General features: G+C 35.1%; 3 protein-coding genes across 3 annotated transcripts; all 3 read right to left on the reverse strand.

Annotated features, from left to right (window-relative positions):
* Nucleotides 1–14,148: 14,148 nt before the first annotated feature.
* LOC150037740 (uncharacterized) lies at nucleotides 14,149–14,728 on the reverse strand. Its single transcript, XM_090311003.1, has 2 exons — nucleotides 14,548–14,728; nucleotides 14,149–14,366 (listed from the first exon to the last, which is right to left on the reverse strand). The coding sequence occupies exons 1-2, from the start codon at nucleotides 14,726–14,728 to the stop codon at nucleotides 14,149–14,151; spliced, it is 399 nt and encodes a 132-aa protein (XP_090167129.1).
* Nucleotides 14,729–36,615: 21,887 nt separating this feature from the next.
* LOC150037741 (ankyrin repeat-containing protein ITN1-like) lies at nucleotides 36,616–41,820 on the reverse strand. Its single transcript, XM_090310676.1, has 4 exons — nucleotides 41,583–41,820; nucleotides 40,593–41,120; nucleotides 39,581–39,990; nucleotides 36,616–37,964 (listed from the first exon to the last, which is right to left on the reverse strand). Exons 1-4 carry the CDS (start codon nucleotides 41,602–41,604, stop codon nucleotides 37,140–37,142), a joined length of 1,785 nt encoding a protein of 594 aa, XP_090166802.1. The 5' UTR covers nucleotides 41,605–41,820; the 3' UTR covers nucleotides 36,616–37,139.
* Nucleotides 41,821–51,800: 9,980 nt separating this feature from the next.
* On the reverse strand, nucleotides 51,801–53,240 carry LOC150037742 (putative eukaryotic translation initiation factor 5-2). Its single transcript, XM_090311326.1, has 3 exons — nucleotides 53,083–53,240; nucleotides 52,526–52,706; nucleotides 51,801–52,016 (listed from the first exon to the last, which is right to left on the reverse strand). Exons 1-3 carry the CDS (start codon nucleotides 53,132–53,134, stop codon nucleotides 52,007–52,009), a joined length of 243 nt encoding a protein of 80 aa, XP_090167452.1. The 5' UTR covers nucleotides 53,135–53,240; the 3' UTR covers nucleotides 51,801–52,006.
* Nucleotides 53,241–55,000: the final 1,760 nt, after the last annotated feature.

Consider the following 55,000-nt stretch of genomic DNA (forward strand, 5'->3'; position numbering starts at 1 on the left):
CCTTCAGTTTTGAGGTGAATATAGTGGAAGATTGTGTATATCACAAGTTGAGTGGGAGTAAATCTATCTTTTTGATGTTATATGTTGATGACATACTCATAGCAAGTAATGATGTAGGTTTACTACATGACACTAAGAGGTTTTCAAGAAAGAATTTTGAGATGAAAGATCTTGGTGATGCTTCCTTTGTATTAGGAATTGAAATACTGCAAGATCGTTCTCAAGGTATTTTGAGATTGTCACAAAAGAACTACATTGAAAATATTTTGAGATGATTTTGGCATGAAAGATTGTGCACCGTCGCTAAAGGTGATAAATTTCATTTAGGTCAATGCCCCAAGACTGTACTCGAGACTAGGAGATGCAAAAAGTTCCCTATGCATCGGTTGTTAGAAGCCTAATGTACGCTCAAGTATATATACGTTCAGATATTGTATTCATAGTTGGAGTGTTTGACAGATATATGGGCAACCTGAGGATGGATCATTGGAAAGAGCCAAACAGGTTATGAGGTATTTACAGAGAACAAAATATTATATGCTCAATTATTGGAGATCTGAAGTTTTGGAGATCATTGTGTATTCTGATTCTAATTATGTTGGATGCCAAGACATTTTGCAATCCACTTCAGGCTATATCTTCATATTGGCTATGATAGGATAAGATAACATGCAACAAAAGCAAACAGAATCAATAAATACTCTAATTACATTTAATTTGAGTTCTAAAAGCATGCTTAAACAGAAATTTAAGAAGATGGTTTCTCAACAACATACCTTTGATGACTTCTCCCATCCAAGCTGCTCTTCACGTGATTTCAGCTCCAATTCAACAGTGAACTACCAAGAGATCTTTTCTACTATTCTCAGCCTTGAATTTGAGTGGTGAAACTCCAAATTGGAGTGAATTTGTGAAGGGAAAAGTAGGTTTTTGTCAAGAAGAAGAACACTGCATTAAGAACTTTTCCAACTGCAAAAACTCTGATCACACCTTGAAATTTTAGAGGTTTTATATTTGATTCATATGCAAGCACTGAAGTTCAGCAATATTGACACTTCAATCACCTAAAATTCAGTGGACAAGGTGTGTAATTGGAGGTGATACACCTCCTACTCAAAGTTTTGTGGATTTTTCCACTAACTCCTCCAATTTTCAATTTTGTTATTTTAAATTCAAATTTTAGTTAATTCAAAAATTAACTAAAATTGAATTTAATTAATTCATAATTAATTAAATTCAAAGCATCAAAATTCAATTTCTCAAATTGAATTGAAAATGAAAATTAATTTTAATTTTAATTAATTAAACATGTTTAATTAATTAAATAACAATTTAATATCAAATATTAAATTAATCATACACCTAATTTTAAACATGAATCCTATTTATATAATTAATATTTAAATATTATACTCTCCAATTCCGTTTAATTTCAATAAATTAAACGTTAATTAATTATATCAAATATAATTTTACAAACCCAATTTGAATTTTGAACTATTCAAATTCAAACAATTTCAATTTGAACATTTTTAAACTGAAATTCAATTTAAACAATTCAAATTGATATCATTCCAAATTCACTCAATGTATTAATTCAAGGTGTTCATGTTTTACGAGCTAGTAGAAGAACCTTATGGACCTCCAGATCATGAACTCCAATGATTTAAGATTAATTGGCTAAAACTATTTATACCAAATGAATCAGTATCCATTGATTATCAAGTCACACCACTATAGCTCAATAGTTACACTCTCCTTACTGTAGATATATTTGTGTCCACTTGATTTAATCATAATCAGTAAGTCGACCCTTCACAGGTTTTTCGTAATACTGGTTGGGTCAATATACTGTTTTACCCCCGATATTACATCTTGCTCCTTAAGTTCTACTGATCCTTTAATGAACAATTGGTTTGTGATCCAATCACTAAACCAGATCCCTCTCGGGCCAACGAGAGAGTGGGGCCCCTTGTTTAAGACCTGGATTCAGTACTTAAGAGAACAACCTTTCTCTTATCCCTAAATCGGGTGGGCATGAATTCCTTCTTGCACCCTATGTCCCCAGCTATCTACCCGATCTTACTCCTGAAATGGAAGGCTTATTGGGCCGGCACTGTTAAGCCAACCCTCACCTATGTAAATCTAAGGATAATCCCGAATAAACAGGAGTTCATAATTAGCTCAGAATTAAGATCGAGTTACCTAGGTCATCTAAGCGAAATATTCAGTCTTTAAATAGTAAATAGCATTATAAAGTAAGATTGACTTATATCTTGGTTCGATCTTACACAAAATTATTGCATAGGATGCCCCCACTCCTCATGTCAATACATGAACAATTCTGGATCACTTCGTTTGTAGCACCTTACAACAAATTGTAACAACTACAGAGTGGGTCGCATCCGATAGTGTTACCAGAATAAGGCACCCAATCTTATTTGTATACTATAGATCATTTTGACTATTTACTCGTACCTGATCCACTATTATGTCTCCCTATAAAGTTCAAGTATTCATATAATAGTCATGGATCTTAGTTTATTGGATTTAGTCTTTACAATTGCAATTTACAAATTCACTAACAACTTTATTGATAATATAATATGTTTAACTTTACAAACTACGAGTTTTAGGACATATAACCTAATAGGCTGAAGGAGTTGTATCTTAGAAAAGTGTTAAACAAACACTTATGGCTTCTTCTACTATGGCTGCAGAGTTTATAGCATGTTATGAGACGTTCAATCATGGAACATGGTTGCAGAATTTTTTCATTGTGCTGCAGATAATGGTTGTCATAGAAAGACTGCTAAAATTATTTTATGACAATAAGTTGACGGTGATATATTCCAACAACAATAGAAGCAAGACAAAGTCAAAACATGTAGATGTGAAGTTTTTGGTTGTTAAAGAAAGAGTTTAAAATGGTCAAATTTTGATAGAACACATAAGAATAAACTCTATGATGGAAGATACATTGACTAAAGGTTTACCACCTAAAGTTTTTCATGAGCATGTTGCTTACATGGATGTTAGTCACTTTTCTGATTCCATGATTTAGTGGAAGTTTGTTATTGAGAATGTTCTTTGACCTTATTTTGCTTATTTTCTATATAGAATAAAGTTGATGATTTATGTCTTATTATCTGAACTTGTTTATCAAGCATGCGGTTTAGAAAATATGGTTTAGCATATATTTTTTAAGAATGATCTCACTAAGGAATTTGGACCAGTTAGAAACAGGCATGATCTAGATCACTTTGCATGTAGTTTCCATGCTATCCATACATACTTGATCTATGTCATTGAATGTATTGGAATTGGTGATTAAGGAAGGTTAGTAACAAAGGTAGTGACGAAAGCCGCCTTGATTTGTGCTAATACAGGAGATGGACCAGATTGAACTAAAGGGGAATTCTATTATTGAAATAGCCTATTTATGCGCACTTAAGGTTTATGTGATTTAATTACATTAGGGACACAGACAGCCCAAGTGGGAGATTGTTAGATGCATTTAAATAATAATACGTTTAATTAAAGTATGGGCTATTGGGGTTGATGCCTTAAATCTCGTAGGGTCTTCTAGTTTGTAAACACGTGTATGAACAAACAGATGTGATGTAATAATATGAGATATTTTCTTCACCATTGTCTATGAAATATGAGATATTTTAGTTGCACTAACCACAAACCAATAAACTAAGATCCCTGGTTATCGTTGTAACTTAAGCATGTATGTGGAGACATACAAGAGGATCATGCCTTAAGTGATAACCTAAATAGTCCATAATATATGGATAAAGGAGGGAAACCTTATCCTGGTGACACTACGGATACGACCTGCTTTGTAGATGTTACAAGTTTGTAAAGTGCTACAGATGGTATGATCCTGATCATTCATGTGGAGACATGCGGTGGGGGTATCCTATACAAAGGAGTTTGTATAAGACCAGACCACAAAATTTTCAGTCTCGTTATATAACATTATTCATGACAGAGACTTTCATTTCACTAGGATGACCATAGGTAACATGACTTTAATCCTGAGTGAGTTGGGAACTCCTGCCTATAAGAGCGGTCCTTTGATTTGCATGGGTGCGAGTAGCTAAATTGCCGACTCAAACCTACCACTTTAGGGATTCGTCTGATTGGGGAGTTGGTAACTCAGCTACACAAGATGGAATTCATTCCTTCCCCAAAGCAGGGGTAAGTAGATAGATTGCTCCCTTAAGGGCTAATTCTGGGGCTTGAATAATGTGGCGCCACATCTTCTTTGAAGGAACACTTATCAAAGAGTACCTTTGAGCGGAAGCAAGATCGTTCCAAACTCATTGTGACAGAATTACCGCATTCACAATCAAGCAGACTAGTTATGCATTAACAACAAATTATAGGCATGCTTTGAAACTTTAAACAACAAAGAGAGAAGATATATACTAGTTGAAACCTTTCTTCACCGAAATATCGCTCTCGTCAAATAGACTGCACCTCTTGCTCTCACTGAGATTGTCCAAGCAAGTCGTCCACCAAATCGCTATCGTCTACTCACGAACATACTCTTCACAAACAAGGCAACAGGGAAGACACCACCACTTGGAACCCTCGGTATTCTCGGAGTGAAAATCCAGGAGGTGCGGGCTCTGTTGGATTTGATAAATGGAAGGAGCAAGAGACGATCATTTACCACGACCAGATGCCCTAAACTCTCGTTGGGTCTTGTAGTTCATAAACACAGTTTTGAATAAATGCTTGTGATAGAACGATTTTTCTTCCGCTCAAAGGTACAAAAGAAATTTCTTGGTTTACATGATGTTTTTGTAGTTCCTGAGTTGAAAAGGAACTTAATTTCTGTAAAATGCTTGTTACAATATAAATATACTCTTGAATTTAACTTGAATAAAGTGTTTATTCATAAAGATGAAGTTGAAATCTGTATAGAAAATCTGGAATATAACTTGTATGTGGTAAGACCATTAGCAACGAGTTCCCTCCATAACATAAAGATGATTAAAACTTTCGTAACTCAAAATAAATGTCAACGTGTTTCTTCAAAAGAAAATGCCCAACTTTGGCACCTTCGATTAGGACAAATCAATCTCAATACGATTGAGAGGTTGGCGAAGAATGGCCTTCTAAGTGAGTTAGAAGAAAATTCTTTACTGGTGTGTGAATCTTGCCTTGAGGGTAAGAGTACTAAAAGACCTTTTATTGGAAAAGGTTATCGAGCCAAAGAGCCTCTAGAGTTAGTCCATTCTGACCTATGTGGTCTGATGAATGTGCGAGCCAGGGGAGGCTATGAGTATTTCATCACCTTTACTGATGATTACTCTAGGTATGAGTATGTTTATTTGATGCAACGAAAGTCTAAATCTTTTGAAAAGTTCAAAGAGTTCAAGGCTAAAGTTGAAAATGCATTGGATAGACAAAATTAAGAAAATTCGAGCGGATTGAGGTGGAGAGTTTTTGGATTCGGGATTCTAGGACTATTTGATAGAACATGGAATCGTTTCCCAACTCTCAACACTGGGTACAACTCAGCAGAATGGTGTAGCAAAGAGTAGAAAAAGAACCTTGTTGGACATGGTTCGGTTGATGATGAGTTTGTTAGAGTAAGAAAACATGCAGTGGAAGTATCAAGGATCCACAAGCATTCAAATTCAGTAATTTTGGCAAAGATTATAGCATGCTTATCTAAATAAGAGGGTTTTAAATTATACCTTTGTAGAACTCTTCAAGAACTTGATCAACAGCAGCAGTCTTCACCAAAGATCACCGTGAACCACCTCAAGATCTTCCCACAATCCTCTCGGAGCTTTAGACCGAGTTATGGGACTCAAGAATAGCTTGAAGCAATGTGGAACAGAGAAAAGCTCATAGCAGCACACTTTTGAAGAACCCTTCTTCCATCTGAAATTTTCTCTCAAAATTTCTGTGTAATGCATGCCTTCAATACACTTGAATCTTCTTTAGTTATTGCATATGAACATGCAAAGAAGAAATGTGCATGGCTTACAGCTCATGCTTGGAGTTTTAATGAAGAAGAGGATTGGGCTTTGTGTGAGCATGAAGAAGATGATATTGGAAAATCACGTTTTTCCATTTTGTGCATGCAAAGTAATTTTCCAATTTTTCTTTAAAACCAAAATTTGATTTCAAAAACCATTTTGATTTTTAAAACTGAAAATAATTTTCTAAAATTAATTTCATAAATTAATTTAAAATATTAATTAATTTAATAACAAATATTAAATTATTTTTGCACAATAATCATCTTCATATATTTAAATCATATTTAAATATATATTATCCTAATCCATTTAATTTTAATTTGAACGTTTCAAATTAATTTCTCAAGTACTCTAAAGCTTAACCATTTACGAGCTAGTAGGGGGACCTCGCGGATTTACTGATCATAGGCTCCAACGATTCGAGATTACGGCTAAACTCATTAGTTCGATCTAACCCCCATTCGGTATCCTTGGTTATTTGATAAATGAAATAGTCAGTTTTAACAGTAAATGGTCGTTATAAAGAAAAATTACTATTTTCGTGGTCCAGTCTATATGCAAACTCATTGCATAGGATGCCCCCACTCAAATGTCTCAACATGAACAATTTGTTGATCACAACGTTTGTAGCACTTTACAACTTCTTGTAACAACTACAGAGTAGGTCGCATCCAATAGTGTTACCAGGATGAGATACCCAATTTCATCCATATACTTATTAGACCATTTAGGTTATATACTGTCAACTTGATCTTGTTTATGTCACTACATAAAGTTACAGGATTCAGACTATAGCCATGGATATGTTTATTAGATTTTCATAATATGATGCAAAATCAACAAGTCATTATTATTGATAAATAGAATGTTTAACACGAACTGTGATTCTAGGACATTCCCAACAGAGTTACGCTTCCTTACCAGACTCGTTTTGGAGTTTTGCAGTAGGAACTGCAGTGTATATACTCAACTGTGGTTCTTTCAAGAGTGTTGTGAGAACACCTGTGGAGTTGTGGAACAAGCATAAAGCTAGTTTATGTCACTTTCGCATATGAGATTGCCCATCACATGTGCTTGAGGCTAATCCAAAGAAATTGGAATCACGGTCGAGGTTATGCCTTGTTATATACTACCCTAAAGGTATACGAGAGGGTTACTTTGATGATTTGACGGAAAACAGATTGTTTGTGTCTACGAACGTTACCTTCCTGGAGGAGGATCATATTAGAGAGCAGGTCCACGTAGTAAGATCGTGTTACGTGAGCTTTCCAACGAACCTACTGAAACTTCAACAAGAGTTATTGAAAGGTCTACTTCATCAACAAGAGTTGTTGATGATAGTTCGTCTGATAGGTCGATTCCACCTCAAGAGTTGAGGGAATATCGACGCAGTGGGAGGATTACGAACCCACCTGTTCACTATATAGGTTTCACGGAAATCCTGGCTATGGTAGTTGATGACGATGTTGAGGATCCGTTGTCTTATCAGAAGGCAATGGAGGATGTTGACCAAGATGAATAGGTCAAAGCCATGGATCTCAAGATAGAGTCGATGTACTTCAACTTAGTGTGGGATCTTGTAGATCACCTTGATGGGGTAAGACCTATAGGTTGTAAATGGATCTATAAGAGGAAACGGGGTGCCGATGGGAAGGTGCAAACCTTCAAGGCTCGACTTGTGGCAAAGGGTTATACCCAGGTGGAGAGAGTTTACTATGAGGAGTCTTTCTCACCTGTTGCCATGTTGAAGTCGATCTGCATCCTTCTGTCCATTTTCGCTTATTATGACTATGAAATTTGGCAAATGGATGTCAAGACTACCTCTCTAAATGACAATCTTGAGAAGACCATTTATATGGTGCAGCCCGAGGGATTCATTGCCTAAGGTCAAGAGCAAAAAGTTTGCAAACTGAATCGGTCTATTTATGGCTGAAACAAGCGTCTCGATCTTAGAATATTCAGTTTGATACTGCGATCAAATCATACGACTTTGACAAAACGTTGATGAGCCTTGTGTCTACAAGAAAATCATCAACAGTTTAGTAGTTTTCCTAATTTTATATGTAGACGATATCTTACTCATTGGGAATGATGTAGGACTACTGACTGCAGTTAAGAACTGGCTCCGACCCAATTCCAAATGAAAGATTTAGGAGAGGCTCAGTTTGTTCTTGGTATACAGATCTTTCGGGATCGGGAGAACAAAGTGCTAGCACTGTCTCAGGCATCGTACGTTGACAAGATGTTGCTCAAGTACTTGATGCAGAACTCCAAAAGGGGCCTACTGCTGTTCAGGCATGGAGTTACTTTGTCTAAGGAAATATGTCCTAAGACGCCTCGAGAGGTTGAAGAGATGAGATGGGTCTCATATGCATCTGTCGTTGGCAGTTTGATGTATGTGATACTCTATAATAGACTAGACATATGCTATGTTGTGGGAATAGTTAGTATGTATCAGTCAAACCTAGGTCACTGAACCGTAGTCAAGAACATTCTCAAGTATCTTCGGAGAACGAGGGACTACATGCTCATGTATAGAACTAGGGATTTGATCCTTACTGGATACATGGATTCTGACTTTCAGACTGATAAGAATTCTTGGAAGTCTACTTAAGGGTCAGTTTTTACTCTTAACGGAGGAGCAATAGTGTGACGAAGCACTAAGTAGGGGTGCATCACCGACTACACGATGGAGGCCGAGTACGTAGTGATTTGTGAAGCTGCTAAGGAGGCCATTTGGCTTAGGAAGTTTCTGACTGATTTGGAAGTTGTTTCAGATATGTCTAGAGCCCAAGAGTCACAAGCGCGACAAACATATAGAGCGGAAGTATCATCTCATCCGCGAGATAGTGCATTGAGGGGATGTGATAGTCACGAAGATCGCTTCGGAGCACAACGTTGCTGACCTGTTTACCAAGGCTCTCACGACTACAGTTGAGCATGGGTCTACGGGACCGCCCGTGGCTGGTCTAGGGCAAGTGGGAGATATTTTTGTACTGGGCCTTAATGCCCTAGTTTATTGTTTTAGACTAGTCATTTGTACACCCGCTTTAGGACAAGTGGGAGATTGTTGGGTGTCTATCGTATAGACGATGCTTGATCGTTTAGGTGAGGTACACAATCGTGTAGTAAAAGGGGCGAGATCATATAGATGATCGTTTAGTAAACGCTCAGACACGTGATCGCGTAGGAAAAAGCTAGACGATCGTTTAATAAAACCTATACGATCATTTAGAAAAAGGTGTGTGTGTATACGATCGTTTAGAAACTTTGAGCTGTCATGTATGCTCTTGGTTTGCTATGCGATAGGAAGTATAGATAATCCGATGAGCGAATTTTTTATTCTCTGCAAAATGAAAATAATTTTCATTTTATCCTTCAGTTACGAAAACCGAATGCAACCTCCCACTAATCATTCGGTTATGGAGAAAAAGTTAGGCAACAATTATCCCATAATCGTTTAAATTAAATAATAAATATAATCATATTATATTTACAATCTATGGTTTAATATCACATTAAATGTAACAAATGAACCTTAGTTTTTTTTCTCTTCCACTAGATATAAATCATATTTATATCATTTTCCTCCAATTAATATATCTCATACATAATGTCAATCATATCATATATAATTTACCAGTTTAATGATATCATATATAATTGAACTCCCTCTTGTCAATTTGAACACTTCAAACTGAACCAAAAACTGATTCTTAACTTGAATCCATTGAGCTACTAAGGGGACCTTATGTACCTATGGCTCGAAGCGCCAATGGTACGTGAATAGTTGACTAAACTCTTTAGCCACGAGATCCACCATCCGTTAACTGCCAGGCGTTCCACTAAAGACCGACAGCTGCACTCTTCTCACAACAGATATATTTTTGTGTCCTTCGGATATAACCAATCAATAGTACGGAAACCCTGAAGGAAATCAAACACGAGAATTTCCATGAGCAATGAAAAGATCATTCTAAATTATAATCATATATGAACTTTACAATTATAGTCATAAAAGAAACATACGATTATGCATTAATTACAGAAATTACAGTATGATAATACAAAAGATCAAGGACAAAAGCTACACACTTTTGTAGACTCATTGCCAAGCTCCTTGATCATGAACACTCGAACAACACGACCGCTACACTACATGAACACCACGCACTTGAACTCAGCGATCACCTCGATCACGAACACCCCAATCAACACGAACAGCCTCCACAGGACCTCGTGAGTGTCGAGTTGAGTATGACACCACCAAGAAGTCTACCTTGGTATTCTCGATGTGAGAATCCAGAGGGTGGGCTCTATGTGGACTTGGTTTGAGGCAGAAAACGGAGGAAACAACAATCATGTAAACGATTGAGCAAGTGGGAGAAGGCAGAACCTATCGTATAGCTCGATGCCCAATCGTTTAGCAAAAGCCAAGTGATCGTGTAGCAAAAGCTATGCGATCGTTTAGCTCATCGCTTAGCTGAGTATCAGTCGCCTACTAACACTTCACAATCGTTTACCTTATCCAAGTTGTCGCTTAGTAAATCCTATTTACTTGACAACTTCCGTGAGAATATTTTTGAGAAAGGAAATCTCAAATTCACAAAATTCAACCTTACGAAAGCTTACTAAAATTAGGAAAACATTTTTCCTTTTATCTTACAGTTACCATGAAACCACCAATAACCTCCCACTCAATTGGTTATTAGAGAAAAAATAGTTAATTATCCAATGATTAATATTATTATAAATATAAATGATAACCAACTTATCATACTATATTTATAACCTATAGTTTTAATATTTTATCTCATGAAACATATAAACCATAGCTCTTTTTCTATTCCATGGCACTTAATGTAAATCTCATTTACATTAATCCTCCACTAGATGTATCTCATACATCATACCGATCATATCATATATAATCAAATTACCTCTTGTCAATTTGAATATTTCAAATCAAAACCAAGAACTGATCCTCAACTGAATCCATTGAGCTACCAAGGGGACCTTATGGACTTGTAGCTCGAAGCTCCAACGGTACGTGAATAACTGACTAAACTCTTTAGTCATAGGATCCACCATCCTTTAAATACCAGGCACTCCACTAAAGACCGATAGTTGAACTCTCCTTACCACAGATATATTATATGTCCATCTTAACTAATCAACAGTGTGACAACCCTTCACAAATCACTCGTAAATACAGCTCATCCAATAATCGTTATGCCCCTGTAGTTACATCTAACTCCTTAAGTACCACTGATCCCTTTAATGAATATAAGTCATAGTTCTACTATGACTAAGTCCTCTCTCTACCAAACACGTCTCCAAGACCAATAAATCAGATTTACTGTCTTGCCTCTTTTGGAGAGTAGTGGGATCAGTGTCAGAACAACTGATACTACTGATTTTGTCATCCATCCCTTTATGCTCGAAAAGTAAGAACTGACGTTCAAACATATCTTGCAATGAGTCCATGATCTCGCGTGCAATGACCGTGTTCTCAACCCTTTTGGCCAAAACATTAGGTATGTTAGCCAAAATGTGAAGTCAGGCCAATGAATTAGCCTTCATTCACACCTCATATGCAATGCGAACACTTCGCGGTGCATCAACGGTCGGGACTTGAGGACAATCCTCAACCATGAAAAATACGAGGTCGTTTGCCACGAAATATGTTTCACACGATTCTTTCCACTGTATGTATTCGGTCATATTAAAAACACTAAACGAAAATACTAATGAGTTGCTGAAAAGAAAAACACATTGACCTACGTTAGGTTTTAAGCAAATACCCGTTGTAAAACAAAAGAACATCCAATAAGGTTTTAGCAAAACTAATATGAACCTCGTGTGACATCTACTTTTACAATGACGCTTCAAAGGTTTAGGACAAAAGTCGCCGAAGGGAGGTCAATTATCCCTTCTCTGAATTGAGAAGTTCTCAACCAGTCATTAATACCAAAACAACTCTTGATTCTATAAAGACTAGCCATCATTGTTTTGGCCAAGAGATTATTAACTTACTTAACAATCTCCCGTAAGTGTGGCCAGCGATTTTAGGCCCTAGAGATCCACCCCAAACAGCCAATCCAAAGGGAAAAATCTGATTGGGGCAAACCCTAACGCAACCCTATCCATTTCTGGAGTTCACCTTGATCTTGACCAACTACACAAAACCCATCCGAAGGGGGACGCTTCCAAGGCATGCAAAACCACAATGCTAAGCTAACACATGCAAGGCATTCATAACGATTATAAACAACCTAAGTGTCATACTGTAACGATCCGACCTCCTAGGACTTAAGTTAAGCCGTTACTAAATACATGCATGCATGGAACTTAAAACGACATCATTTTATGGTGAAATAAATGCTAAATAAATAAGGTAAGTTCAAAAGTCCTTCATTAAATTCAAATATTAAAAATAAATAATGGGGTACCCATAAGTCATAAATGGAAATAAATAAGTCTGAAAATAAATCTCAAACGATCAGTTCCAAAAGTCAAGATCGAAAGTTAAAAACATAAAATAACTCTTAAAACATGAGCGGAAGAATTAAAAATGGTCCCCGGTGGCTCGTTCATGGATTCCTCTTGTCATTCACCAGTGCATCTCTACCCTTACCTGAAACATAAACATGAGAAAGGGTGAGTATAAAATACTCAGTAAGTAACCCCACTACTGGGGGCGGGCTAGGCATCTATGTCCTCTAGATGCCTACCTCTGGAGGAACATAAAAACTTCCCTAGTCCTCATGGGACACATACATACATGAAAACCTGGTTTCTACCCTACTATAGTTAAGTATGCCCCGAAGGAAACACAACCCCTGGTGAATCCCGAAGGAAACATAACCCCTGGTGAATCTCGAAGGAAACACAACCCCCTGGTGAATCCTGAAGGAAACACAACCCCTGGGAATCCCGAAGGAAACACAACCCCTAGTGAATCTCGAAGGAAACACAATCTGGTGAATCCCAAAGGGAACACAATATCTGGTGAGTATCTAACTAATCAGTGAGGACACTATCACAATCTCAACATCACAAGTATCACAACATGGTTCTATAACATACATATAGATCTCATCATCATGATTCTACAACGTATATATACCTCTTGTCATCCTAGTCTCATAACATACATATACATCTCATCATCATGGTTTTATAACATACATATAAATTTCTTCATCATATCTTTATAACATACGTATGCATCTCATCATCATGGTTCTATAACACACATATGAATTTCTTCATCGTAGCTCTATAACATACGTATGCATCTCATCATCCTCAGATTCAGTAGGATCTCCAATAAAAATAATATACTCAAATCATACTAGTATTCAAACATCTCTATGTGCAACTAGTCTTTTAAACCCTCATGTCAGCAAGGCATACATAAACATCAAACTATCAATATATCCTCAATAAATCATAATTATCATTGCCTGGCACTAGGGCAGTTCCAGTAGTAAGATTACTTACCTCGATACTAGATTCAGATATCGATCCACGTGGCAGTATTCGATAATCAATCTTTGAATTTAATTCCCCAATGAAGCCTGAGCAACAACCACCCTCAATATTCCAATCTCCAAATTCTACCTTCAATCAGACCGTGCTTCCAACTTTTAATCCTTTTTTCTCCCATAAACTTTTCAATTCACAAAGAATTTAACTCACCCCCTTCCAAAATGAAATTAATTCTTGACATTAATTTCAAATTAAATTTGTGTGACATTAAAAGTCCAATTTTCATAACTTTCCTCCGATTAAACCATTAAAATGAAACACTCATTCCTTCCAAAATGAAATTAATTCCTACCATTAATTTTCAAATTGAATAATTTCAACGTCAATCCATTAATTTTCAAATTGAATAATTTCAACATCAAACCAGAATTTCCAAATTGAATAATTTCAATGTCAATAATTAAATTCCCGCAATTACACTTAAGTCCAAAAATTCCAAAAATGCACTCAATTAATAAAAATCACTGAAACTACATAAATAATAAAAATTCGGGGTGTGACATTCTTCCCTCCTTAAAGAACTTTCGTCCTCGAAAGTTCATTCCTGAAAAAGCTCTGGGTACTGGGTTCTCATCTCATCCTCTCATTCCCAAGTGGCCTCTTCGAACTGGTGATTCTGCCACGAAATCTTTACAACTGCTATTTTCTTATTGCGTAACATCTTCACCTCTCTGGTGAGAATCTGCACAGGCCTCTCTTCATAACTCAAGTTGCCATTCAACCACAATGGTTCAAAGTCAACTACATGGGACGGATCTGTTACATACTTTCTCAGCATCGTAACATGGAAGACATTATGAACTGAAGAAAGTGATAGAGGCAATGCCAATCGATAAGCTATGAGACTAATTCGCTCAACGACCTCGAAAGGTCCAATGAACCTCGGGCTCAGCTTCCCTTTCCTTCCAAACCTCAAAACACCCTTTTTAGGTATCACTTTTAAGAACACTTTATCACCTAGTCTGAAATTTTAGGTCCTTACGTCTCACATCGACGTAGCTTTTCTTTCTGCTCTGAGATGTTTGCATACAAGCCTTTATCTTCTGTATTGCCCCATTCATGGTTTGCACTAGCTCAAGCCCTAGCAATTTCCTCTCTTCTACCTCATCCCAACACCCAGAAGACCTGCAGCTCTTCCCATAGAGGGCTTCAAACGGCAACATGCCAATGGTAACCGGATAACTGTTATTATGCTAATTCCATCAAATGCAAGTGAGAGACTCAACTCCCTAAAAACTCTTAACGCACAAGTGCACAACATATTCTCCAATGTCTGGTTCAAACATTCTTTCTGACCATCAATCTGTGGGTGAAAAGTTGTATTAAAATCTAATCGAGTACCCAATGCTAACTTGAGACTCTTCCAAAATCTAGATGTAAAACGAGAGTCACTATTTGACATAGTTGAAACTAGTATCAAAAGAGGTGTGACAACCTCTTCCATATATAACTATGAAACTTAAGATGTTGAAAACCAACAATACTTTAATATGCTCAAGCTGAGAATTATCAAAATTGTTGTGAGCTTAAGAAAGTCTTATCTACTAAAAACATATATCTGAGCATACCATTCTGTCACAGGGAAAACTTCATATGTGTAGTGGAGAACTGGTCATGCTATATAATGCGTCATTTGAAGATACGTACCAAAAATAAATCACTGAAAGTTGCTTCTACTCTAGAAGCGCCGACTGTGATGTCTCTGTTGGGGTCTACATGTCTGAGAATAACTCTGTCTAATTAGGTCTCACATTCATGAGAAACTCATCATGAGGCTCTATACTGTCATGGGCTATAAAACATGCTTGAGCCAATCCTCATATTATCCTTTAGCCTTAATACAATCACATATCATTACTTAGACCCTGTTGCGGATGAGTCTAAAATTCCCTCTAAAAATGAGGTTTTGAAGTCCCTGGATGCTAAAGCATCAGTCAATTGATAACACATTTTCATAACCTCATAATAATTGTAATTGATCATTGAAGTTAGTTTTTACGATAAAATCTTCTTGATTCACAAGTCATAACTTGAATTACTCGTACTCCCCAGAGCTAGTTAACTCATTGCCCATGCAAGGGAAAACATACTATACTGTATTGCTCCAAACCCACCTATAGCAACTTCTTGTTATCAACTCAACTTTATTACCAATCTATCCCTTATGCTAATGGTGATATTAGAAGATCCAACTTACTTTTGTACATATACCACTTTTGTCTACCTCAAGTTGGATTAATTTCCTTTTTCAATCAAATTGATGGTCTTGCTAGTTCATGTTTCGAACTTGCACACTATGTCAAAATCCCTTAAATCTTACTAATGCTCTCAATAGTTTACTTTTTAACTAATGAAGCCTCAACATACCATGTCAATAGTTCTTGAACATCTACTGTTACTAGTAACTGCATTTTAGCTTATCCCTTCTCAACCTTTTATTTCGGTAATAGATTCTTGTGCTAAAATAGAGTTCCACCTATGTAAGCTATCTTTCCATCCAACTCACATTCTTCTAAAGTTCCACATGATAATGAGATATTTTTCTTTTACACCAAAACAAATTCCTTGTAGCCCCTCATATCATGCCTCCAAACCATACTTAACTAGGAGTTTTGAATAAATCAAATTCCTCTATTTCCAAAAGAGTAAACTTTTTTGGATACTTTTTTTTTTCACTTTCCAAGTGGAACATAATCTCTTTACTAAAGTATATTTTACTTAACTCCTCCATAACTCTTATATCTTTCACTAAGAATTTTCATCTTGTAGAATTCTCCTTTGCCAATTTTCATGCTTTTAAACTCCAAAAGACTTCCGTTTGTTCAAATTTGTCCAATTTTGATCTCCTCATCACAATAAGGCTATGGATTTAATTAATCTAGGTGCTCTAAAATAATCCTTCTACCCAAACAAATAACACTTTGCTTTATCCCCTTTAAGTCTAAACTCATGTCCAACTATTTTGGCTTCCTTTAATGGCATCAACTTAGCTAGATATTCCAAAAGAATCCTTCATATCACTACACATAATTTACCTAGTCCATCAAGTCATAGTATTACCAAAGTGATTATGACTTATTAATACTTTCCAAAATTCCTCTCAAAATGTTTGGTTTTAATATCTCAGAACCTTTACTAAATCCATAGTCTCTTCTTTTTCTCCTTCTTATCCATAAAACAACTCTTAACTTTATACTTGAGTATGTGGTCTGTAAAGAAATTTATTTGTACTAACACCAATTCCACTACTCAACAAAAAAAAACATAACACTAATCTTTAATGTATTCTTATCTAGACAATTTTAATCCTTGGCTTGAACATTTAAATACCTTTATTCCTGAATTGTCATAACTCTACATAGTTGCATCAACCTTTAAGATCTCTAAACTGAGGTATATATATTTGTTCGTTTCTAACATAATTTCCATGAGATAAACTAGTGCCAAGTGACCTTTTAATTTACTCTATTTTATTTTTCTCCTTTTGTGGTGTCGTACCTGATAATCCTTTTATAATAATTTCCAACGAGTCATTGAACTAGCATTAAAACATAACTAGTGCATTTAAGCTAAATAAATATTTTAATGCACAACTATCATAGAACTTGTAATTGATAAGATATACTTGGCGATGACGAGGAATCCATTCATGGGCCACAGGGACTATCTAGACTTACGTAGTAAGTCAGTTTTCAGAACCTAAAACTTGGCTCTGGTACCAACTGTAACGACCCGACCCCCTAGGACTTAAGTTAGGCCGTTACTAAATACATGCATGCATGGATCTTAAAACGACACCCTTTTATGATGAAATAAATGCTAAATAAATCAGGTAAGTCTAAAAGTCCTTCATTAAATTCAAATATTAAAAACAAATAATGGGTACCCATAAGTCATAAATGGAAATAAATAAGTCTTAATACAAATCTCAAACGATAAGTTCCAAATGTCAAGATCAAAAGTTAAAAACATAAAATAACTCTTAAAACATGAGTGGAAGCATTAAAAATGGTCCCTAGTGGCTCGTTCATGGATTCCTCTTGTCATTCACCAGCACGTCTCTACCCTTACCTGAAACATAAACATGAGAAATGGTGAGTATAAAATACTTAGTAAGTAACCCCACTACTAAGGTCGGGCTAGGCATCTATGTCCTCTAGATGCCTACCTCTGGTGGAACATAAAAACTTCCTTAGTTCTCATGGGACACATACATACATGAAAAACGGGTTTCTACCCTACTGTAGTTAAGTATGCCCACTATCTCTGGTGAATCCCGAAGAAGACACAACCCCTGGTGAATCCCGAAGGAGACACAACCCCTGGTGAATCCCGAAGAAGACACAACCCCTGGTGAATCCTTAAGGAAACACGACCACTTACTAAAGGAATCTTTAGCTTATGTTTGAGGACAAACATTGTTTAAATTTGGGGATGTGATAATGGGCAGAAATGCATGTTATCATAGTGCTAAGTTCTTAAACAAAGTTAGCTTACGTTGATAAAATATGTTAAATTACGTCCATTAAGCATCAATTTCATAATATTGCGGTCGTATATGTTCATCACATTAGAACATTTAATTTTTGTTGACGCAAGGCAAGAATTGCGATCATAGGAAATCACTAGTCGAGCGCAACTTCACCGCAAGGCTTTGCGATGATCGTGTTCGCAAACATTCGCCCGAGAAGGATTGCCGCAACTTGGTTAGAGCAATATGGTGAGCGCATCCAGGTGAAAGGCTAATTAATCACGATGGGACAGAAAGCTGATGACAGTCGAATCCGAATTAAGTTGACAGCCGCTAACGATAACTAGTACATTCAGCTTTTTGGTGACAAATATTCGGCGCATCAGTCAGGGGAATTAAAGCCATCACATATGTGCAATCATGAGAGAGAATCCGTCATTCACCTTGGATGTTCTATAAATACCAGAGGCATCCTTCAGAAAAGGGGTTCACCATTCATTAGTTCAGAAGTTTGTTCATAGTTTAGCCTTGTTCTTAGCTTTTCTTTTATTTTAAGGCGGACGCAAGAGAGGAGGTTGTGCTGACAGATCGTTCTGGTAAGCTTGGGAGAGCGTCAGAAGCTTCAAGGATAGAGAGAGGGCCGACGCCTGCGGAAGCAGGAACATCTTTGGAACCGAATAGAGATTTATAGTGTAAAAGCCTCAGTCAGCAAGGAATTGCTACCAGGCTCTCTACCTTTAACTTTCATCGTATTTTTGTACTTCACTCATTTATTGAAATGGAACCCACTTCTCTATATCTGTTCACTCTTTGTTATTTACGCATGAGTAGCTAAATCAATTGAATGGGTTGAGAAGCATTTAGCTAGCACAACTAGAGAATCTTCATTCCATGCGATTATCTTGTATTATGTATGCTTCATTCATCCATTAGAGATACTCGGGAGGGTAGTCTAAGGATAGGATCTAGGCTTGGGAAGGTCAGGTTAGAATCTAGGCTCGGGAGAGTCAAATTAGAATGCATAATCAAGAGATAGGAACTTAGGAATAAGCATTATTTGTTATCAACGTATTGTATGCATCCTAGAGATAGGATATGATTGTATGCGGTCACCTTGCTTTTATGTATTTTGCATCATCCCATAGGATAAGAGTAGAGACTTAGGGATAAGTTCTATGGACACTTTTGCATTCAACACATGCGTCCTAGACTTAGGAGCATCGCATTTGCATTGGAAAATGACTTGTTGTGCATGGTTGTAGCATGATCGCATAGTCTGACGCATTCTCAATTAACGCTAGCTAAAGATCTTCTCAACCCATTCATCGCATACTCAGTGAATCTATCACACAACTGACTTTTCTCAAATCTTCCGCATTTGTTATTTTTCATTAACGCAATCAACAACAAACCAACAATTAATTGAGTTACCGGTTACCGCAAAATTTTCATAAAAATTACCTACGCAACCTGTTTTCACAAGACCCTGAGTTCGACCCTGGACTTACCAGAAAACTTAGTGGAGTTTACACTTGGATTCCGCTGAGGAAACTTGAGTGTTCAATGCAATTTCATCAACATTTCCACTTCATAAAAATAAGCATCATTGGGTACGGGCAAATGAAAAGGATTAAGCGTATATCTTGGCAAGCCTCTCTAAAGTCTTGGCCAAGAAGCATGAGCCCATGATCACTGCCCATAAGATCATGGATTTCCTGCGAGGAATGTTCGGACAACCGTCTGCTCAACTCAGATATGACGCTCTAAAATATGCCTGTGTGCAAGAATAGGTATCTGTTCGAGAACATGTTCTCAACATGATGGTCCACTTTAACGTGGCATTGTCATCGATGAGGCCAGTCAGGTTAGCTTCATCTTGGAAACTTTGCCTGAAAGTTTCCTGCAGTTTCGTAGCAATGCTGTTATGAACAGGATTGACTACAACCTAACCACCTTGCTCAACGAGCTACAAACTTTCCAATCCTTGATGAAATCCAAGGAATAGAAGGGTTAGACAAATGTTGCCTCGTCCTCTAAGAAATTCTGTAGAAGATCGTCTTCTGAAACTAAGTCTGTGTCTTCTTCTTCCGACACCAAAAAGTGGAAGAAGAAGAAAGGTGGAAAGGGAAAGCTAACCCACCAGCTGTTGTCCAGAAGGGCAAGGAGGCCAAGGCTGCAAAGGGAATATGTCTCCATTGCAACCAAAAAGGACAGTGAAAGAAGAACTATCCCAAATACTTGGCAGAAAAGAAGAAAACCAAGCAAGGAAAATGTGATTTACTTGTTTTGGAGAGTTATTTAGTGAAGAATGATGATTCAACCTGGATAATAGATTCAGGTGCCACTAATCATGTTTGTTCTTTATTTCAGGGAATTAATTCATGGTGGAAATTGGTAGCTGGGGAGATGACCATGCATGTCTGTATAGGGAATTAATTCACGTTGTCTCAGCTTCAGCAGTGGGAGGACTCCGGCTTACTTTAAGAATAGTTATGTTTTATTGGAAAATATATATAATATTGTTCCTGAATTAAAGATGAACTTAATTTCTGTATAGTGTTTACTTGAACAAAATTATACTTTATCATTTAATGTAAGTAAAGTGTTTACTTACAGAAATGATATCAATATTTGTTCTGCTGAGCTGTAAGATAATTTATATGTGCTAAGATAGTTAGCAATTAAAGCTCTTCTGAATACCTAATTGTTTAAAACTACGATAACTCGGAATAAAAAACTTAAAATTTTTCCTAAAGAAAACGCTCATCTCTGACGCCTAAAATTATGACACATAAATCTCAATAGGATTGAGAGACTGGTCAAGAATGGAATTCTAAACGAGTTAGAAGAAAATTCTTTACCTGTATGTGAGTCATGCCTTGAAGGAAAAATGACTAAAAGATCTTTTACTGGAAAAGGTCATAAGACCAAAGAACCCTTAGAACTTATATATTCAGACCTCTGTAGTCTGATGAATGTTAAGGTAAGAGGAGGATTTGAATATTTCATCACTTTTGTTGATGATTATTCTAAAGGGTATGTTTATTTAATACAACATAAGTTTGAAGCCCTTGAAAAGTTTAAGGAGTACAATGCTGAAGTTGAAAATGCATTAAATAAAACGATTAAAACATTTCGATCTGATCGAGGTGGATAGTATTTGGATCTAAAATTCCAAGACTATTTGATAGAACATGCAATTGTATCCCAACTTTTAGCACCTGGTACATCTCAGCAGAATGATATATCAAAAAGGAGAAATCAAACCCTGTTGGACATGGTTCGGCCTATGATGAGTTATGCTTCCTTACCTAACTCGTTATTGGGTTATGCAGTACAGACTGTAGCTTACATTTTGAATTGTGCTCCATCCAAGAATGTTACTAAAACACCTTTGGAATTATGGAATGGTCGTAAAGGTAGTTACGTCATTTCAATTTTTGGGGTTGTCCAAAACATGTGCTTAAGGCAAATCCTAAGAAATTGGAATCTCGTTCAAAATTGTGCCTATTTGTAGGTTACCCTAAAGAAACGAGATGTGGTTACTTCTATGATCCTAAGGATAATAAAGTGTTTGTATCAACAAATGCTACCTTTTTAGAAGATGACCATACAAGGAAGCATAAGCCCTACAATAAAATTGTGTTGAATGAGTTTTCCAGTGAATCTAGTGAACCTTCAACAAGAGTTGTTGAAAAGCCCAACACTTCAACAAGAGTTGTTGAAGCTGGTTCATCTAGTAGGTCACATCCACCTTAAGCGTTGAGGGCGCCTCGATGTAGTGGGAGGGTTGCAAACTCGCCTGTTTGTTATATGGGTTTAATAAAAACTCTAGCTATTATAGCTGACGGAGATGTTGATGATCTATTGTCTTACAAGAAGGTAAAAGAGGATATTGACAAAGATGAATGGATCAAAGCTATGGATCTCGAAATGGAATCTATGTGCTTCAATTCAATTTGGGATCTTGCAGATCAACCTAACAGGGTAAAACCTATCGGTTGCAAGTGGATCTACAAAAGACAACGGGGTGCTGACGGGAAGGTGCAAACCTTCAAGACTAGACTTGTGGTAAAGGGTTATACTTAAGTTGAGAGAGTTGACTATGAGGAGACTTTATCACCTATTGTCATGTTGAAGTCTTTTCGAATACTCTTGTCCATTGCTTCATATTATGACTATGAGATTTGGCAAATGGACGTTAAGACTGCCTTTTTGAATTAAAATCTTGAGGAGACCATTCATATCGAGCAGCATGAGGGATTCATAACCTGAATTCAAGAGCAAAAGGTTTGCAAGTTTAATCGGTCCATTTATATATTGAAGCAAACTTCTCTATCTTGGAATATAAGATTTGATACTGTGATCAAATCTTATGGCTTTGATCAGAATGTTGATGAGTCTTGTGTTTACAAGAAAATCATCAACAGTTCAGTAGCTTTTCTTGTGTTGTATGTAGATGATATCCTACTCATTGTGAATGATGTAGGTATGCTGACCGAAATTAAGAGTTGTTGAAAGATAATAATTACTACCTGTTTTAAGATAATTTTGAACAACTTTTTAAATTTTAACCTCAAATGTCATAAACCATTATTATACCATTAAGTTCGATTGGTAAAGGTGGATGTATAAATGTCATTTTAACGTTTGGCTATTTTATACTTTTACCGATCAACTGTTGTATGTCATCTATAACCATAACAATTAAAGAAAATTCCTCATTTTCTATCTTTTAGTTGCCTTTTTTTTGTTGTTGCATGTATTTGTTCAATACATGTAGTTTTAGTTTGTTAATATATAATGCCTATAGAATTTTCAAAGATCATATACAAACAAAAAAAAAATAAAAATAAAAAGTTTCCATTTCATAGAAAAAAATTACACCTTACAAAGGGTCGACATAACACAAACAAAAAAACTTGTAGGTCATTCGACTGCATGTTAGGATACTGATTCTTGAAAGACTTTATTAACATAACGAGTTGGTATAATCTCCCGAAATAGCAACTAAACGATGAACGAATTCTTTATTAAACGATGTGAGTCAAACAGAGACTAGACGATCACTTATCAAACTCCAAACGATCGTTTAAAAAACTCTTTACAATCGCTTACAATCTCTATACGATTGCTGAGTAATACTTAGACGATCGTTTACAACACACCCCGCGATCGCTTACAAGATACTACACGATCGCTTACAAAATATTACATGATCACTTACCAAATTCTATACGATCGCCTACCAAATGCTACACATCGTTGGGCTCTGCTACACGATCGCTTAGTAGAAGAGGTAGACGATGAGCGACACACTACGACGAATTCTACACGATAGAGACTTCCAAACTCCCACTCTCAAGAGCTCTCCTTCCTCACTCCAAATATTCAGACTTCATTGCCCTCTTTTTCGATTTCTTTCCTCTTTTTAAACCTCAACTTCTCCTAACATAATTGAAAGTAATCCTTAATTGATTCAACCGCCGACTTCCCCTTATCTCCTTTATTCTTTCTTTTTTTGATATTGCAACATAATTGGAGGCCTATCACTGCAATTGTAGCTAAAGAGTTCTCGTCTTTTGTAGAGGACTCAGGTGTTGTTGTAGGGGTTTCTGGGTTGGAGGGGTCTGAACTCGACGTCTACAGCTAGGTCGAAACTGGCGTCAGACCACAATATTATTATTATTATTATTATTATTATTATTATTATTTGACAATTAGATTATAAGACAATATATGCAACGATTATGAAACATGGTGGTTCTATATATAGAGGTTAATTGCATGGTTTGAGGGAGATGTGTAACATCCCGAGGTTTGGATAAATTGGGTATGTTAAAAATTAGCACGATGGTTGTACTTCCTCATGCGCATGCAACCATTTATCAAATATCAAATTAGCACATGGTGTAATCCTTCTCGCTTGACCTCTAGTTATGTTTACGATTACGTTCCCCCACACCACTAGCAATAAATTAGTGACTTATCTGATGCTTAAGTTTATCGATGCACAATAAACGATGTGAAATGATTACCATTGCTCCATCAATGTCATATAGGGTTTAAATGCACAATAACCCCAACAATAAAGGTAGGTAAATGGAGTGGTAAGTCCATGAACATCTAATGTATGGCCAGTTTGGGTAGTGGTAGAGGTAAGTCAGTAATGATTCCATCACGTCGTTTGTGGTTTTAAATGTGTGCAGTAACCCTGACAGTAAAGATAGAGGAAAGTGGAGCACTACGCCCATGAACATCTAATTGGTTTTTAAATGGGCAATTTTGGTAACGATAGAGGTAAATCGAGCAGTCATTCCATCATGTCATCTGGGGTTTTAAATGTGTGGTAACCTTAATGGTCAAGGTAGAGGCAAGCGGAGCGATAAGTCCATATGAACATCTAATGGGTTCTTAAATGGGCAGATTTTGCAAGGATAAAAGTAAGTCCAATGATCATTCCATCGTTGTCTGGGGTTTTAAAATAGTGTGTTACTTGCCTTATCATTTCATCACTGTTTAATGAGCTATTAAATGAGCAATGAATAACGATAACCATAACAGTAATGGGAGCGGTAACAGTAATGATCTAAAAGTGTCACAATGTACATTCTAAATAAGTCAATTTTGGCCTTGTCACTTCTAGAAGAAAATGTTGGATAAAGAAGATGGTGTGTTCAATAGATGGAGAGGAAGAAGTCAAAGATAAGCAAACACAAAGCATTCGTCCCCCCCCCCAAAAAAAAAAACTTTGTAATTTATTAGTTGATTAATTTAATTATGAATTATGCATTATTAAATTCCATTAACCAAAAAAGCCAAGATTATTGCATGAAGTCTTGAACGTGTATGTAGTTGACATACAGATGGATCATGTTCAAGAAATAACCTAAAAAATCTATAGTATATGGATAAGGTTGGGTGTCTTATTCTGGTGACACTATGGATATGATCCACTTTGTAATAGTTACAAATGGTTTGATCTAGACCATTCATGTGGAGACATGTGAGTGGAGGTATCCTATCCAAAGAGTTTGTATAAGACCAGATCACAAAATATTTTATCTCTTTGTAAATCCATTAATTGATGAGATTAATATTTCATAGAATGATCATGTGTGACTCGATCTTAATCCTGAGTGATTTATGAACTATTGTCTATAAGGTCAATCCTTTGGTTTTCATGGGTGGGAGTGGCCCAAGTTGCCAACTTAATAAGCCTACCATTTTAAAGACTTGACTAAATGGGAAACTAAGAACATAACTTCACAAGATGGAATTCACTCATTTCCGCATAAGATAAGTAGATAAGTAGTCCCTGATTTCAAGTCTTGAACAAGGGGTCTCACCCTCTCACTAGCTCGAAAAGGACTTAGTTTACGGTTGGATCATAAATAAATTATTCATTAGAGAAATCAGTAGTACTTGAGGAAAAAAATATAAGTACAGGGGTAAAACATATATTTAGCTCAACTGTAATTATGAACAACTTGTGAATGATCGACTTGCTTATATTGATTATATCCATGGAAACAACTTGTCCTGCAAGCATAGGAGTTCAACTATGAGTCTGTAGTGGTTTGCCCTATGGTTAATGAGTGAAGGTTAATTTGATTAAAGAGTTTAATTAATCAATTTTGGATCATTGGAGCTTATAATCTATAGGTCCATAAAATCCTTTTGTTATCTCACTACGAACCAACAAGGATCAACTATGTTGAAAGAGAAATTTGAAATACTTAAATTTATGAGAAAAAAATATTAATTGTATTAGATACAATTAATTACATGATTTATTATATACTTTGTTTGAATGAGATTCAAATTATAACTTTATAATATGGAGAATTAATTTATTTGAATATGATTCAAATTATTAATTATTTATTTGGATGAGATCCATATAAATTAATTAATTAATTAATTTGAATAAGAATCAAATTAAATAGATAATGAGAGAATTAATTTATTTTAATATGATTCAAATAATTAATTATTTAAATGAGATCCATGTGAATAAGTTATTTAATTTAAATAAGATTTGAATTAAATAATTGAAGAATTAATTAATTTGAATCGGATTCAAAATAATTAATTATTTAATTTGAATGAAATATTTAAATATAATTTAAATATTTTAAACCATCTAAGATGAAATATTATTTGGGTAGATATTATTAAATGTTTAATTTGGAAAACTCTCCAAAGGGTTATCTCAATAAGATTAAGAATAACCTATAGAGTTCTATAAATAGGGTCATTGGTAGCCTTCATAAAACTCACACTTTGCAAGAATAATCTCTACGATTACCTAAAACTCTCCCTCTAATATTTCTCTTGATTTTCTTAGAAAAGTTCTAAGAAAATTCTTCTTTTCATTCTATCTATTCTTTCAAGAAGCGGTTTCCACAAATCAGATCCTTGCCAAAGTCATAGCAAGGAAGACCTGATTCGAAAATAAGATTTTGTTGCATTTATGGATCGATAAACGTATGGGGCTTAACCTTCTTCTAATTTTTGTATTTTTAATTCGTTCAAGAAATCAAAGAACGCAATCACACGCTTCTATTGGGATTCGATCCCCTCCATTTTTTCCCCTCAAATAAAAGGAGAAAAGAAAAATAACATGAGAGAAAATGGACTAGGGAGAGAGTATGAGAGAGAAAAGTTTTTTTATTTTTATTTTTACCCACTTATCTTAAAATTAATAAAATATGGCACACGTCATTTAAAAATTGAGATCTCAATAATGACATGTCATTTTTTAGTCAACGAACAATCAAGTTCACTTTTTGATCATCTAAAAAAACTCATTTAACCTAAAATTAATAAAATAAATTATAAGTGTTGCATTTAGCCTATTGACTTATATGCTTCATAAGTCGGTATTAAATAACTTAATTCAATAATGTTCATATTGAAGTTTCCAAATTTAACAAATAACTCCATCTTTTCCTCTTTCACTCTTTTGCACATTTATCGAAAAATTTCATTTTACAATTCTAGATAATTACCCCTCAAAATCACATTTCGTAACTCCAATGTATTTTTATAATACTTAACCCAACTCAATGTTCCAACCACAAGATTAAATAGAAATTTTTTCCAAACTCATGACAATAAATTACATTTTACCTAAGAACATATAGATATTATTAAATTTCGATAAATAACATTATTTCTAATTATTTGAGCTATATAATAAATGCTGCATGTCAAAAAAAAATAGTATATAATAGAATAGAAGATTAGAACCTGATCATTAATACACGCATGTTAATTCAGAACCAAACTCATTTTGGCGCTATGTGTGAAAATTAATTACCAAAACATTGCATCGCATTGACCATTGAGGGAATGCCTTATCTATAAAATATTTAATTGTCTAGAATTTTCTCTATTTGATTAATCAAAGATAATATCTTAGTGTTATTGTTGTAATTCACATCCATTAAAGTATATTCAATTATCGTTACATCATTTTGAAACATAATCATGAATCATCGTCACAATATTATTTAAATGTTAAAGTTATACCATTAAATTTTATTATATCAATTAAACTTTTAAATTAATAAATTTTTCAATTTAAATCTTGAACTATTGCAGATGTATCAATTTATATACTCCACTATTTGGTTTGATAAATATCATATGAGACTTAATATTTTATCAATTAAATTCCGATACTTTCAAAAGTTGATTGATTTAGACTATCAGTTAAGATTATTTTAAAAATCATTCATACATCAATTTTAAATGTATCTTAATAAGTGGGGTCAAAGATTAATTTCTTTTAGGATAATTTAGGACTTTAATAGATATAGCTATCACATGATTTTTAGAAAAATTCCTAATCTGAGAAAAAAAATCACGAATCAGAAATATTCTATTATGTGAAAAATTATTATAATCACACAAAATAATTCTGTCTCAAGGTACCTAAGCTTAAAGTGTGTCTAACTTGAACGATTTGAAACCAAAGGTCTAGAGTACTCCTTTTATAGTGTTTGAAGTCATCATTTTGTTGAATTTTTTCGATATAAGACAACTGCACTCCTAATATTTTATCAAAAACTCAAAATTATACAATAGAACTTTAGAATTTAAATTATTATACAATTATTAGTTTAGAATTTTAATTGATACAACAAAATATATATATATAGAGAGAGAGAGAGGGTACATTGATTTTCTTTTCTGTTATATAGTTCTTATTGGATAAAGCTACATAATCATTTTTTAAAAAAGTAAGGCTACTATATATCACAAATATTTAATAACCTTACGTAGTATATTAAACTGTACTTGTCCTAGTCTAGATAGAATTGGTCAATGAATTAATTGAAGTTTCATTTCAACTAACAAATTCCAAAAAGTTACGTAATTATTCTCCTTGCATTTAAAGTTAGGGCATAGTTTATTTAATATTTAATTTTTCTTATGCATTTGTTGACGGTACGGGTACTTATAACTATGTATTTGTCACGTATTATAATACAACCAGTTGATGGAGTGAATTTTCTTTATTAAAAGAATTATTGAATTGCCCTTAAGCTTTGATATTTATGTTTATTTGATCCGTAATTATGTAAAGTGTATTTAAGATCTTTGAACTTTTAACTTTGTGTCTAATATGTTCGTAGATTTTCTTTTAAAAAAATGTCTCATATTGGTTGCTTGTTAGATCTTGTGTCTATTTAGTTCATGATGTATTCAAAATATTTTAAAGTTGATTGATCTATTTAAATGTCTTTAAACCCTGAATTTTGTGATTAGGTTCATGGATTTTTAAAAATTATCGAATCGGACAGGGATTTATTGAACACAAAATTGAAATTTTAGGCGTGATTTGGTTACCGGCCAATTGATTTTCAATTTTTTTTATTTATAAAAATTAAGTTTATAAAGGCCACTTTCATCACTAGGCTTCCATGTTTTGTTGTCTATATTTGGAAGTGTTTTCAAAATCTAAACCAAAATATTTTGTTAAAAAATTTACTCATTTTCTTTAGAAGCTTGAATTCCTATCCCACACGCTCCAATTCTTAAATCACTGATTAGTAGGTATTCTTGAGTCAAGCTTAATATTTTCACGTACATGTGTACGAGCTAAGTCTCACCATTGATAGAGAGTTGGAATCGACCACCAAATTCTCTAGTTTCATGATATCCAATGGCCTTACCTATGGTGTTGTACATGCATGACCCCAAGGTCAAAACTCAGATCGGGTATGCCATGTGTCGTGTGGCAAATCTCACCCTTAACATTCATGTAAATTAATTGTATGCAAACATAACCCTCATGTAAACATGGAAAGAAATCATAGTGTTCGTTTTTTTGCATGTATATAAATATAGAAGGCATATGATGTATTGTATATATTGAAAAAGAAAGGAAAGAAACGACGCAAGGTTTATGTGGAAAACCCTAATTCAGGGAAGAAAAACCACAATAGAAAAGGTTTTATTATTTTAATGTCATGCTTACAAGAGACCCCAACCTCATATATAAATAGGATGAGGGGAAACCCTAATTTAGTAAATATAGAGTGAACTACAAAAACGCCCTTAGAGCTAATTCAACATATTTCAACACTCCCCCTCAAGTTGGGGCGTAGATATCAGCAAGACCCAACTTGCTAACACAAGCTTCAAACGTTTGTCTCGATAACCCTTTCATAAGAACATCTGCAACCTGTTAGACTGAAGGTACATAGGGAATACAGATAACCCCGTGGTCTAACTTCTCTTTAATAAAGTGCCAGTCAATTTCCACGTGTTTGGTTCTATCATGTTGTACTGGATTATTAACAATACTGATGACAGCCTTATTATCACAATATAGCTTTATGGGACCCGAACTATTCTGGTGAAGATCAGACAAAACTTTTTGCAACCAGATTTCTTCACATACTCCCAGACTCATAGCTCTATACTCTGCCTCAGCACTACTTCTGGCCACTACACCCTGTTTCTTACTCCGCCAAGTCACCAAATTTCCCCACACAAAGATAAAGTATCCTGAGGTTGACTTTCTATCAGTCATAGATCCGGCCCAATTTGAGTCAACGCCTTGATGCTCTGTGTGTCATATTTTATGAACACTAAGCCCTTCCCAGGGGTGGACTTCAGGTATCTCAAAATTCGAGTCACTACTTCCATGTGCTTCTCATATGGATTCTGCATGAACTGACTTACCACACTCACAGCATAGAAGATGTCGGGTCTAGTATGAGATAAGTAAATCAGTTTTCCTACCAAGCGTTGATACCTCTCCTTATTCACAGAAACTCCTTCCGAAATGCTTTTCAGTTTGCCATTGACCTCAATATGAGTGTCAATGGGTTTGCATCCAGTCATTCCTGTTTCTTCAACAAATCCAGAGTGTATTTCCGTTGAGATACAGATATTCCTGTTTTTTATCTCGCCACTTCCATCCCGAGAAAATACCTCAGACTACCAAGATCCTTGATTTCAAATTCGCCTATCATCCTTTGTTTCAGCTTAACAATTTCTATCGTGTCATCTCTTGATAAAATGATGTCATCAACATACACCACCAACACAGCAATCTTCCCTAAAGGTGATTTTTTGGTAAACAAAATATGATCATAATGCCCCTAAACAAACCCTTGGGACTTAACAAATGCGGTGAACCTGTCAAACCATGCCCTAGGGGACTGCTTCAACCCATATAAGGACTTCCTGAGTTTGCAAACATGATTCCCAAACTTAGCTTCGAAACATGGAGGTGGACTCATGTAAACCTCCTCTTCTAACTCACCATTCAAGAAGGAATTTTTTACATCCAGTTGATGTGTAGGGACTAATCTTCATTTACGGCGAACGACAGAAGAACACGGATCGTGTTTAACTTATCCGGGAAAATGTTTCTGAATAATCAATCTCATACGTCTGAGTGAACCTTTTAGCAACTAACCTGGCCTTATATCTCTCGAGCATTCCGTCAGACTTATACTTCACTATGAATACCCATTTGCAACCAACTATTTTGTGACCTCTAGGGAGAGCTACTAACTCCTAAGTCTTATTTGTCTCGAGAGCTCTCATTTCTTCCATTACTGCCGCTTTCCACTCGGGAACTTCCATGGCTGCATGTACTCTAGTAGGTATGTCTAGAGCATCCAATTGGGTAGTGAAAGCCTTAAAACCAGGAGATAAGTTACTATAGGTCAGAAAACTATGCAAAGGGTACTTTGTACATGACTTGGTTCCCTTCCTCAGAGCAATTGGCATATCCAGAATGGTATCATAATTGCCAGTTTTTGTCGGTCTCTCTCCAGTATCAAACTTTTGAGACAATTCTGCATCTTCTTGAGGATCTTCCAGCACCTCATTACCTCCTAAAATTTCAACCTTCTCTGAGCTCGTCTCATCATTTTCTATGTTCCCAGACTTCTCTTCAAGAATCTCCTCTGAAAAAACAAGATCTTGAACCTGAGCTGGTTCCAATGCTTGGACACTTTTCGATGGAACACCAGGGGTTTCCTGAATTTCCTTTTTGAGATTCTTCCTATAGTATGTTATCCAGGGCACTTGTCTAGTAGGAAGGACAGACACTAGAATAGCAGGAGCAGAATTAGGTTCGAGACTAGGTAGACTAGGTTCAGGAATATTAGGACTAGGCTCAAGATTAAAGCTAATAGATACGGAGTATGTGGAACTGTTAGTCTTTTCACTCGTGGTCTCCCCATGAAGATGACTAACGGGAAAAAATGGTTTATCTTCAAGGAATGTGACATCCATAGTGACAAAATATTTTCTGGAAGATGGGTGAAAGCATTTATAGCCTCGCTGATGAAAGGGATACCCGACAAACACACACTTTTGAGCTCGTGGGAAAACTTAGTCCGGTGTGGACCATGAGTATGAACAAAATCTATACACCCAAACACACGAAGAGAAACCTCAGGAATAAGACGGGTAGACTGGCAGGACTCTTTGAAGCACTCAGGGGGTGTTTGAAACTTTAGAACTCGTGAAGGCATCCTATTAATGAGATGGGTTGCGGTAAGGACCGCATCTCCCCACAGGTACGAAGGGAGAGACGTCGGAATTATCAAGGAGCGAGCAACTTCAATGAGATGGCGATTTTTCCGTTCAGCCACCCCGTTTTGTTGCGGAGTATATGCACATGAGTTTTGATGGATGATCCCTTTTGATGCTAGGAATTCCTAGAGGGTGTGATTGATAAACTCACGACCATTGTCACTCCGAAGAATGGCAATCTTTGTGTTGAACTGTGTTAATATAGTGGTATAGAATTGTTTGAAGGTAGGTAGAACCTCGGACTTATCAACAAGGAGATATACCCATGTAAGTTAGGTATGATCATCGATGAATGTTACAAACCACCGTTTACCAGACAGGGTAAAGATGTTTGAGGGATCCCAAACATCACTGTGGATCAAGTGGAAAGGCGGGTAGATTGATAGGTTGAGAAACAAAATATGTTAGCTTTAGAGCTTCAATCAAAAAAGTATTTTGATGATAACAAACTCAGATTTTTTGTACTAACATTTTCAGTGTTTCAGAGTCGCTGTCTTGTAGAGCTCGGAAAGGCGATTCTAACGCAATTTGAATCGCTCAAATTGGAGTTCAAACGAGAAAGTTATAAGCAAAAGAAGATTGGAGAGGAAATCTGACGTGGCAGTGAAACGTGGCACCTTGCTGATGTGGCACAAAAAGGTCAATATTGATGTCGTGGCAGATAACGTGGTGCTCCAACCGGTCACTTTTTGCTGACATGGTGATGTCGTAACACATGGTGTGGCAATGACATGGCGACCGTGGACGAATGAGATAATGACAAGTGGCGGTCACCCAGCTTCACGCACGGACGCCCGCGTGCGCCGCACGTGCCTGCGGTTTCTTCACAGAATGCGGCGCGTGATGCTCAATCTTCTCCCCTGTGCGCGTGGTGCCCATATCATCCGGCTATTTTTCTATTTTCATTTTTATTTTCTTATTTTTCTTTAATTTTCTGATCCAATTTTCTCCAAATTCTCACCGAATTTCAGCCTTTTCAAATCTGATTCCTTCCTAAATCTTCATCCTTCAAATCCTTTTTATTCTCCAAATCTCAATAATTCCAATCTTTCAAAATTCCTTTTTAAATCCTTTCCTTTTCTATTTTTATTCAATCTCCACCCTTCATTTGCAATCATATCCAATGGCCAAAATTTATCCCCCTCGCCTATAAATTCGTCTTGATTTTACTCTTCATACACACACCAAAAGCTATCAAGTCTTAAGCCCTCAATTCTCTCTACTCCCAAATTCTTGTTCTTCTTGCTCCTAAATTGGCCTAGAGTTATTTTTGTGAGTTTTTTTTAGTGCTCAACTTGTGTATTTAGCCTTCAAGAGGTAATATTGTGAGGTTTTCTTTTAATTTTTGGGAATTGTATTAAGGTGTGGGTACACCTTGGGTTGTGAGAAAAAGAAATTGGTTTGATCCTGAAATAGTAAAAAGGATCTTGGATTTCTCTTTAGCCTAAGAAAAAAAGGGTTGTGTGTCGATTTGGTCCTCACCTGCAAGAGGATCACTTAGTGAAATACCCAAGGAGTCTTGGAGAGTGGAGTAGGCAATTTATCGAACCACTATAATTCCCGGTGTTTTCTCTTCCTCTCTCTTTTATTTCTGGTTTTCAAATTTTTTGCTTCTTGTCTTAGTTATTTTTTAATCTTTCCTAATTGTATGATTTAATTTTTAGTGTGTTATTTAAATTTATCATTGATTAATTGTCTTTAAATTTGAAGTTATCATAGCTTGCATGATTTAAGTTTTATCTTGCATAAATTTTCTTTAATCAAATTAGTGGGTTAACTTTATTGAGCATTGTTTGAAGATAAAATTATTTTTTAAAAAATTGGTAGTCAACCCTATTCACCCCCCTCTAGTGTTGTCTTTAGATCCTACAAAAGACACACGAGGTTGTTTAGCATGTATACAGACATCACAAGATAACGAAGAAACATTCACATTATGGAATAAGTGAGGAAACAAATATCTCATATATTAAAAACTTGGACGTCCAAGACAAAAATGCCACAATAAATAATCTTTTTCAGACATAATAAATGAAGATAAAAGGCTAGTCCTAAACAAGTTCCTGGAGGAAGCATCTTCAAAAAGGAAATAGAGACCTCTGTCATATCGAGCAGTGTCAATCGTCTTCCCCGAGCTCAAGTCCTGAAACAAAGTAGCATCTGGTGAGAAGACAACTCTACAGTTCAAATCTTTTGTTATTTTACTTATCAATAACAAGTTGTAAGAAATTTTTGGCACATGTAGGACATTTTGTAGAATTAATCCCTGAAATGGTGACAGTCTGCCTTTTCCAGTAACAGGAGCGAAGGACCCATATGCAATTCGAATCTAGAATCCATAATTCATTCCCTTCAACAAGGAAACTAAAAGATTGAGGGTTACCTAATTGAGCAACTGTTCCAATCCCTATGATACCTGAATCACCTGGGTTGGTCACTAGAGGTTGTGTCTGAGGTTATGTGGCCCTCTCAACCGATTCACTCACTAGAGCACGACCAGATGTCGACTTGTCATTTGAAAGGCGACATTTACCATTTGGAGGTCGACCATGCAGTTTCCAGCACTGATCCTTCGTGTGTCACTGTTTTTTGCAATGCTTATATACTGAAAGTGTTTTACTATTCTACTTGTCACCATCAGATCCAGCGGATTTCACCCCAAAGGCAGCTGAACTACAATGGTAACACCGGGCCATTCATTGCACTTGATCTATCTTCTTCCAATCTAACCTCTGAACAGACCTCTATGAGAGACGGTATTGGTTTCTGCCCTAGTATTCGACTCCAAACTGTATCAAATTTGGGATGCAACTCGCAAGAAAATCATACACACGCTCAACCTCTTCTATCTTCGAGTATTGAATTTCATCTTGCGGGCAGTTCCAGATGATCTCCCGACATAGATCCATTTTTTGCCATAACAAAGACATCTTGTTGAAGTATGACGTTACATTCATGCTCCCTTGTTTGCATTATGAACCTGTTTACGTAGAATATACAAGCGGGATGCGTTCTGACGCCTCGAATATAACCGTCGGACTGCATCCCAAATATCTCAGGCAGTGGCTGAATAGAGTAAAAGTTTCCCAATTTGTGGTTTCATGCTACTGATTAACATCGAGTGGAGCAATGAATCCTCTGCCTTCCAGACACGCTCTTGCGGATCCCCAGGACTCAGTCGTGGTATTTCTTTAGTCAAGTACCCAAACTTATGGTGTCCCTCAAGAACCATTTTAATTGTTTGGGACCAAGAGAAGTAATTTTGTCCATTCAGAGAGTTTCCTATAGTCCCAGATAAAAGATTAGTAGTAGGAAGAGTAGGAAACATTGTTATCGGATTTTCTGAATAAATTGGGGAAGAATCATGGCCATTCAATATGGCTCCGAGAGTAGCCATCTGTTGTTAGAAACTGGCCAATTGTTGTTGGAGTTCCCCATGGGATTCGGATCTGGGTGTTTCTGTCCATAGGTCATGGAATTGTCTTCAACGGAATCGCCCATTCAAAACTGAGGTTGAACTGGGTACACATGAGGAAGAGGTTGTCTACCATGGTACTGTAAGGGGGCTACTGCCAGAATTCCACCGGCGGCAAAATACGGTGGCCCGTGATCGGCGTTGCTTCCAGACGGTTGCAACGATGGGTAACGGACAGAGGGCTCGGCAATCGGCTGCAAGGTTGAAGAAAATGCACTGATCTGACCCGACCCGGAAACTGAATCCACTGCCGTCTGGAGCGAACCCGATCGTGTGCAAAGTTAAAGGACCCCCATCGGTGATGTTCGGTTGGAACGAGCTGGTACGCTAGAGCTGGGAGATGTTCGGTGCGCCGGCTAGAGCGAATCCACCAAAGCCCTTTGTCGATCGCGATCCAAGTCGAGTTTGAGGTCCGAGATGTGCGCCGACTGGGTTGATGATGCTCGACGATTGAAGTTGTCCAAGGTGCGCACCAATTGGGTTGTTGAAGTCTGGTAGCTGGGTCCAGATGGTTCAGGTTGCGCTGGGTTTAAGATGGTTCGGAGATATCGATCAACGGCTATTTGTCACAGCCACATTAGTCGTGTCTGCTAGTGTACCTTCACCTATCAAGTTTGATGATTGAGTTTCTTCTATCGGGGTTAGGGTTTCATCACCTTACTCTGATACCATATTGAAATAGAAAGGAAAGAAACGACACAAGGTTTACGTGGAAAACCCTAATTCAGGGAAGAAAAACTACGATAGAAAAAGTGTTATTATTTTAATGTCATGCTTACAAGAGACCCCAATCTCATATATAAATAGGATGAGGGGAAACCCTAATTTAATAAATATAGAATAAACTACAACAACACCCTTGGGGTTAATTCAACATATTTCAACAGTATATCAAAACGAGCATAATTCAACTTGTGTTAACAATCATAAGGTTCAGAATGAATTTGCACCCAAAATTAAATGGGTAACATCTCATATTTAAAAATTATATAAAATGATATAACTGAGAAGGCATCGAAGACATTTCAACATATTTTAAATGAAGTTAATATTGTCAAAATTGAGTCCTCAGTCTTCACTGACAATGTGCTCCTTCATGAAAAGAAAGAACAAAACAGAGGTACTAAATTTCACTTTACAAGCAAGTAATCCTCTTCACTATTTCCCCTTTTTTCTTTTCTTTTCTTTTTTTTCTTTTTTCAAGTGTTCTTTTAGTCATGAATAACATAATCTCTATGTACTAATTACATTAGCATAAATTTATGCATAAACAATTATGAATGATATTTCGAGCTGGCTTGGACGATTCAACACAACTCAGCCCCCAAAGTTGCAAAGACGTCCAATAAATCTTATCTTAACCCAATGAGCTTTAAGATCAAACATGTTTCATCATCTGTTCAAAAACGTTTGCATCGATGAAGAATGATGGTCCAAAAATGGGAACCGCGAATAGTAGTATCACATCCTTTGGCACAACAAAAGTTCCCTTGGTTTTGAATTGCAATGGGGCAGGTGATTTCGCAACATAACCACATTCGAAATGTATTTAGTATCATATGGCATAAATTGGATTTACTTCCGAATCGGACTCCGAATGGCGCCATGAATTGTTTTGATTCCTCATACGCTTCATCTTTTTCCTCACCCTTCGGACACGTTTGGACTTGATCACATAGTATGTCATTGCACCTAGAATTCCAGCCATTGTTACGCCACCGATGATGGAAATGAGAACAGCTGCCCATCTATTACGACGACCAACGACAATGTAAGATGAAGAAACAAATGCTATGGTAGTGCAGACAGATGCCAACCACATTAATTTATTGATCACTTCTACAACTCGTCTCTCTGATTTCGTCTCTCCTCTCACAACTGTTATTTGTACCACAACGACTGCCAAGGATGTGAACAAGGCAATGGCATTGAATATGAAGAACACTTGAAATGATGGACTGTCGACCATCACAGCCATCCCAGTTTCATCATCACCACCCGGAACCGTGAAAATTGCTGCGAATGCAACTGTTGCAAAGAGCACAGCAACGACTGTGATCGAGTTGGTTGCATTGTTTATTCCGGCCCTATGGAGCTTCCGGAGCTCCTTTTCAATCCCATTCATGTTTCTGTTTGTCTTGCGAGCTTGTTCAAGCTGAATATGGACATCCTTTTTTATCTCTGTCACTGTTTTTCTTAGCTCATCTCGGGGCTGGTTGAGATCATTTGCACTAACTGCCCCGCAACGTGCCAAACATTCTTTTATCTCTGAGGTTTCTTCAGATAGTGGAAGTCCTTCGGCTATGTCATAGGCTGTTTTATGATCTCTAGACAGTGCATTCACATTTGTGTCCCGAAGTAGTACTAATTCATTGACAATCTGTAAGAATTATAAGTATTCGTGAGACCTCATAAAAAATTTGCAAAAATATTATTTATCTAAGATCATTCGACATCCAAAATGGTTCCGCTTAAAAATTTTAAGATATGCCCTTGGATATTGCTCTTTCTGCCTGTTGCAGCTGGCATTAGTATAATTCTTCCATGATTACCAAAAACAAAAACAAAAACTAGTAAACAAAACAATCAGTTTTCTTAGAAAAAGAAAGTTATGGTCATACAATTTCAAACAAGAACCTAGCAGAAAAGACCTTTCTTATACCTAGAAATCACCATCCAATCATCATGTTTAGAGATTTTGGAGCTTGACCAAACCTTGAAACATTTGTTGAACAGGAATATTCTATGTTCTAGTTAGGAGGCTCCACCTAAGGTAGTGTTTTTTCTATCCTATATCATGTATAAAGCAATTACCATTGTAGCACCCTTGGAATTATTAATATCCGTCTATTTCTACCACAAATTCTGTCAAAGTCAATTGCTAAAAAAGTTTGTAATTTTGTCAAGCAAGCTTATGCTAATTGGGCAAACTCAGATGCATGACTTCAGCTGCCTGAGAATTGGTTAAATAGACTAAGTACCTTAAACTACCTGCTATGATTCAGTTATGGAGGGAAGTCAAAACATAAGTCCTCTAAGATCATTCGACATCCAAAACGGTTCCGCTTAAAAATTTTAAGATATGCCCTTGGATATTGCTCTTTCTGCCTGTTGCAGCTGGCATTAGTATAATTCTTCCATGATTACCAAAAAGAAAAACAAAACAAAAACAAAAAACAACTAGTAAACAAAACAATCAGTTTTCTTAGAAAAAGAAAGTTATGGTCATACAATTTCAAACAAGAACCTAGCAGAAAAGACCTTTCTTATACCTAGAAATCACCATCCAATCATCATGTTTAGAGATTTTGGAGCTTGACCAAACCTTGAAACATTTGTTGAACAGGAATATTCTATGTTCTAGTTAGGAGGCTCCACCTAAGGTAGTGTTTTTTCTATCCTATATCATGTATAAAGCAATTATCATTGTAGCACCCTTGGAATTATTAGTATCCGTCTATTTCTACCACAAATTCTGTCAAAGTCAATTGCTAAAATTTCGTAATTTTGTCAAGCAAGCTTATGCTAATTGGGCAAACTCAGATGCATGACTTCAGCTGCCTGAGAATTGGTTAAATAGACTAAGTACCTTAAACTACCTGCTATGATTCAGTTATGGAGGGAAGTCAAAACATAAGTCTTCTACGGCAATTTGGAAAATCTCGTGGGAGAGATCTAAGCATCCCGGGAGCTTAGGAAACCTTTGAATCTCTTCTTTCAATTTCAATTTAATAAACTACAAAACATCCAAAATCCCCAGCATCTAGATACCAAAACTTGTACTACTGAGTTCCTGTTGACCTGAGTTGAACTTGGTCTCTGACATGATCAGTCATATATATACATTTTCTTAAGCCCAACCATGTGCTCAAACTCAAGTGAAAAACTAAAAACCAAAACAAGAAAGTCAAACAATAAAAATATTCAACTCAACAATGGTCAAATATGGTAAATACATGATTGTACGTAATTACTTTTTGCAATACCAATTGATACCTCTGCCCTCCTTTTCCTGGTTGCAATATGTAATGCAGTATTGCCGAACCTGTCAGGAAGCATAACAAGAGCTGGATCTGCATTAAGAAGCAGCTTCACCACTTCACAACTAGTTCCTTTTACAGCCATATGCAATGCTGTTTGCCGTTTCTTATCAATCCTCCGTGCCAATTGTGGATCTTTGCGTAGCAAAGCTTTTACAATTTCAACATGCCCTTGTCGAGCAGCTAAATGTAATGCATTCTTCCCATTGGACCTAGATATCTCTAGCGAGCTAGAATCTGTTGAAAGCAACACATTGACTACTCCAATATGACCTCTTGTAGCAGCGGAAATAATAGGAGTTGCATTTGATTGGCCAACTGTTTTACTCAATCCTGGATCATGATTTAACAATACCTGGACGATGGCTGCAAAAGATAATTACTAACTGAGTTGAATTGAAACTACGTCGTGCAGATGCTCATCTAGGTCCACATACAACAGAAGAAACACATCATTCTATGTTATTAGTAACTACAATAGTATCATCTAAATCATGTTTGCTTGTTCAAAATTTATTGGTGTCCCTTGTTTCTTAAAGGAGGTCTCGTTTCTACTGAAATGTGTCAATTATTGATTCGGCACTACTCAACTGAAAATGTGGCACGATTTAAGGTAAGGATAGTGGGATACATTGGTTATAGCTTGTAACTCTTCAGGCGGTAAGTAATAGCTACATCCATATTTCTTGATTAAAGGCCTATACTATGCTTCAGTCCATTTATAGACAAATCAACTTGACATGAATTTCAATACATGAATGAAGCGATAGATTGGTGGATTCAATGTCTGGCCCCCACTACGAAAATGGTACAAGTTCATGGATTATCATTTTCCCAATATGACTAGATCATGAAAACTCAATTCAACAATAAATACACACAGAAAAACCTGTCATGAAGGACAAATTTGGAGTACCAAAAATGACAAAAACAAAAGAAAAGAAGCTTATATTGGACCAGTAAAATACCTTCGTGACCTTGACTTGCAGCGATATGGAAGGGATCAAAACCAGACCTATTTTTCATAGACATGCCTTCCTTGGTGGAATACTGTAACAGCTCCTTCACAATATCTAAATGCCCCTTCTCGGCTGCAGTAAACAGCGCCGTCTCTCCCAACTCATTCACCTCATTCACAATAGCAGACCTTATCTCTGCAACCTCTGCATCAAAATCTGCTCCACTCAGGGTACCAACCATCTGAGCATCAATTTCACCCAAAATCTGTCTCACAGCCGTCAAATCACCCCGTTGCGCTGCCAAGTGCAGCTCAGTGTCATTGTGTCTGCCTGTCACTTGCTTCACATACTTCTTCTTATCGAACCTCTTGCCAGAATTGGATAAAACCAGGGACTTACTAGAATTTGATACAAGCAACGTCTTGCCTGAATTGGACAACACCAAAGTTGGTGTCGTCGGAGAAGGCGGAGGCTGCAGCTCATACAGACAGCTAGTGCTGGACGAATGCCGCAGCCCTTTCTCTAGGTCCCTCGTTCCTAGTACCAAAAAAAAAAAAAAAAAAAACCCAACAAAAATCCAATCAATATCATTTCATATATCCTAAGAAATCACAAAAATTCCCAATGGGCAATGCGGTAACCTTAGCATCAAAATGAATACATTTTCTTCCAATTCATCAATACCATTAAACCATAAGGCAAAAAAAATAAATAAACTAAACTAAACTAAACTAAATCCCTATCTCAATCTTTCTTCCAACCAAGGAAGATATCAATAATCCCAAGAGTTACAATTCAATCCCACAAGACCCATGTATATTAACTCTAGTCCCTTAACATTCAAATTCCTTGAGCATCCATAACAAAACTCTAACGAATCCATTTCCCTTCACTTTCTCGACAAAGAATCGGCGGATTACAAACATTTTCATCACCAACAAAAAATGGAGAAAAAAAAATGAGTAAAGATGAAATGGAATAGATTAGAAACAAGAATACCTGGTTTGTTCCCATACCCCATTGGTGAAATTCAAGGAAAGCCAACCCTACAAAATCACCATTGTGCGAAGAATTTTATTAAGATTTTGATGCAGAGGGAAAAGAAATTTCATGGGCATTCAGAGAGAGAGGGAAGATCAGGGGAATGGAGGCTCCACCGATGAGGAGAGACGGAGAGAGAGAGGAGAGAGAAATTGGGCGCGAAATAGACGAAGAAGGCGAGCTTCTAAAAATAGACGAAGAAAAACTGGATTTGTTTTTTTCCTATTAATAATATTATTATGTAAATTAAATAACAAATTTTTATGGTTTATCTTTTTAGTGTTCAAATTAGTTTTCTATATTATCAATTTTTTAATGTAAAAAACAATTTTTCGAATTGGAGTTTAAAGAAGGGGAAAGAGAAGGAGTCTCGACCTATAACATCTCGTCGGGTCGAGATAACCGTAGTTTTGTATAGGATGGAATCGAATCCACTTCTGCGAAGCAACTCGACGAAATCGAAGAAATTCTGAGTTCATGCCTCTCTCCCATCAGACAGATCAACGGCACCGGACATGGGATACACAGACGCTCGAAGATCCGGAGGATGTCAAGCGTACTCTCCAGTTGGCTCTCCATGATGACTGGGAGCACGATATCAATCAAAGCTTTCTTGAAGAGGCTGGGCTGGTTTCTTTTCTAGCCCGGGTTACTTTGACCGGGATGTAAAGATGTGTTTTAGAATCTTGTCTGATGCTGACTGGAGTCAGATCAAGATCCATACCATAGTTTCACCTTAATACTCTTTTAGACTAGCCGTGAACGCTAGAATGATCAAATGAAATAAAACCATAGGGCCCAAGGATGTCCCCAAGCAGAGAGTTTGCCCCCAGGTATGTTTGCCATATATCGAGGTGGAAGATGGAATCGGCGTGGTTGGCTGCGGAGCCTGATGTTAAAGATCTCTTATGGCTTGACTACTATACTTTCAGCAAAGACCATAAACTTGTCGAGTTTATCTATTTCGATCATGAACTTTTAAATTCATCAAATTTAACTAATTTTTCTACTTATTTTAATTTAAAAAAATGTATAAATCTTAATAAACTAATTAATTTCAATAAAATAAAATTTGGTTAAAAATAAGGTTGTCTAATACATAAATTAAGCATCGGATAACTTTGCCAAAATTCATATTTTTCAACAAAGATAAAGAAAGAAAAAATCTCTAATGATGGTTTTATCTAATTGTCTTTCAATTTCATATCGTAGATATATTTTATGATTCATTAAATGCATGAGATTTTTTTTATCGCTATTTAGAGTAATAATTTATTAAAAGGTTAAAATTATGGTGGAATTTGCAAAAAAATAGTTTTAAAAAAAAGGACCAAAAGACATTTAAGATGCTTTGAAATTTTGAAGACTAATAGGACTTTTGAAGGTATGAAATGACTAGTTTGCCCAAGAAAAACATTTTCATTATTATTTTCTAAAACTTCAATTTCTTCTCCAAAATTTATAGTAAGGATTTATATTTGATTTTTTTTAAAATAATATTTTTTAATAAATAATGATAAAAATAGAGTTGGGGAAGTATTTTCAAAGTAGGTGTTTTGGGGAAGTATTGGCAAAATTAGGATAGTGGAATCGTGTATCCGGTACACGATTTCTATGTGGCATACTCGTGTACCTGATACACGAGTACCATTTAATCCAGTCAGTTGACCACGTCAGCTGACTGACCAGTCGAACTCGTGTACCCGATACACGATTCGCTTATAAATTTTGTTTTTTTTTTTTTAAAGTTAATTGTTAAACTTAACTTAATTCCTTCATTATTGCTTATAATTATTTTTTTAATTGTTAAACTTAATTCTTTCATTATAAACTTAATTATATATTTAGTCTACAATGAAAACATCTTGCACTCATATTTAAAAAAAAAAACTATGATATTAAAGAATATTTACAATTAGTTCTTTTGAGATTTCCAATTTGAAAATGATACAATGTGGGATTTAAAAACGACCCCTTGGCCCTTACTCCTCATGGCCATTGTCTTCGTGTCCCTCTAAATTAGATCACCCCATTGTCGCTGTCATATACGACGAATACGTCTTCGATCGGTGTCAGCAACATTGAATCGTCTTGTTTGTTGAATAATACTTTCTACATTGACCAATGTTTGCTGACACATTGAACCCAATTCTGGTAAGTTGTTCTGCACTGAATATCATTGAACATCGTCGATAAAATTATTTTGTAGAATAAAAAAAAATATTAAACAATATTCATATTATATATATGAAAAATGTTTGATTTTAAATCTCTTACTATGTAGTAATAGTAAGCGTCGTCATGTGAGATAAATCACCTCGTGATCGAATTGTACCAGGGAAAGTAGTCGTCTGATACAGCTGACCCATCTGTTAATTCTCCCTGTGTACAACGATCACATCGTCCATGCCAGTAGGATAAATACTTCGCATGGATTCGACGCCAGTCTTGGTCGTGCTTACCTCTTAGATCGATCTGGTGTAGTTCTGGGAGTGTATAGGACAACGAAGGTATCATTTGTCGCATACCGAACTGTCTCAACACACAATCTGGATGATGTCACGCTACTATATGAAAGCATATAAAAAGGCTAACAGTCAACCAGATGTCTTCACCATCACGACAATAATCAGGTAAGGATGACCAAATCTGTATGTATGGTGCCTAAATAACCTGACAAAAAAAATAAAATAATAGGTATACATATAAAAAAAATCTAAATATTCATTTATATATACATATTTACTACCTGATTGGGCATCAACATGTCGAATATTTTTCTACACGAGCAACATATTTGCTGATTGTTCAGAGGCAACTAATACACCACTCCATCTAAAATTATAAAAAATACAATTAATTTATATTCTTACATAAAATGGTAACAAAATAAATATATAAATAAAATAATACCTGGCATTAAGTGGACGATGATCTAGGGCCTGTAGTTGGACTTGTGGTGATACAATTGGAAATCGATTAAAAACCAATCTGTTCGTGTTCCTAGATTGTAATGAACAACAGCACTCAACCAATATAGAAGCTCCGAATATGATTTCTCCCAATCATCAAACACAGTAATTAATGTTTTTCTCTTGGCTTATCACACTTGTCTATAATTGACATTATAGCCATATTGTCTTTTAATGGCTACTTGAAGTAGGGTCACAGATACTCCTGGATCAGCTCTAACCAAATTTTGAATTTCGATACTCATGAAATTTGAATCCAGCTATGAATAATTCTGTGTCAACTCTGAAAACAAACATGAGTGTTCTCCTTGAAGTTTTGTGATTTCGAACATCCCATGAGTTTTGCGCTGACATGCCCGTAGCCTCCAAGCACAACCGTCACTCCAGGATTTACATTTAACATACCAAAGATCCTGATTTGATTCCATTACAATAATTTTGTAGTGTTCTGTCACAAAATATTTTTTTACAACAAGCTGTAAATCTTCTCTGGTATTAAACAACATTCCCTTTTGTATTAAACTACAGTTATCTACTCCTACATTCCTTTATTCCAAAGTAGACCCTAGTTCACACGTTGAATTTGTCATTTCTCAATCTATTTGGGTGAACATTTCCGACGGTACCAACTCAAGATCATGTTCACCACTACCGTCATTTCCAAATAATTCATCCACTTCAACGTCAATGTCACTATCTCCATCATTTCCAGGTTCAAGAATTACTAAATCTTCAGGACACATCGACATATTTATTATGGTTTTTTCAACTGTTATAGTTGACAAAAAATATGTTAATATGTCAACCCAACAAACTCTAATTTCTAAGTTTTCTAAGTTTAAATCAATCATACATAAACTATACATATAAGATTTCTAAGTTTAAATCAATCCAAACAAATAAAAAAATGTAAGATCAGCCCAAAAACATACATAAACTAAATCATACATAAACAATACATAAACTAAATCATACATAAACAATACATAAACTAAATAATACATAAACTAAATCATACATAAACTAAATAATACATAAGCTAAATCATACATAAACTATACATAAACTAAATCATATACAAAACTATACAACATAAACTATATAATACACTATACATAAACTATACATACATAAACTAAATCATACACAAAACTATACAACATAAACTATACATAAACTATATAATACACTATACATAAACTATACATAAACTATACATACATAAATTATACATACATAAACTATATACTAAATCATACATATAGATCAGCCCAACTAGAGAAAGAAATATACCACAAAAACGAGCAAAAATCGACAGCCAAAAAGGTATGAAAATCGAGCAACACGACTGCTACAATGGAGGATTTGGTGAGGATCAAATGGAGGATTGAAAATCGAGCAAAATCGAAATTTTGGAAGATTTCGGTGAAATAGAGGCCTCGGTGAGAAAAATCAACGAGATTTTGGTAAGTAGAAGGAAGGAATCGGTGGTCTCGGTGAGGAAATCGATTATAAGCGGCGGTGAGGAAGAAGAATGGGCGTTTCGATGAGAAAGAATAAGGGTTCGGGCAGAGGTTTTAAGGTGTGGAAGTCGTGTACCTGGTACTCGATTTAGGGTAATCGTGTACCCGGTACACGATTCCCTCAGTCAAACCTGCATGACTGCCACGCCAGACTGGACGTGCCAGGTGGCCAGGTGCTCGTGTACCTGGTACACAATTAAAGTGTAATCGTGTACTCGGTACACGATTTAAACACCTATTTTTGGGAATACTTTCCTCCAACCCTATATTTGTCATTATTTATTTAAAGAAAACATTATTTAAAAAAAAAAAGTCTTTATATTTTTGCTAAAGATTTTGAGTTTTCACACTTATATTTTTCTCAACATTTTTTTATACAACCATATTCTTCTCTTACTTTTTTTCTACAACATTTTAGTAGTTTTGTTTTGTTTTTTTTTTTGTTTTTTTTTTCATTTTTGTTATAGATTTGGGATTTCCTCTCTATTTTCCTCTCAATATTTTTATCTAACCTCATTCTCTTACGTTTTGTGCAACTCACATAATGGTCTTTTTCAACATTTTGTTATTTTTTATTTTCTGACCTATTTTCTTTTAAATGTTTACGAAGATAATATATATATATATATATATATATTCAAATTGCGAGAAAATTTTCATGAACTCAAAATTTGATGTGCTTGAGTTTTTTTTTTTTTTTTTCAACTATTTTTAGTAGTTGAAATTTTTTTTCATCTTCTCGCAGTGAGAAAGTGCAAGAAATTTTACATAAATTTAAAATTCATGGTGGTGGAATTTTTCTTGCAACTTCTTGCCACGAGAAAGCACGAAAGAATTTACATAAACTCAAAATTGTGGTGTTTTATTTTTTCTTCCAGTTTCTAGCTGTGAAAAAGTGTGAGAAGATTTACAGAAGCTCAAAAGATTTCCATTTTTTTTCTTTTATGAGTAAACAAATTGAAGACTTTATTACAATTGTATGATTCCAAAAGTTGGGAAAATAAAAAACCTAAAACAACTAATTATTTCCACTAACTACTTGGAAAATATTCACACTATTGTAAGTTTTAAAACATGCAAGAGAATGAAATTGAATAGCAATATTGTACTGAACAATAATTAAGAAAACCAAATTTCTATAGCAAAATTGTAAACCTTTACTACAAAATTTGGAGAATAGAATTTTGAAGAATTGAGGATGTGATAGTATCAAGTTGGAATTTTTAAAATATAACCATAATGGGCAATAGCCAAATATAGGACAAGTTGGAATATTTTTTGCTGCAATAAAGTATGAAAAAAAGTTACAAAAAAAAGCTATGATACGTTGAAATTTTTCTCGCACTCAAAGAATGGAGCTAAAATTCTTCTCACACCTTCTCGCCACGAGAAAAAAGATGATGATTTTTTTCTCGCATTTTTTCGCTCCGAAAAAGAGGCATTGAAAATTTTCTTGCAGCTTCTTGCAACTAGAAAGTGCAAGAAATTTTTAGCTTCTTTTTTTTTAGAACTTCTCGCATTGAGAAAGTGAGAGAAAAATTTCAGTCCCTCTTTTCCCACAGTGAGAAAGTGCAAAAAAAAAAATTTAACTCTTTTTTTTCTCGCAACTTCTTGTAGTTACAAGAAAAAATTTAGCTCATTTTTTATCGTACTTTTTTATTTTTTTTTTTGTAAATTTTCTCACACTTTCTCGCTACGGAAAAAAGTTCCAATTGGCCCTATATTTGTTGTTATATTCTAAAACTTCAAAATGTTTCCTCTCCATCTCTCTTTCAACTAGTTTCTCTAACCTAATTTTCTAGCAAAAACTTAAGAACTGCTTTATAAACGTTTTCTTGCAAATGAGAAGGTCACAGAAAAAAATTCAAAAGTTCAAAAAATTAGTTGATTGAATTTTTCTCACATTTTTTTGCATCACAAATGTCCTAGAAAATTAATTAAGAAAACTAAATAATTTGTATGATAAAATTTCTCGTTTTTCCTTGCAAACATTGAAATTAAAGTTTATTTTTTCTCACGACGTGAAGATATGAGGGGAAAATCCAAAAACTAAAGAATTGGTTGACAAAAATTATATCGCAATAAGGTGTGAGAAAAAAATTAAAAGTTTAAAAATCAGTCGATAAAACATTTTCTAATTGCATCTTCTTGCCATGAGAAGGTGGGAGAAAATTTTCAAAAACTTTAAGAATTGATTGGTAATTTTTTTTCTTTTTTCTTTTTTCTTTTCTTTTTTTTTTTTTTTTTTATCACAAGATGTTTAAAAAAAACACCAACATTGTCAGTTTTAAAAAAGGTAAGAGAATTAGGTTGAAAAAAAGTTGAAATGAAAATAAGTAAGAAAACCAACATTCCATAGCAAAAATGTAAAAACTTTATAAGAAATTTTGGAGAATAGAGGGTGTGATAGTAAATGTGTAAGGTTGAGAGAAACTAGTGAGAGAGAGGTTGAAGGAGAGATGAGAGAGTGGAGTTGAATTGAATACATTTTGAAGGTGTTTAGTTCACTAATATGAATTAGGTTGAGTTAATATATTTGGTATATTTTACCAACACAATCTAACTCACTCTTCTTCTAATGTTTTTAATGACTCCACATCCATCTGTCATTGTCGATGACTATCTCTACCACACTCCCAGAACTAACTCTGGGCCTAACAAACATCTTTGATGATAACTACGAAGACCAATTCTGGACTCTAGCAACCAATTCTGATGACAACTCTGGTGACCCAACTCCATCGGCCAATTTTGGGTTCCGACAACTACCTCCAACAACAAACTCTGATGACCAACTCCGGCAACTACCTTTATAGGCTCCGACAATCACCTCCAACTACAAATTTCAATGAAAATCACCTTTGATAACCACCTTCGAGTAAGTAACTCCAACTCTCAACTTCAGGCTTCGACAACTAACTCCAACGACAAAACTCCGATAACCAATTCCACTACCACCTTCATGCAACGAACTTCAAGCTCCGACAACCACCTCTGACTAAACTATGACAAAAATTATTTGTTAATGATCAACTTTGATCATATTTTTTCTATATTAAATGCAATATTTATACCTAACACATATCAAATGAGTGCTAATAATATTTGAAAAAATATGTATGTAGTTGAATAGTATGTAACACATAATAAAAAAATATAAAAAAATGGAGAATTTTTTCTAGAACATTTTCTGGCAAGAGATAGTAAAAAAAATGGAGATTTGTTCTTTGTTGATCCTCCAAATTTGGAGGAATTGGAAGTGAAATTATTGAAGAAATGTAGTGATATTCTATTGGCTGCTAAGATGGTGGAGGGATTCAATTAAAAAAAACTCACGAAAAGATAAAATATAGAGCAACAATAGCAAAAAAAATAAAAATAAGAAGATAATGAAATTTATGGAGAATAATTAGGAATCAAAAGTTTTTATCTTTTTTCATTTCATTTAACTATATTCTTGCAAGAAATATAATGAATTAATTGTTATTCATTAAAAAAATAATAAAAAAAGAAAGAAAGAAAAACTTTTAAAAGTAAAAGAACAAAAATTGTAATCCATATATTTTATTCCATGGTTGAATTATTAAATAAAAAAGTTCAAAACGAAAATAATCATCATAAAAACAAATTATTTAGAGTTAAAAAACTGCACTAGATACCCACCAGCAGATATATGAACTTAATTCTGCACTCAAACACAAACATATAAACTCATACCAGATAACTTTGTACCTCAAACACAGACATATGAACTCTATTGATATACGAACTTCAGATGTTATATCTCAACTCAATGTCTCAAATAGTCCATTTGGATTTTAAAAGATAGTAATTAGGGTTTTACTTTAAATGACAAAATATTAATTTCAAAAATCTTATAAATCTTTTAAAATAAAAGTGAACTTAAATGTCTATAATATTTTGTTTGGATTTTTTTTTTTTTTTTGGCAATAACCCAAAATTTATATATTCTTTAAAAGTTAGGGTTAAGATTGTAACGTTAGTTTGATGAAATTTCTTTTAATGTTTTTTCTTTTAACTTTTTAAATTTTAAATCAACATCATTAGCCGTCCAATCACAGGCTGGAACCAGCTTTTCATTTTGTAGCGTTGTGATTGATTGTATTATTATTGTTGTTATTATAAAATTGATTGTATGGTTAGATTTTCTATCATAACTCACAAGTCATAAGATCTATTTTTGCTAAAAGATCCGTCCATTTCTAGTTCCAACATCAATATCTTTAATATATTTTATAAATATTTATAAAATAAAATTTTAAAAACACACGTCATCTATTAATATATTTTTTTTAAAATGTCATCTATTAATCTGAATATGAAGATACACGGACCTTTAATATTAATATTGTTGTTTTCAAAACTTATTAGAGAAATATTGTTGTTTTGAAACTTATTAGAGAAATATTGTTGTTTTGGGAGTTCGAGACTAGAAGTCGAGGGTTGAGGATTCGATTAATGTAGAGGTCGAAAGTTGAGAACTCGACAAACAAAGAAAAACTTGGAAATAATATGTATATTAGGATTGTCGAGGGTTGAAGTTTCACGACAGGGAAGATAAGTGGGTGAAGCTAATTTTGTGATGAGGATCTCGCTCTAGAAGAAAATCTAGCTAATTTTGTGATGGGGATCTCGCTATAGAAGGGAATCTCGCTAGAAATGTGGGCTGAATCTCATGAGCATGGCTAGGAAGACAGTTCGTTAAAGAAATGCTTGAGGATCTCACTCATAATTGTCTTCACTTTATTTACTTTCCATAGAAATATATATATATATATATACTATATACATGACCAATGAGAAAAAAAGCATTAATAATCATTAATGAAAAAATAACAACAATAACAGACACTAGAAGAAATTCGGCCTTTAATGTCGGTTTTAAACCGACATTAAAGGAGGTAGTGTTATTAAAGGCCTTTAATGTCGGTTGCCTTTAATGTTGGTTTTAAACCGACATTAAAGGCCTTCAATAACACCAATATTGCGAACTTCAATGTCGATTGTAATCGACATCAAAGACCAAAGTCTTGCAACCGACATTAAAAAGCTTGTTTTCTTTAATTCTTAACCGACATGAAGGTCTCAACCGACATTAAAGCCTGTTTTCTTTAATTCTTAACCGACATTGAAGCCCGAATCTATCTGATTTTTTTTTTAAATTCCGTTGTCGAATCAATTTTTTTAGTCAAATAAGTTAAAAACGACATTATATGTCTCGTGTTAGGTCAGGAAATATCTGTCATTGTTTTATATTAAATAGTATAAAAAAAATTGCATGGCGAGCCCATCAATATTTGTCTTCCACCTATGAATTTATCCACAAACAAGAATCAATATTTCCAATCCATTACATATACTCATCAATATTTGTTTTCCACTTATGAATTTATCCACAATACCAGAACCAGACTTTGGAAAATTTTCGACAACATAACGATGCTACCACAACAAAACCAAAAATTTACCTTGAACCTGTTCAAAGAAACACACTCCCAAAAACATTTCACAACCACTTGTTCTCAACAGAACTATCAGAATTCCCAAAAAATGAATATTCAAGAACTTATACATCAATAAAAAAATTTAGCTCACAATATATTTCAAACCTCAGAAAGTTGTCAAAAAGACTACCATAGTGCATGAATAACCCACAAACAAGAATCACAATACCAGAATACAACTTCCAATAATAAATAGATCATGTCTTCCACCTATGAATTTATCCACAAATTCATTCTAAGCTACCATTTACATTCTATTGAGATAAAAAAACAAGAATTACATCCTTACACAAATCTGGAGCATCAACAGCAACATCAACAAAACTTGCAGTACAACAAAACCTGCAGAACCACTAGCAGCATCAACAAAACCTGCATTACAACAAAACCTGCAGCATCAACAACTTGGATTTGAAGTATTTTAAAAATTTATAAATTTTAACGAAGTTATTCAATTTAGTCCATCATTTTTCGTCCAAAAACTTTATTTTTCTAAAATTGGTGAAGATGAGAAGATCTGCAAGTCTAAAAAAGTGTCTTCAATATAAGAATGTAAAAGATCAACAGGAAGTCTAAATAAAAAAGTATAAGGACACTATTTAGTTGAAGAAGCAAACACAATATCATTGTTCAAAGACAAAGCACAACTTCATAACCAAAACACCAACAGAACAAGGAAATATAAGAAGACGACACAGAGCGCCAAACATAAGGAACAAACCATTTCCCCTTATTCCACGCAACAAGACGTAAACTTTCTCATAACTGGCTAAACAAAAAAAAAAAAAAAAAAAAAAAACTAGAAACGGTAAAAAATAAAAACCAACGTATAGGCAGAGAGATACCACAATAAAAAAAGAAGTGCAGTAAAACATTCTTACTCTTCTTCCTCCGTCTCCGACTCAGCATTTTGAAGCCATTCGATGAATGGCTTTACATGCTTCCAGATATGAGAACTTTTGTTAGCACCAGCCACACCCTGCTGGTAACACTCAAGCACGAATTCCTCCTCTATAACATCGCCGTCGTATAAGGATTTCAGGACTAGAGCAACCTCCTTACCTGCTTCAGTAAAAAAAATACTAATAATAATAATAAAGTATTAGTTTGCTTAATAAATTATCAACTACCAATAAAATTAAACTACCACAGTTGCCAGTCATCCACCTACAGTGAAAGTCATACAAACGTTTTGAAAAGTTGTCCATAGACTAGTCACTTAAAACATTCTTCAACATCCAAGGTTACATCTTTTGAACATGTCAGCTCAAATGTCACTCCTACATCCCCAAACTACAAGCAGCTAACAGCAATAGCTAAGCAATGTTTCAGACATAACAATAAAGGATAATTATGAAAATCTCCACTGGCTTAGAACAAATCATCAGTCATGTATAGATTAAATTCCATTTTTTCATCCAGGTAGAAGCAGACTCACCCTCTTCTTGATTGGTAAAGTTGCTAAGTTCTTTGGTACATTCAACAGACATCCTGGGTGACCGTGCTTCGAAAACCTCTAGAACGATGCTGGGGTTTAACCAGTCCTCAGCTGCAGAGAATCAGAATTGACAAGAAAATCAATAAATAATTAATCAGTCCTTATGATTTTTATCATGTATTCATGTAGGACTTTCAAATATTTCTCTCGTTTTTATAACTAGCATTTACATTCTATTGAGACAAAAAAAACAAGAATTACATCCTTACACAAATCGGCCAACAAAACTTTCCCATTGAGTCCGAATTACGTCGATCTCTCCTTGCGTATATGCATCTTTTGTATTGAACTACAAAAAGGAAAAGAAAAAAGATAAACCCAACATAAGTTTACGTCCATTTATTAAATTAAAGCTAGCACTATATAAAAAATAAATAATTTACGTACGAAGCTAGTAATGGGAGTAGTAGGATTATGCACTATTTCATGTATATACTTTTGCACATAGTACCCGCATCCTACAGAATCTAATTGACGAGGGCACTGCATATAAAGTTGAAAACAATTGTTAAATTGTTATAAAGAAGTCGAATGAATATATAAAGTTGAAAACAATTGTTAAATTTACTTTTACAGGTTTCTATTTTGGAGAAGACTGATAGTATTGGAGATCGTGCTTGGCTTGCCATGTTTTCAATTCACTAAATAGTTTTAAAACATTAGTTAAACATAAATACTTCAATTAAGAGCTAAGAAAGTTCAATTACACTTATATATTTATAACTCCATGAAAATCCTCTTGAACCTTGCTTCGAAGAGAATCCAAAACATAAACACAGTTTTCTTGTAGATTGATTACAATCAATATCCAATGATAACTATAATAAGCAATAATTTTGAAATATTAGTACATGTACAATGTAAATTAACCACAACATAAACACAATTTACTTACCCTGTGTTATATGGAATGAGGACTATTTGGTCTAAATTAGCCAATTCTAGTTGATTGGCTAAATTTCTGGATCGGATATCTTGAGACTTCACGTGTGGCGATATTCTTGCTTGATCAATTACAAAAAACTTCTTCGTAATATCACGACCACATTCATCCCAAATAGACCTAAACAAAGTAAAATTTATTATTTATCAACATGAAACAAAGTATACATGAGTGAATTTAGATGAGTAATACTTACGCAATGTACGTCAAAATACACATGTAGCCTATTTCAACCATATTGCAATATTGGAGCAGATCATCACGGCCTAAATAAATAAATTTGTCTCTTCCAAATATATGCTCGTCCAAAGAGATACGATCATATCTACATCATTCATGTTATGCATGGCATGTCCGTTCAATAATTTGATAGTACCTTTAGCATTAGCATATTTGGAGGACTGGCTGAAGCTCCTAATTGGTGAATGTTCCTACCATAACCAAAGTTACAAAAATTCAAAGTAGGAAAAATAATAAATAACTAAACTCATAAATTGAAAAGGAAACATACTTTTTTCTCGTTACCCATAACTACAAGTTCACGAGGCCATTTTACGAAGTTGCCCATTGCTTGCTTTAAGAACTCTATTTTACTCTTCACAAGAATTGGTATAGGCAAATCTTCTCCAATGACAATGTCAATCAGAACTTTCACGATTAAGCATGACACATCATCATCAAATGTTGCGGCTACTGCAACAATATTATCTACAATTCCTATAGCCAGTGGCATGGTGTCCCTTTAACAAATTTAAAAGAACTTATGTCATGCATGGTTAAGCACGTACAATATGATTAAAATTTAAAAGTCACAATAAATAAATTACCTCCAAATCTTCTTTAGACATCTTCTCAGTATCTTCTTCTTTAGACATCTTCTCAGTATCTTCTTTAGATGCACTTAGTGCAACACTT

Source organism: Benincasa hispida, chromosome 2 (genome assembly GCF_027475165.1).
Source record: "Benincasa hispida cultivar pf3 chromosome 2, pf3_genome.v1.1, whole genome shotgun sequence".
Classification (NCBI taxonomy): Eukaryota; Viridiplantae; Streptophyta; class Magnoliopsida; order Cucurbitales; family Cucurbitaceae; genus Benincasa; species Benincasa hispida.

Excerpts from the sequence above, each read along its gene's own strand:
- LOC150037742 (XM_090311326.1), bottom strand. The coding sequence starts at position 53,134 with ATGTCTGTTGAATGTACCAAAGAACTTAGCAACTTTACCAATCAAGAA. Across the intron at positions 52,707-53,082 it reads CTTTACCAATCAAGAAGAGG|GTAAGGAGGTTGCTCTAGTC; the intron begins GTGAGTCTGCTT and ends TTACTGAAGCAG.
- LOC150037740 (XM_090311003.1), bottom strand. The coding sequence starts at position 14,728 with ATGTTGCCGTTTGAAGCCCTCTATGGGAAGAGCTGCAGGTCTTCTGGG. Across the intron at positions 14,367-14,547 it reads AAGCTACGTCGATGTGAGAC|TTCATAATGTCTTCCATGTT; the intron begins GTAAGGACCTAA and ends CACTTTCTTCAG.
- LOC150037741 (XM_090310676.1), bottom strand. The coding sequence starts at position 41,604 with ATGGGGTATGGGAACAAACCAG. Across the intron at positions 39,991-40,592 it reads TGCAAGTCAAGGTCACGAAG|CCATCGTCCAGGTATTGTTA; the intron begins GTATTTTACTGG and ends TATCTTTTGCAG. Across the intron at positions 37,965-39,580 it reads CCAGGAAAAGGAGGGCAGAG|ATTGTCAATGAATTAGTACT; the intron begins GTATCAATTGGT and ends TAATTCTTACAG.